This window comes from Elaeis guineensis, chromosome 13, assembly GCF_000442705.2.
Source record: "Elaeis guineensis isolate ETL-2024a chromosome 13, EG11, whole genome shotgun sequence".
NCBI classification, from domain to species: domain Eukaryota; kingdom Viridiplantae; phylum Streptophyta; class Magnoliopsida; order Arecales; family Arecaceae; genus Elaeis; species Elaeis guineensis.
Window position 1 is genome coordinate 19,398,705 of NC_026005.2, and position 72,089 is coordinate 19,470,793.

General features: G+C 36.6%; 2 protein-coding genes, 1 non-coding gene and 1 pseudogene across 3 annotated transcripts in view; 2 read left to right on the forward strand and 2 right to left on the reverse strand.

Moving 5' to 3' along the window:
- LOC105056312 (phosphate transporter PHO1-3) overlaps positions 1 to 4,541 on the forward strand; it is a 6,232-nt gene extending 1,691 nt beyond the window's left edge. The window contains 12 exon segments of the mRNA XM_010938468.4: positions 362 to 746; positions 945 to 993; positions 1,090 to 1,161; positions 1,329 to 1,458; positions 1,549 to 1,669; positions 1,770 to 2,019; positions 2,276 to 2,380; positions 2,465 to 2,509; positions 2,871 to 3,023; positions 3,151 to 3,429; positions 3,643 to 3,779; positions 4,250 to 4,541. Of these exon segments, the coding sequence (XP_010936770.2) occupies positions 362 to 746; positions 945 to 993; positions 1,090 to 1,161; positions 1,329 to 1,458; positions 1,549 to 1,669; positions 1,770 to 2,019; positions 2,276 to 2,380; positions 2,465 to 2,509; positions 2,871 to 3,023; positions 3,151 to 3,429; positions 3,643 to 3,779; positions 4,250 to 4,352 (1,829 nt within the window). The 3' untranslated portion in view covers positions 4,353 to 4,541.
- Positions 4,542 to 25,694: 21,153 nt separating this feature from the next.
- On the reverse strand, positions 25,695 to 34,037 carry LOC140853112 (uncharacterized; annotated as a pseudogene).
- LOC114914755 (small nucleolar RNA R71) lies at positions 33,562 to 33,668 on the forward strand. Its single transcript, XR_003802424.1, has one exon. It is a non-coding gene; the product is annotated as a small nucleolar RNA R71 (small nucleolar RNA).
- A 1,497-nt stretch (positions 34,038 to 35,534) lies between the features above and the next one.
- On the reverse strand, positions 35,535 to 37,635 carry LOC140853376 (uncharacterized). The gene is made up of 7 exons (XM_073247928.1): positions 37,458 to 37,635; positions 37,166 to 37,368; positions 36,831 to 37,069; positions 36,484 to 36,705; positions 36,319 to 36,411; positions 36,141 to 36,224; positions 35,535 to 36,060 (listed from the first exon to the last, which is right to left on the reverse strand). The coding sequence occupies exons 1-7, from the start codon at positions 37,508 to 37,510 to the stop codon at positions 35,623 to 35,625; spliced, it is 1,332 nt and encodes a 443-aa protein (XP_073104029.1). The 5' UTR covers positions 37,511 to 37,635; the 3' UTR covers positions 35,535 to 35,622.
- Positions 37,636 to 72,089: the final 34,454 nt, after the last annotated feature.

Below are 72,089 nucleotides of genomic sequence, written 5' to 3' on the forward strand. Positions count from 1 at the left end.
CAAATATATATATATATATACACACACATGTATATACATACATACATATATATACACATGTATATACATATATACATATATATACACATGTATATACATACATATATCTATACATCTATATACATACATATATATATATACATCTATCTATCTATCTATCTATCTATCTATCTATCTATATATATATATATATATATCTGCGTATGTATTTACATATATCCATACATGTATGTATGTATGTATGTATATATATGTATATATATATATATATATATATATATATATATATATATATATCTGCTTTTGTTCTTTCTTTGTCCTAGTGTTCATTAAAAGGTCATCTTCTCTTTGTTGATGATAGAGGAAGAGTCCATCAAGGATCAAGACCAACCCCAAGAGATCTCAACTGGTGAACTTGAGAAGTGTGAGGTCCAGATCCCTGTTTCTCCTCAGAGACCAGATGACTCAGGGACGCTGGATAAGGCCAGGAGAGAGGAAGGGAAGCTTAGGAGCCTCTCTGGTAATGTAATTGACTTCCAGGGAAAGAACTTAAAGATCAACATACCCCTGACCACACCTTCAAGGACCATCTGTGCCATTGGTGACTTAGTTAGCCAGTCAAAAAAGGGTGGTCCAGAAGGTGGCAAGCTCAACATCAGCAAGACTAAGCTTCACGATGCAGAGAATATGATCAGAGATGCCTTCATTGAGCTCTACAAAGGGTTGGGGTATCTCAGAACCTATCGGTGAGAAGATGTTCATTTTTCTTATTTTGAGCATAGATTTTAATATTGTAAATAGAGAAAGAGCAGAAAAACTGAACGAATTCGAGCAGCAGAATTGAAAGAATTCATTCTGTTATTTTATTTGAATGAAGAATTCATACCATTATTGACTTGTTTTAAACATTGATTACCATCTAATGCTGAGCATTTTTTTCCCAGAAATCTGAACATGCAGGCTTTTGTAAAGGTTTTGAAGAAGTTTGACAAGGTATAGGTCATTTCAGCTAATACTTCGAGACAGATCAATCTTATAGTTATCCATAAATAAAGATTGAAGGCATTTTAATGATTATTTATGCTTCAGGTGACAGGAAAACAAGTCCTCCCCTTATATTTCAAAGTGGTAGAAAGTTCATATTTCAACATCTCAGACAAGGTTAGTTTCTCTCTCTATCTTTTTGTGCGTTTATATTTTTATGCATATGTGCATACATATATGCTTAAAAGATTAACAACAAATTCCCTTCTGAGTTGTATATATCTTGTCTAGATAGAAGCATTAAAGGAATAACCAATGTTCTAACTATTGCTTCTCGATGATAGGCAATTAAGTTAATGGATGAGGTGGAGGAAATCTTCATCAAAAACTTTGCAGAAGATGATAAGCAGAAGGCCATGAAGTTCCTCAAGCCCCATCAGCATAAAGAATCGCATGCTGTCACCTTCTTCATTGGTATTTTCGAGTTCCTCAACATAAGCATTTGAATCAGTTACGAAAACAGATGAAATTATTTTCTAATGGTCACATATTTATCTAAATTAGGCCCTTTCATGGGATGCTTCATTGCACTGTTCATTGGATATTGTATCATGGCACATAAAGCAGGGATGTACACTGGACAATCAGATTCTATTTACATGGACACTGTCTACCCTGTCCTTAGGTAAGTACTAAACTAGTACTCAAATCAAACTTTGAGTATTAGCGATGATCATCTCAGACAACATGCTGCTGACATTAGATTTTTTTTTTTTTGATTGTAGCATGTTTACCCTCCTGTTCCTACACTTGTTTCTGTATGGGTGTGACATCTTCATGTGGAGAAAGACAGGCATTAATTATAGCTTTATATTTGAATTCGCCCCTACCAAGGAGCTCAAGTGCAGGGATGTGTTCTTGATATGTACTACGTCCATGACTATAGTGGTGGGAGTCATGCTTGCCCACTTGAGCCTCACTGCAAAAGGGTATTCTTCCACCAAAATCCAAGCAATCCCTGGCATTTTACTTCTGGTAATCTTATCTTCCTTCTCATGTAATCTATGGTTTTTATACCTCAACTTTAGCTTTGATTGCAACCTCCCATGTGGATGGTTGCAATAGTTGTCTGCTAATACAAGTGGAGTGCTCTTTGGGGTTCTCCATTATCAATGAGATAAACATCACTAGAATCTAGAATGCTTTTGATGGGCTAGATAAATATGACATATTTTTGCCATCTCATGGAAATATTTTGGCATAACAAGGATTCCCATCTAATGTGATCCAGATGTTCTTGGTGGTGCTCATGTGCCCTTTCAACATTGTCTACCGATCGAGTCGCTTTCACTTCCTTAAAGTTATCAGGAACATCATCTTTTCACCACTGTACAAGGTAAACCACTTGGTGATCGGTAATTGATTGAATCAAACTTTTCTAACATGACTAGTTGCTAATTTACGAACATTTTTTCTGCAGGTAGTCATGGTAGACTTCTTCATGGCTGATCAACTTTGCAGCCAGGTATGTCTTTCTTATATTAAATTTCTACAGAAAGTTAGGTTAACCAACGTGGATGCATTTTATTTAATTCTCCTCTAAGAATTCATCCAAGATCAGGTTCAAAAAGATTTGTTTTATTTATGACCTAATTTTTCAGCATGGTTCACGTAAACAAAGCCTATGATTGAAGTTGTATAAGATTTTTAGGTTATAACTACAGAGGAAGCCTCTTCATGTAATCATGCTTATAACTTCAAGATTCGGTATTAAAAAAAGTGCTGCCTCTGATTCAAAATTGAGTTTAGAAAACATTTCCATTTGAAAGATGATATATCTTATTCTAAATAAGAAATGAATTAAAATCTTCTTTTCATGAAAACAGGTTCCAATGCTTAGGAGTCTGGAGTATGTGGCTTGCTACTACATAACTGGCAGCTATAAAACTGAAGACTATGGGCTTTGCATGAGAACCAAACATTACAGAGACTTGGCTTATGCAGTGTCCTTCCTTCCTTACTACTGGAGAGCCATGCAGGTTCAACACACAAACCCTACTTATTATTTGAGCACAAATCATATCTGCTTTTCTTACGATAATAATATATAGAATGAGCATTTTCTCATGAAGTGCTTGGACAATGCTTTACATCTGGATTTGGCAGTGTGCACGAAGATGGTTTGATGAAGGGCAGACAAAACAGCTCATTAACTTGGGAAAGTATGTTGCTGCAATGCTTGCAGCTGGTGCCAGAGTAGCATATGAGAAGGAGAAGACCATTGGGCGGCTCTCCCTCGTTGTTGTTATATCCAGCATTGCAACTGTGTATCAGTTATACTGGGATTTTGTCGAGGATTGGGGCTTGCTCCAATTCAATTCAAAAAACCCATGGCTTAGGAATGAATTGATGCTCCGTCGGAAGTTCATATACTTCTTGTCAATGGTTTGTTCCTGCCTCCCTCTTCATCTTTTTTATAAACGCCATTAGTATAAAGTATTTATAGATCTTACTCTTGCATAAAGGAGGACAGAGTCTAAAATGTACATGAAATGAAACAATTTGCCAATGGCCTTCATAAAAAGGCTCCAACATAATTTTTCATTAGTTTATTTTTTATCCTTGTTATGTTTGTGTAATTTTTGTTTTATCTTGTAGGGTGTGAACTGTGTCTTAAGGCTTGCTTGGATACAAACTGTTCTCCACTCCAATTTTGGGAGTTTGGATTATAGAGTAACCTCATTCTTATTAGGAGCTCTTGAGGTGATTCGGCGGGGGCAATGGAATTTCTACAGGTATATGGTTACCCATGCAAATATTAGTTTCACGCATCTAATTGAAATTATCTTGGTACATTTAGAAGCATAAGTAGCTCCGCACTTCTAATTTAAAAGAGTAAATTTGGCAGGGGTTCATTTGAGACTCGAGTATTTTCTTGTATTTTGTTATATAACCCTTATGATCAGTTTCTTATCTCATAATGACAGCATATAACTCCACCTTGTACTGCTTTTTACATTCTTTGCTGTTTCTTTTTTCCGTCTGCCCCTGTCATGGATCATTGTTGTCTCGGATGAGCATGATAAAGCTTAATGTGCCTTAGAACAAGCCCAACTTGTTCTCATTTTCCATTGGCTTAAAATATTAGATTTCGCCCACATGAAATGGTCGAGGTTGCAAGTCTTTCTGTTCCATCAAAAATATCTCAATTTGCTATAAAATAGAAGTGCATCATTACCTCTAACAAGAAGCTACGATATTTCAGGTTGGAGAACGAGCATCTAAACAATGCCGGAAAGTTTAGGGCCGTCAAGACAGTTCCACTGTCTTTTCATGAAGTGGACCAGGACTGGTCGGCCGATGACTGATGAGCCTTCAACATTAGATGGCTGAGGAACGGGCTGCAAGGGATGGTGGGGGAGGTTTCCTCTTCCTATAATTGGCAATTTCTTGGATCAGAGAAGCACAATGTAATCCCATTGATGTTAGAAAGTACACATACTTGTACATGATGATTAATTCTTGATGCTACCAATGAAAGAAACATCATATAGCCATGTTCTATGTTTTTCTCTCAAGATTGAAGTGACAATGAAATCTTTGAATTCTACAATGAAATAGGTGCAATCCTTTAGCCTAATGACAGTTTTCAAAATAGATGCCATCAACGGATAGGCCTGAAGTGCAATCCTTTAGCCTGACGACAGTTTTCATGTCCCTAAAGCCAACAAAACAGAGGCCTGTGATTATAAAATGGAACAAGTCTTAGATGAATGGTAGTGCTTGAAAACTCTCACTTTAAAAAACAAACAGTCCAGGCTGATGCAGATAAAGATCGAATGCTTTATGCCGCGAACTGCACCAGCTTTTTAGTTGCAAGAGGATTCGCCGATTATGCTTCTCTAATTTTTCCTGGACAGAACCGAACCACATCCTGTGAGATGTGCCCACTTGCCTAAACTCATCAAAATGAATAATCTTCAACTAAAGATATTTGGTACACGGAAAAGGGAATATCCAAAATTATATTAGAAATCAAGTATAAAACATTTTTTTACCTGTATGCGTGATCTCAAACTATTCTATAAATGTAAAATTGACGTTCACATTTGACTACAATTTGTCATCCCCCTGTCTTTGCTATGAGTCTGCAGCTTTTAATCTGCAAGTATTGCATAAACTAGACAGTGGTCACATGTAAATCCAAACTTCTCAATTTTTGAAATTAGGAAGGGGACAAGGAGACCTCCTTCCTGTTTGAAGGACGCGAGCAATAATGTTCAGTTTGCTAAGATGGGATAACAGAGTAAGATTCATTAGCTTTGGGCCAAAAGAGGCCATCTCAGTCTGACGCCGGCCCATGGTATAAAGAGAATATAGCCCATGATGAAGGCCCTCCTCCCTGGATCCTGAAAATGGGTGGCACTTGACCTCTGCTATGGAGAAGGCAATGTGTGGTAATCAGGGAAATTCTTTGTGCACCGCAGGTGGTGTATAAAATTCGATGTGGAGTGCATCATCTTGTCCGATTGGTCTATGTAGCCATCATTTTCTAATGCGCATTTAATGCCTACAGTTTCTCTTTTTTCGTTTGAAATTTTGAATGATAAAAATGTCCCTCTTCTTTAGAAAAGTTTATGACATCCTATGGCTAGGGATGGAACTGGACCAGATTGGGCCGAGCCATGCCCTATCCGAATCCAACCCAAAATAATTTTTTGAGCTTCGGGCTTGGCTTAGGCCCAATTTTTTGAAGAAAAAATAAGCTCGAGCCCGGCCCGAGCCCAAATGGGCCAACCTAGTGCAAATTATAAAATAATTTTCTATCGTATTTCTACTTCAGCCCGTAGCCCCTCGTGAACATCATTGGGAATGTCAGGCACTCACCATCCTTATGTCGCTCCCTGACGGCCCTTTGGAGCTCTGAGATAGTGAGGCGATCGTCCCATAAGACGAGCTTCAGCCAGATGCACTCGTCGCTGGGAGGGCGGATGAGATTGAAGAAGTGTGGGTAGCGGGGGACGAGGGTCCGGTGATAGTCTGGCTCTAGGTGAGGCGGAGGGTATCATCAGTGAGGGCGAAGCAGGGAATGCGTCTACCTATATCGGGGGTGGAGGACTCGTGGAAGACGATCGGAAAATGCCCCTCTTCTAATCTCCGAACGACCCTACTCTCCTGATCCGTCGCCCCTCTCTTGATCTCTATCTCTGGATGATCCACCTTCATCTCCTCTCTTAATCTCCTCCTCCAAGGACCCCTCCGTCGATGTCTCCATCCTTGTCTCCATCTCTGTCTCCATCTGCGGATGATTCGGCGATGGTGGCATTGAAGGGGTGAGAGAGGAAGATGAGGAGAGAGAAGAGAACGAAGCAGGCCGAGGAATGGGCGTTTAATCGAGCTCAGGCTCGGGCAGGACCAATGGTATACCCAAGCCTGATCCAAAAGAAGAATGGGTTGCATATTCGAGCCCATAGCTCGATCCAACTTTGTTCAGACCAACCCCATAGCCCAACCCAAAGTCAGGCTGGCTCGAAGCCCATCGGGCCAGCCCGAGCCCATTTCTAGCCTTACCTGTGGCATGCACGTAGGATGTTATAATATGGCTCAGAAAATTATGACATCCTAGCATATTATGACATCTTACATCAAATTATGACTTTGTACACAGAATGTCATAATATGGCCCAGGATGTCATAAAATGGGAGGGATATTTTTGTCTAACTATTATTTAACATGCATTTAATGCCTGCAGTACTATTTTTTCGTTTGAAAATTTTGAAAGATGAAAATACCCTTGCTTTTTGAAAAAAATCATGACATCCTGTGGCATATTATGACATCCTAAATCAAATTATGACATCCTAAATCAAATTATAACTTTCTGCATGCAGGATGTTATAATATGAACATAAGATATCATAATTTTTTTCAAAGAGAAGGAATATTTTCATCATTCAAAATTTCAAATGAAAAAATAAAACTGCAGACATTAAATATGCATTGGAAAGTGATGACTACGTGAACCAATGAGATAAGGAAGTGTACTCCATCTTGAGTTTTCTATATTGTCCGCGATGCACATAGAATTTCTCGTGATAAGCATTCTAAAGCTGAGGCCCATTTGACCTCTCAAACGGTGGATGATGCTATCCAACTTACACATATATATGTGAATTCCAAATAATATCTGCATGCTGCTAGATGACACCAGTTCATATCATGATACAAAAGTTTCAAGCAAAGATATTTTGTATTAGGCTAAGATTGATGAAAAGAACAAGAAGGTTCAATATTGAATTTGAGTTTAAGTCAGCTGCAAGAAAGCTGCCACAAGTTTACAAAACATAGAGTATTGCCGGGCAACAAATTACAGATCATAGTCTCTTACTAATCAGTATCTCCTTGCCTTAGCTAGAGTTCCTTGCCACCATCTCCATCACCTCTCTCTCTTTCGCTGAACTCTCCGAGTGTCTTCTCTACCCCATTGGCTGCAAGCGTTGTAAGGACCCGGATCCAAAAATTTCTCTCCCACGACTCTTAAAGTGGGAAGAAAAAAAAAATATTTTTGACCTCACATGCAGAAGAGTAGGACTCTTGATGGAGTCCATCTCCTCTTCCGAGTTTGATCGGGAGAAGGATCCTAGGGCCGATCAAACTCCAACAAAGATCCTAAGATTCATGTCTATAAATCCCCCGACATCTCCATTAAATCCCCCAGCCAATTGCCAGCGAAGTCATGAGGATTAAAGGGTTCTTTCCATAGAGTATATCCGGTGAGTCACCATCAATCAACCACTGAAGTTGAGATAACAAACTCCTATTCTCCTTCCTCTCCTCTTTTTCGAACTGTAGGGAGCTTTTGATAGTCGAATTGAGTCATCGACCGCTGATTTCATAGGAAATCGGAGTTCCTCTGTTTTATTCTCTCCTTTTTTCTTTCATTGGATCGACTGCCATCATCAGTTTGCAGTCTTGTCTTGGTCACCGAAGGTCGGAGCCACCCCCTATCGCAGCTATCCGAGGCACTACTAGAGAAGGCCACGGTCATGGGAGGTGGGTTGGCTTAGCCCCCTTCCCCTATTTCAACGAAGAAGAAAGAAGACGAGAAAAAGAGAAGGTAAAAAAGAAAAAAAAAGGAAAAAGAGAAAAAAAGAGGAATATTTTCTCTCTCCTCTCTCTAGCTTCTCTCTCCACTTTCTCTCTTTATAAGTTTCTCTTTACTTTCTCTCTCTAGATTGTTTTTCTCTCTTCATGGATTTTCCTCTCAAAAAATCCTAGGGATTCGTAGAGAGTCCAGATATTTAGATATGCTCATATTGATCCATTAATCCTATGGAGTGTTGGATTTATAGTGTTAAGGTCATTTACCATGATATCTATAGTCATTTATGATTTTTATATTTGATCTTGATTATGTAGAGATGCAATTATATATACAAGTATATCAAGTAGAAACATCTAGATTTTAAGTTTGTTGATCGAAGAGTTGATCAATAACTATACTTGAATTTAAGACCGATAGAGGTAAGAATCTCTTTACATGATCACATATATTTTTGTACTATACATGATGATTTTGATTTTATTTGGACATATAATCCTATATTGTATATATATCACATATTGACTATATTGATCGTTGGAAACATGATACTTGATGTTTTGAAATGGAATAAAAAATGTTATACAAATTATTGAATGAACTCTTGAATGTGTAAGAGGCGAATTGTGACATATTGGATTGCTAGTCATAGGCTAAATTGTGACATACTAGATTGCTAGTCATAGATCGAATCATAGCATCCTGATTTGCCATCATGGGCAGAAGTGTGGATATTTTGGTTTGCCACTTCGAATCGAAGTATGGATAATTTGGTTTGCCACCACGGTCTGAAGTATAAATATTTTGGTTTACCACTATGGACCGAAACGCAGTTATTATACTTAGCCACTATGGACCAAAGCGTAGTCATCATGGATTGCCACCACAGACCAAAGCATGGTTTATAGTTTGCTAGTCATAGATCAAAGCATGAGCATGATTAGTCCAAACTAAAAGATGATAATTGATTGGAAAAAGGTTAATGAAACATAAACAACAAGTTATATGAACATGCATGTGATATTTATGATTGGCTATGTTTTGGGTTCATGGGTGAAGAGATACGTAGATAGAGTGTTATTAATACCTAATTTGATGATTGAAAAAATTGAATTTATAATTATATAAATTTTTAATTATTATAAAATTTGATCATTATAATTTATAGAACATTAAGGTTGTATCGGATCTTAAGACCTTAGATAATCTCTAGGACATTATTCAAAGGCTCATACAGCAGTGTCATATGGCTAACCCAGATAGTGAATTCGGGGCGTGACAAGCATGATGGGTTATGTAGGAGGAGAACGGTATCAAAGTTTGGAAACAAGGTTATTGTCGAGTTGGAAGTATGATTCGATTAGGACTGCTATTTGTTTGGCAGCATAATTCGATTAGGACTATCATTAAACAGGTAACAGTCAAAACAGGCGACGCTTCTGGGGTGTAATCAAGAAAAATATTATGTCAACCGTACTTGTTTGGTAACGCTCTTTCATCAGAGTTCGCAACCAATGCGATGTTAACGCAATCCTAGAATTCCACAATAAACTGAGTTCTGGCAATGCAGTCTTCTAATGGTGTATTTTTTTCAATAATGTTGTTGCTGACATTTGAGACATTGTGCAGAACGATGCATGTGTGTAGTGGTTTTATGAATGTTTTGCTTCCCATTTGGTGTCCAAGCTGCTTATTTTATTGTGCCCGTTTTCATGTTTGCTGAATCCTTTGATTGCTATGGGAATATTTACTTTTATCGCAGTCTCTCCCTAGAACGCCTCGCTTTACAACTTGTATGACACATATAAGATCTTTCTATCTCGAAGAAATGCCATTTGTGGTGAACACCCAATACCGTCTCAAGATTCTGCTTCATGAAATTTGTAGTCCATCCGATAAAATTATGAACACGGTATTCCACCATGCACTGGATATGCAGCTACTTCATTGAGGGTGTCAGAGGCTTCCTTTGATGTTGTTGGCAGATCAACTTCAAGGCAGAAGGAATGGATCCAACCTGCACCTTAGGCTTGATAATAAAAAGGCATGCTGATAAAACAATTGTCACCATTGTCATTAGCATCGCCATCGGTGCTGAAAAGACATGGAAATCTTTAAGGTATTGACATGAAGAATGCAACATTAGTTTGGTTGTTCATGAATCACAATGGCAAAGATTTAAGGAGTTGCTAGGTTGTGCTTCACCAGTGATGGCTCCACTGCGCTAGTCCATTTCATACAAAACAAATTTCTAGCATGCCAGGATTGATTTATATTTGACAAAAACTGTGATGCTAAATTTCAATTAGCCTCCACACCTTGCAAGCCAAGACTAGTTCGTATTTTATAGAGAGTTTCCTTCGGCAAGTTTGGTACGTAGTTAATTATTATGTTTATTTTGTTCATATGGAGAATTTATGGGTTCTTGTGATCTTATTACATAACATCCTGATTTGCCTTTGCTTACATATATATCGTGCCAGCTCTTTAATAAAGTGAACTGTGCTTTTTACTTCGGAACATAAGCAAGACATCTTGATTCAACGTAAGTATGAAATCTCTCTATATGCCCACTTCCAAAACTCTTGATACATCACTCTATGTCTGGCTGCTAGGAGCAACTGGAGCATGCTCAACTAAGTCTATGTGAGTCTAGTTTCTAGATATAGCAGCAGCTCTCAGATCAGTATAGGAAAGTGTTAAGGGGCATGGTTGTGATGATAATATAAGGATCATCTTTTCTTATTAAAAGAAAAATAATTGAAAGTTCTTGCAAAAATCCAATTTCAACTTTGTAATATCTTTGTGATCAAGTTATTTTGCATACTTTTAGGTGTTTGATCTACAAAAAAAATACAGACACCTTACGGGACTAGCGCGGTCATTCCCTTTTCTTTTTTTTTTTTTTTTTTTTTTGTGGGGGGTGGGGGGTGTAAAGAAAAAGGCAACCATATTTCACAATCAATGCGATATAAAATTACGAACATGCTATTCCACCATGCACTGGATATGCAGCTACTTCATTGATGGTGTTAGAGGCTTCCCTTGATGTTGTTGGCAGATCAACTTCAAGGAAGAAGGAATGGATCCTACCTGCACCTTAGGCTTGATAATAAAAAGGTATATTGATAAAACAATTGCCACCATTGTCATTAGTATTGCCATCGATGCTGAACAGACATGAAAATCTTTAGAAGGTGTTTGATTGCGGAGAGTGGGGGTCTGAAATTGGAATCGAAATAGGTGACTCCCATTCTAACCATTTGGTTGAGAGGAGTCCCATTCCGATTTTGATTTCAAATTGGAATGGGAATGGTTCAATTTACATAGAACTCCATCCCTACTTTCTTCTATGGATTCAAATTTCCATTCTAATTTTGATTCTGATTTCGATTTCGATTGCAAACCAAATGCTTAGGAGGATTTCGCCATTCCGATTTCGATTCCAAGCCATTCTGATTTTTATTCTCATTCCGATTTTAGTTACGAACCAAACACCCCCTTAAGGTATTGACATGAAGAATGCAACATTAGTTTGGTTGTTCATGAATCACAATGGCAAAAATTTAAGGAATTGCTAGGTTATGCGTCACCACCGATGGCTCCCCATTTCACACAACAAATTTTTAGCATGCCAAGATTGATTTATATTTGACAAAAACTTTGATGCTAAATTTCAATTGGCCTCACACCTTGCAAGCTAAGACTAGTTGATGTTTTACAGAGAGTTTCCTTAGGCAAGTTTCACAGTTAATTATTATGTTTATTTGTTCATATGAAGAATTTATAGGCTCCTGTGATCTTATTACATAACATCCTGATTTGCCTTTGCTTATATATATATATATATATATATATATATATATTGTGCCAGCTCTTTACTTCAATAAAGTCAACCGTACTTTTTACTTCGGAACATGAGCAAGACATCTTGATTCAGTGTAATGGAGGTATGAAATCTCTGTATATGACCACTTCCAAAACTCCTGATACATCACTTTATGTCTAGCTGCCAGGAGAAACTCGAGCATTCTCAACTAAGTCTATGTGAGTCTATTTTCTACAGATAGCACCACCGCTCAGATCAGTATAGAAAAATATTAGGGGGATGGTTGTGATGACAATATAAGGATCACCTTTTCTTATTAAAAGAAAAATAATTGAAAGATCTTGCAAACATCCAATTTCAACTTTGTAATATCTTTGTGATCAAGTTATTTTGCATACTTATAGATGTTTGATCTACAAAAAATACAGACACCTTGCAGGACTAGCAGTCATTCCCCATTTCCTTTTTTTTTTTTTTTTTTTTTTTTTTGTGGGGGTTGGGGGTGTAAATTAAAAAGGCAACTATATTTCAAAGAGTAAAAGAAAGTCAAATTAAGTGCGACATAAGGGAGGGCATTGAATCCAAGAAAGTAGAGGACATTGAGCAGCAGAAAATCAGATTTTTTTATTTAATAATTTTAAAAGTATTGTCATGTGTTAGGACCATCGTGCATCTATATGGATCTGAGAAGACCTGCAATAAAGTCCTCTGCAAGAGTCTATCACGATCTGGACTCTCTAGGGATAGCAAACACCATGCCCTAGATCGCTGTGCACCAAAAACCCTGCGGCAGCAACCTAGTTCGCATCTCTACCACTTCCAGAGATCTGGAACCCACCTCCAGATTTGATCTTCCACTTCCAACGCCCTAAGAACTAGGGTTTGGGATGTGGGTCCTTAGGGCTATTAGATCTGGACTGTAACCATTGACGAGGAGGAGTTTTTGTTGGACTAAAACTCGATGGCAGTATCTCCAAACCGCAGTCTTTATCTTGTGTGCTTCATCTTGGCTCCTACACACATCTGATCTGAACCAAATCAGAGCCCAAACCTCCTCATGAGATCATCGGCTCATCCTTCTATAGATTAGGGTGTTGGGGCATCCTTAATCTGGAGCTATACCGTACAAGAGAGAGAGTCCTTGTGTTGGGACTCTCTTCTACTCAGAAGGGGGGCGCGCATGAGGTACCTATGCACCCCCCTTCTGCCTCACGTGAAGCCCCTTTGGCTGCCTTCTTTGGCGGCGTGCAAAAACCAAAGAGAGAGAGGAAGAGAGATGTGGGAGAAAAGCTTCTTTGATTCTCATTCTTTAGGGTTTACAATATACAAGTATATATACCTATTACATGGATCAATGATCTAGCCCAAAAATTTTTTAGGCTAATCTGATCCAAATGCACTCACCCAAACCCATGTATACTTATGGTTTGATCATGCACTCAACCCCATGGATCCAAATGTGGTCTAAACCTGGATTAGCCCCCATGAGACCCACAAACCAGGGCCTCGTGATTGTGGTGGTCGAACCTTCACCCTAAGACTAAATCGGTCCTAGCCCTAGGATCCAAACTAGTCCTAAAATCCTGGAGCTAAGCCCATGACTCCTCTCATAACCTCCTAAGGTTTGGAAGCATCACACATGCACCAAATCTCCACATGATCCGTCTACACGATCCTACCACCGCTGCACACCTTGACAGCTTCCTGTGCAAACTTCCATCATCCATGCCAAATCCTTCAGCCTTGGATCTCTCCTAGAGGCCTCTGAGATGACCGCCTCTACTTGAGCTGAAGATCCTTACTTGTATGCAGGCACCCTCCTGTGTCCTGTCGGCGTTTTTCTTTTTTGCACCTGCACCAACTATCGCTTCAGCTTCACCTGGAGGGACTGTAGCTAAAACCTTGTCTGGGCTCAGACCCATCTATCTCATCCGAGGCTCGTCTCAATCTTCTTATAGATATTCGGGTCCTCTCTTGCTACAAATGAACTATCTGACACTATTTCTCTTAAGCCATGGTTCTCCAATGCCCGCACATCCCATATAGAATGATGTTGTGCATCACCATCGCTAGTGCTAGAATCTAGCTCTATCCCCACACCCCTTGGCTCTAAACCTATGCCCAACCATCTTCCAGCTATGGAGGTACCTCTGGCCAGTGCTCCACCTAATTTGTGATTCCTTTTGGTGCTCTTGCAGAAGATAAAACCTAATCTGAGATCAGGTATCCAGCACTGCTTTATCGGATCTCCTGCTGATCCTCCACCATCGCTACTGCCGTTTTGGACCTTTCACACTTTGTAGACCCTTACAAAACTACTAGAGGACCTTCTTCTCCTCTGAACTAGCTGTGACACTCTATGGATCAGCTATCTCCATCATCCCAAGACTCTGCAAATCCATGCTGTGATCGAACCGTTGAATGCACCTCAATTTCTTTCCTATCTTTCTGCATCCAAAGGCTATATAGTCGCTTCTTCAGCTCCACCTCGACCATTACCCCTTGAAAAATCTCTGCTCCAACATGTAAAATCTATCAATCACTCCTCATCCACCAAACAGCCCCTAACACATGAGCATGCCCTCCTAACTAGTGAACTCTATTGCTTGTCGTTGTATACCCCAGCCTTTCCTCCAAGATCGCATCCAACCAAAGTTAGACTAGCAAACATGCACCCAAGCCTCCCACCCTAGGAAGCTTCCCTTCCCATCAAGCTTCTCAACCTTTAGCTTCAATCTGCTGCTCCTGGTTGGCCAAACCATAGCAAAAACAAAGATGGATCCAAGGCATACCATGGAATAGATGTACAGATTTCTGATTTTCCATCCGTATGACATCTCCATCACTTCTACACTCCATCAGGCTCTGATATCAATTGTTAGGACCACCGTGCACCTGTGTGGACCTGAGGAGACTTGTGATAAAGCTCTCTCATGACGATCCAAACTCTCTAAGGACAGCAAACACTATGTCCTAGATTACTGTGCATCAAGAATCCTGCAGCAGCGACCTAGTTCGCGTCCCCCCCACTTCCAGGGACCTGGGATCCACTTCCAAATCTGATCTTCTACTTCCAACACCCTAAGAATCAGGACTTGGGATGTGAGTTCTTGGGGCTATCAGATATGGACTATAACCATTGATTAGGAGGAGTCCTTGTTGGACTAGGACTTCATGGCAGCATCTTCAAACTATTGAAAAATATGTCCTAAAGCTAATTATCTATATATAAATGATTGTACTCTTTGTAATTTATATATGAATAGAATAAAGGTTATTCTTTGGCAAATTCTTCATAAAAGTGCATCTTCCTTTGAACTCTTGTGTTTTGATGAAGTCCTTAGAACTATAATATAATTGATAAAAGAAGATTTATTGAATAGTTTTTAAATTTGTTCACGATTAAATGATACGTTATTAACAAGGATAATAACATTTATCGAGTATAAATCATCGTGTGCCATATGGGTTGATTGTTCTCTTAACCAAAGAGTATAGAGAAATTGGTATGGCATACAGGTAATATATAGGAGTACATCATTACTGAACAGTGACTCACCTGCAGAGTGCTCTGCTATCAAAAATAGCTCGTGAAGGATATGGGCATAAGCGTTCCTCTGACCTGAGATCACCATGGTGACTTACAAGCAACTCACTATGCTTTAGTGTCAGACTACTTATATTTCTAAAAGAGTAACGAAAGGCTACTGGATACAGTCAAATACTTAAGAAGTTGGTGTGTGAGTCAAGATGGGATTGATCTCTCTGAATTATAGGAGTTAATGCATCACTGTATTTCAATCTCATAAAATCTTAGCCAGGATAATCCGTGTGGTCTGTTAAAAGATTTGAAAAAAATTAAAATACAATATGGATGACTATTCCAGGATTGACAGTTAAATCCTAGATTATCTTGAGCATTAAGATCAAAGAGATGAATTATGCGGTAACCATATATCGAGATTCTTGAATGTTGCTTTGTAAATATTTAATCTATCCAGACGTCGGATATCATTGCTAGATGATTACATCGATTAGTATAGGAAGGAGTTCTTATGCTACCGACTTAGTGTTCGAATCTATAGAGTCATGCATAAAATCAAATAATATAGAAAAAAATTAATAAAATATTTATGTGTTTCATTTAGAAGTATAAGACTTGATTGAATATATAGATTAATTTAATTGAGAATTAAATTATGGATCATACAAAATTAAACACTGACTATGTCCAGCTAGTACTACATAGGAGGTGTGGATTTAATTTTGAAAATAAATTTGATCAAATCTATGATTCGAGGAGTTATGAGAGATTAGATTCAAGTCCTAATTATTTTAGATCATATCTAAATTAAGTTGGGCTTGATTTTATTAAGACTAAATTGGATTAATTATTCAAGTTAGACTTGGACCTAAATCTTAGTTAAATTAGGATTAGCAGTCTTTTCGAACTTGATTCGAATCGAATTCGAATTGGATTCGAATCGAATTCGAATTGGATTCGAATTGAACCCAAACTTGAACCAAATTAGATTTGGTGTATTTAGCCATATTTCTCATGCATTCTCTCACCTATATGGCTAATCAAGATGAAAGAGAGGGCATTGAAAATAGTCCCCTCCCCTTGAGCGTGGGGCATGGTGAAGGGAGGCGCAAGTTGGCGCCTCTTAATTCCATTAGAAAAATTTATGGTTTAGGGAGTTTAAATTTGATTCAAACTTGAAGAGTTTTATTTCTAATCCATGAAGGTATTTGATTTGATCTAGGATCTCGTCTATTAAAGGAGGGGTTTAGAGAAGGAGAAAATCAATCTAGATGTGAGCAAGGGCTTGGGCATGGAGATTAATTTCCTCCCTTGGGCATCCCCTTTTCTCCTAGGCATCTCTCTCCTCTTGGCATCCTCCCTCCCCTTGTGGTGTGGCATGTGGACTTCTTTCTAGGCTTCGAGCTCTGATCTCAAAGCCCTCCTCTGCTTCCTTCCTGAAGAGATCTTCATCCCTCCTTCCTATGTTGGTTGGCGTGTGAGCAAAGTAGAGGGTCTGGACATCTGAATCTCGCAAAGTAACTCGATTCAAGAATCAATCAATCTTGATTAAATCTTTTGCTGTGAATCAAGATGAAATTTTATAAATATTATAAAAATTTTAATTACTAATTTATTCAATTTTTTTCTTGAGATCCGATGTGATCGGACAATTTTTTCTTCAACTGGTATCAGAGCTAGGTTGTATGTCATGATCGCATAGTCTAATTTTTAGATTTTTCTGACTTTTTTTGATCTACTTTTGAATCCAAATTTTTGATAAGATTAAATCTTATTTTCATCTAATATCTTTTGTATTTTTTTGGTCTGATTTTGGTCAAATTATTGGATCAAAATTAGCCCCTGAAAATAATCTGTTAAAAATCTATTTTAGCAAAAATTTATGTACAGATTTTATTCTGATTTAAAACTTGATTATACATGAATTTGAATTTATTTTTGATAGATTTTTTATGATGTATTTCAATTAGAGAATTGATATTCGAATTAGGCTCAGATCTGAATCTATTTGACAGAGTTTCAGATCTGATTTGAGCAGCTAATCTGCATAGGTTTGATCATATCTCAAACCAAAATTTTTTCTATGTAATCATACATATATTTTGAATCGATTTCTTTATTTTTCAGATCTAAAATTAATGATTGATGTGATAATAGGATTAAGGTTCATATTTGAAAGTATCATGTTGTAGTAATGATCTAATTAGATTAGATAAAATTTTGCATGCTATTATATTGTGAATATGATATGAAGTAGAATCTTTTTTTACATATATGATATGTAGTATAAATTTTTTTTTTAGTATCCAAGTACTCAAAATTAACTTGATCACCATGGTCGTCCAGTCATAAGAAGAAGTAGGGATTAAATTCTTTTTCTTGCCCAATCAACAAGTTTTTCTGATGACGTGTAAGGGTGCTGATGTTATTGTATCTTATGAAGAAGAATGGTGAAAAAAAATTCTAGAACTCTTTTAATCATAAATTAAATTTAGATTAGATCTAAAAATTTTATGATTTATTTTTTTGCTGACTTATGCAAAATATTCAGATCTAAAAATTAGTTTAATAATATGAAATTAAGGACATATGATGTAAGGTTTTGCATGAAAACTTTTGTAAAATAGTTTTACAAGTTGAAATTGTTTCAATACATAATTTCATATACTTAATTGAGAATTAATATATGAAATTAAAAAATCTAAATTTGAGAATTAAAGATCTTAAGACACCTCATAAATCATTGAGGCAATAGGTTAGCTTGAATCAGGTCATCAACTAGGTTAGATCTAGGGTTAGAAATAAATATGGATCAAATAAAAAAGTTGATTAATTTAATCAAGAGTTGAATTAGGTTATGTCAAGATTTTTTTAGATCAATCTCAATAGTTGTAGCTTGATCAAGTTCATATTTTTGACCATATCAAATAGACCTGATTGTGGCTTAGTGATCGAGTCTGAGTGCTTTAACCGACCAAATTGAAACTAATTGATCAATTGATGTCTAAGGTAAGTTTGGCAATCTAATTGATGATTTTTAATTGGCAACCTGCTTACCTGATCATTTTGATGGTGTCTAAGGTAAGCCTTGGCAGATCCTTCCATCGATCTCACTTATGTGATCAATTTGATAGATTATGTTAAGATTAGGTCACTGATTGATTCGAATTGACCCATGCCATTAAGATTAATCAATGTGACTGGTTCAAGTATTCTTGAACCAGCTTATTTTTAGTCTTCTTTGATGATTTGATGAAGTCAGTGGGAGGATTATCGAAATATTGGTTAACCTCTCTTTATTCTTAAATCAATTAATTAAATTTTTTAAATTATTAGATCCTTAAAATGATATATTTATGAGGATAATTAGTTCATAGCCTCCCATTAAGGTGCATGATAATAGATCCAGTATTCTAAATTAATAAGCATTGGAGGCATAAATACTTGATGTTTATTAGGTATTAGAATTATCATTCATAATATGATGACCTTATTGTATTTTTCAGATTAATGGTCAGGTTAGCCAATCAAACTCGAGTCTGGGTGTTCGTTTGTTAGATGCACTGAAAATGATCATGTTAATGGTTGGACCTAATCGAGATTTCAGCAGAGGCACAAATGCCTGTTGAAGATATGCTTGAGGTAAAATATATTACTAAAAATTGTTTGAAAAATAATTGATTAAAAACCTATCCGTAGATGCACAGGAGTTGGCCGAGCAAACTTGAAGTTGTGTGCAGTCTATGTGGATTTTAGTACCTACTAAGAAATTAATATAATTTCTCAAATTGGAGGTAGAGGCTATCAATTCATATAAAATAGTGAGAAAATCTTTATACTAAAGTCCCAATCTTTAGGATTAAATAATTTATATACTAATAAGGTCTTACTTTTTTCTTTCAGTAACGACTAATACTTTATCGCTCTGCTTGCTGTTGGGCAATGACAAGCTCACCAGACCTAAATTTTATAATTAGTATCGAAAGCTCAAAATTATCTTGGAGCACGAAAAGATCTTATATGTGATTATGGATCCAGTACCTGAGGAGCCCGTCCCAAATGTTCGTGGTGTGGTTAGAGATACTTATCAGAAGTAGCTCAGCGATCGAATCACTATGCATTGCATCATGTGGGCTGCTATGAACAATGAGTTAAATCACAAATTTGAGGATGCTCAGAAGGAGGAAATTCTTTAAATGTTGAATGAGTCCTTTGATACTCCTGATGAAGTTGAGAGGCAAAAAATATCTTATATTGTCTTCAATGCCCAAATAAGGGAAAGGCATCGATCACTGATCATGTACTACACATGATTGAGCAGATTGAGCATTTGAGTAAACTCGAATTTTTCTTGCATGAGCAGTTAGAAAAAGATGTGATTCTGAATTCTTTACCCAAGACCTACCTATCCTTTCTTAATTATTATAGAATGACTAAATCTACAGTAAACTATCACGATTTGTTAGGGTTACTGCAGACCTTTGAGAAGGATTATCAGCTCCAAAAGGAGCCAGTGAATATGATGGATGGTTCCTCTTCTAGGCATGTCCCTTTAAGAAAGAGAAGAAGAAGAACAAGAAGAAGGTGCAGCGTGCTGGGGCTCCAAAGCCTAGTCAGAGTAAAAAGTTAAAAGTTGATAAGAGCTAGGTAGAGTGCTTCTTCTATAAAAAGTTAGATTACTAGAAGAGAAATTGTCCTCAGTATATTGTTTTCCTTGACCCCAACAGGTCGAACAAGAGAAAGCAGTAATTTATTGCTGGATAAGGTACTTATATGATAACTTCTTATAATTTCTCTATTTGTGATACTACTATCTGAGTATTGGATATCAAAAGTCCAATTAATATTTTTGTAATTCATTGTAGGAACTTCAAATCAGTAAAAAATTTAGAGACAGCGAACGGTTCCTAAATGTTGGAGATAGAAGCTTTGTTCTAGTTCTAGCTCTAAGAATTATTTAGCTTGTTTTTGAATCTAGGATTGTCATGTTAGATGATCGTCATTATTGTCCTTCTTTTTTGATGAATGTCATCTCAATAGGCTTTTAGGCCAAAGTTGATTTTAATTTTTTAATAAAGGATGAATTTTGTGATATCATTTTAAATGATACTATGTGGATATATGAAACATGGCATATACCTTCTATCACTACCTGTTAGTATAACATACATATCTAATAAATGTCCTAAGATAGATAATGTTAGCGATGCTTATCTTTGGCATTGTCGGCTAGGTCATGTGAACAAGAACAAGATGGACAGGTTAACTAAAGAGAAAATCCTCGACATTGACAATTGTGAATCATTATCCACCTGTAAATCCTGTCTTCTTGATAACATGATAAAGTCATCTTTTAAAGAAAAAGGTGAGCGAGCCGCTGATGTTCTGAGTCTAGTACATAGTGATGTATGTGGACCAATGATGCCAGAGGTGGATTCAACTACATCATTACTCTTACTGACGATCTATCGAGGTATGGATATGTCTCCTTTATGAAATATGAGTTCGAGTCATTTGAAATATTCAAACGATTTCATAGTGAAATAAAAAAATAAACTAAAAATAGTATTAAAATTTTTTGGACAGATCGAGGAGATGAATATCTTTCTAATGAGTTTCTGACATATATAGAAGAGAATGAGATTCTCTTACAATAGACTCCTCCAGGGACACTGCAACACAATGGGATGTCAGAAAAAAGGAATCGAATACTGTTAGATATGATTCGATCCATGATGGGCTTTACGACTCTGTCAATCTCTTTCTGGAGAATGCTCTAGAAACTGCATGCTATGTACTGAACAGGGTGTTGATTTTCAGGGTGATTCGCATGCAAAATTTTTTCGATTACCCTAATCATAGTGGAAGCACATATAAAAATAATTTTTATGTTTAAGCATGTAGATTCAAAATCTAAATCACACTTAAGATTGTCTAATATGCATAAATAAATTTAAGACATGGATCTGAAATCATAAAATAGGAAAGAAAAATTATACTTGAATTCTTTTCTCTTTTTTTCCTCGGATCGAATTCTGTGGATGTCTAGGGTTTGCATATAAGCCACGCAAGTGCTCGACCTCTGCTGGTGTCTACACAAAGATGATCTCAATCAGAACTCTAAAGCCACCGATGTGCTAGCATCCTTGCAGGCTTCATTTCTCAACTTGGATCTGGGCCCTTTACTTGAGTTTACTTGAAATAGCCCTGTATAGGATCCTAGGGATTGATCCTAATACCAAAACTAATCAAGAACTCCTTTTTGATTATTTTTCTTCTCTCTCTAAGGCCTCTCTTGTCTCAAATCTGATCTGGAATAGAAAGAACTAAGGCATGGAAGGGAGAAAAAGGAGGAAGAGTGCATGGAACATGAGGTCGCAGTAGGAAAGAAAAGGAACTAGCACACAAAAATACCGCACGTCCTCCTTTCTCTTAATTTTTGTTGCACACAAATAATTCTCCATGCCCCATAAGGATCTGATCTACTTCCTTTTTAAATCAAATTTAAAAGGAAGTTAGAGTCCAGGATGAGAAAGACTCCCAGAGAGGAGGGGTGCCGATTCACGCGTGCGTAGAGAATAGTGCATAGAGAATAGAGGATGGCATTCCAGCACCCCTCTCTCCTTTTCTTAGTCAATAAATCAAAGAAAGAAGCCCAAAGAAAGTAGGCTTGGGTGGTCAGGTTTAATTGGATTCAATCTGGATTCAAATCGAATCAATTTAAGCTTAGTTCGAATCAAATTCGAAAGACTATCAACCCTAATCCAATTAGGATTGAAATCCAAGTCTAACTTGGATAATTAAAATCAATTAACTTTAAAATAAATTAAAACTAATTAAATAAAATTTGATTTAAATTAATTAAAATTTAATTTATAATTTAATCAGACCCAATTAAATTACAGCACTTACAATTAAGTCTCTCTGCTAACAATTAGCAGTTGCTACATCTGTAACGCTTACAAATTAGTAGTTTTTAAATTTTAAACCATCAATCCAATTGATAATTTGAATATGATTCAAGTCGTTGATCAGGTTATGCTCCTTTTGTATGTGACCTCTCAGATTCTATTTTGTCAGGTAGTAAGACATACCGTGATCTCCATCACAGTATCATCGAAACACCTTTCAATGGGCTGGAATAATTTTAACTCACCCCAACAAGGATCATTGATCTGAAAATGATCCTAGTGAATTCTTACAATCTACTAGTAATACTTAGTAGCATGTAGTGGCAACCTAGCAGAGTAAAAAAAATGAATCCCTAGGTATAGTTTTCGTATGATACAATCCTTCTATCGTGAGTCCCGATTAGATGGAGGTCATAGAGAACTTGTCAGTCATATACTAGATTGGTTCAACTCGAGTTTATTTGTGAATCTCATAAAAATTTCTTTTCAATATTCACATTTACTCTGGTAAGAGATTTTCTGAACTCAATTTCGCAAATCATATAAGATTACTCTTTTTCTACCAAAATCGATAGATTCCATCTAGGTGCATCCTACTCCAAATAGCAAATCTAAACCTACTATAGCCAATATACATAGCAAGGATCTGAATGGCTAGAGATCAAGAGAATATGTAGTCAAACTAAGTAACCTCGCTGTAAATAGCCAACACACCATAAGTTAAAGGACCGGTCACACCACTGTAGCATCGAAAAAATTACTGACGAGTGAGTAGACATTCAAGTAATTTTTCATGTTGGTTATGTTCAGTACAAGTTATTCTCTAACAACCACCTGCAGTCTCATCCTAGTATCCCCACACTACAGACTCGAAACTCTTCTATCTGGAAGGAAGGTGATCCATACACCGATCTTAATGAGATCGATCATTGTCTTTCATGATGATCTTTCAATAAAAAATATTTAGAAATTAACCACTAATGATGTATGTATCAAATTATGAATATCTTGAGAATATATAAAATCATCTTTATTAATTTTTAGGATAAATCATGGACACATATAATATGATTGGTAATAAACACTACCCATCAAGTATAAAATATGTTTTAGAATTATGGTATGCATCAGCCAAGATTGACTTCTAGGGTATACATCTAACAATCTTTCACTTGCACTAAAGCCAATCTGCTATATACCTAAGCCCGTTTGGATCAAGACAGGCTTCGATTTTGGCTGGCTAAGTGACTTGGCCTATCACATCCTATGTGGAGTCTACTTTCTGTACCTCTATGTATTTTTACTTGAGGTAATCGTGTATATCCCTGCTCTATGTACTTGGACTTCTGATAAAATTTTGACTTCTTAATGAGGGCTATGGGACTATCATCTTTGTAGTACAGTGTTATTGTATCAGATGGCATGACATCCAGCTCCGTAACTATCATAAGAATCAGAAAGTATCTTGCACATCTATAGAATACTCAGCTTCCATTGGTCTGTTGTTTGGAACTCTTCTAACATACTGAACTAACATAACTCAAGAACACATCTTGATATAGATATTTTATCATCAGTATTAGTGTATCCTCCTACTCTCAGCTCTAACCCCTTTTCTAAGATTAAAAATAAATCCTTAGTACTTCTCAAGTACATAGGGATGTTTTCATATTAATCCAATGCTCCTAGCCTGGATTCGACTGATACCTACTCGTGACTCTCACAGTAAGAAATATATCAAGTCGAGTACATAGCATGGCATACACTTGTCCCCAAGAGGATAGTAGACCCCTTTTGGAGATTTTTATGTTGAACCCTTTCAGTACATCTTTTATGTGCTTTTATGTGAAAACTCAAACATCTTTTTTGATCTATCTCTATAGACTTTTATTTTCAGAATATAAGATACTTGTCTTAGATCTTTCATTGAAATTCTATATACAACCTCACTTTGATCGATGTCAGCATGGGACACTCCCACTGACCTTCAGTAACCACATGATTTCTCCTCATTTTTGATGAAATCAAACAATTTGATCATAATATTGAAATGAGTATTCCAACTCTGAGATGCTTGCATAAATCTATAAATAGATTTTTGCAGTGTGATCTCCATCATAGAAAATAAAATTTATAAACTACTCCAAATAGATATTTTCTCAAGATATCCATTTAGGAGGGTTATCTATACATTCATCTCTCGAGATCGATGTCCAACATTATCTCATTGTAGATTTTGAGATCATCTCTATGTTTTTCATTTCTCATGAGAAATATTTTCTCTGAATCCTCTGTAAAAATATCAAATACCTTTCAAAAAGATGAGAGATCCTACTAAATCTATGAGGTGGAGGAGGTACTATATGTACTGGCTCATCATGAATAGGTTCTACAGGTCCTATGACTTGTTACTCTTTAGAGACTCTCTCTTTGAGTTTACCCTCCCACTGTTTTCAAGAAAACATCATGATTGATCACAATCAAATTATGATCTATTGGGAAGAGTAAGTAGTATCCCTAACTCTTTTAGGATACCTCACGGAATGAGCTCTTATAGACCTAACCTCTAACTTATCCGCCATACCATTATCTCATACGGTGTGGTAGGAATAGGTTTAAAGAGGATCTTATTTAAATTTTAGAAAATAAAGCATGTCCTTAAAGAAACAAAAGTTAAATCAGTGATGTTTATAATGAACTAGACCATATCTCATGCAGTGCCAATCCTCCTCTCAGATACCCCATTGAACTGAGGTGTATAAGGAGGGGTCCATCATGAAACTATGCTATTTTTTTTGAGATAATCAAGAAATTTCTTATTTGATATTGTGTCCTCGATCTGATCGAAGTACCTTTAAAATTTTTTTGGTTTACTTTTCTATTTCACATCTGAATTCTTTGAACCTTTCAAAGGCTTCAAATTTGTGTCTCATATACATACCCATACTGTGACTGATCATTAGTAAAGGTAATAAAGTAGAAATAATCTCCTTTGTCTAGCTCATCAAATAGGCCGCACACATCTAATATGTACCAGAATAAGTATGTTAGCGGTCCTATCTCTTTGTCCCACAAAAGATAGCTTGATCATTTATACTTAAAGAGATGATTCACTGACTAGATGTGACTCAATAGTCAATAAGTCCAAAAGCTCATTTTTCTTCAATCGGTAAATTATTTCTTCTCCTATATGACTTAGCTTAAGATACTACATATATATACTTTAGGTTTATCTGATCTCTGGATCTCTCAAACTAAATGGCTTTTACTGTTTGCTCAAATAAGTTCACATATGCATCACCATGCAAATGTTAGAAACTGTCTCAAAGAACTAAATCCAAATGGTAGTCACAGAGGTCAAGTGCCCATGGCCACAATGCAACTCTTGCTCTATTGTCAACTTGAAGGGTTAGTTCACCTTTCCTCAGCTCTCTACATTCCCTCAGACCCTATAGTGAAGTGCATAATTAGGCACAGAGTCTAATACTCAACTGGAAGAAGAGAAAACTGTAAGATCAGTTTTGAGCAATTTTACATACCTTTCAAAGATGTGTGGTGCTTGCCAAATTCATCAAAAATTAATTACTATTCTCACTAGTTCTTGTATTTTTTTTTTCTTATAGTATTAGTGAGTCTAGGTCGAACCCAGAGACTAAATGTGATGATCAGATTTAATAAATAAGAAGGGGGGTTGAAGCAAATGTGAAATCAAAGAAATAATTAAAATAAAATGTGATAAAAAAAACTTCAATTCAAAACAGATCCGATTCAAGGGAGTTCGTGTTAGATTGCAGATTGATCATTGACGTATGAATATATTATTCTCTCTTTGAATACTTAGCTAAGAATTTATGCAGGAGCAAGATAAATCTTATCTTTCTTATATTCATTAATTCAAGCCCAGTACCCAATTTAAATTCTTATCAATAAACCAATTGGTATTAAGCAATCCTCATGAATTCATTGATAGCAGTACATACTAGGATGAAGCTAAGGATGAACAACAATTTAACAAGCATAAATTAATTGATTCATTCTATGTTTCCTCTTAGACAAGCAACAAAAACTGGGATCATAATTATTTTGTCTCAGTGCTACTTTAACCTAGTTGCCTAACAATTATGGATTAAGAACTTAGTTTAGCATTCAATCACATAGACAATCAATTAATAGGCCTCTTAATCAATTAATCCATGCAATAAATCAATAATAAAACAAAGAAACATACATATTCAAATAGAGAGTAATATTAGAATTACAAACTAGATCTCACAATCATGCTAACCAAGCTAGAAATCCCTTGAACCGAATAAAAGTTTTAACCACTCATGAAAAAAAGAAATAACAAGAGTTTATGATGTGTTTTTCCTTTCTCCTTTTTTTTTTCCTGGCAACCAAGAACTCCCAAAAACAACATCCTCCTCCCAAGTCTGCCAAAAAAAAAGATTTCCCCCCTTGCTGCCAACTCAAGCATCATTAATTTAAGGAAGGTGGCCCAAATAGATTTATCTAATTAAGGAAAGTTACTAAGACAATTCCCCAAATTAAGGAAAGGTGAAAAAACAAATTTCTTAAATTAGGGAAGTGATGAGTAATCCCAACGCCTTTACGAAATTGTCTCTCCCTTTAATTCTGCCAATAGATTTTTTTGCTGCAGTCTTCCATGTCAGTTTTGGATAGGATAGCAACGTTTCTAAGCTTTAGGCTCTTCACAAGAATTGTGGCTCATGAAATTTATTTGAGTTTAGACTTTTGGATCACCTCAATTAGACTTTCTGAAAAGCTTAGGATGTCCACTACAACTTCATGGGAAACCATTTCTTCCAATTCAAACATTAAGCTCACCAAAAACCTGCAAGAAGCCCAGAAGGTTGAAATTATATAATACTGGAAATTATGTCTCATACATGAACATAAGCATTAATCATCACAATAAGACATTAAGCATGCTAAATAGACTAAATGTAGGGAGAAATAAAATGTAGAATTATGCCTCTATCAAATACCCCCACACTTAACTTTTGCACGTCTTCGGGCAAATTAGGCTGGACAATTAACTAAACACAACCAAACACAAACCACAATTCACTAATTCCCCCAATGACACCATACAAATATTATACACCATAATTCCTAAACAAAATCAAGAATTCAAACACCATAACACGTCATGAATTAAACACACTCAACAAACTTAAACTAAAAAAAATAAGAAACGTTCATTCAAAAAGCAATTAACAAGTATGGTAGACACTCACACATCACTCTTAATTCATTCAAGTATTTGAAGAGTAGGAGAGATTCACTCAAGATTCAATTCAAGCTAAATCACTACCATAAGCTTGCTTGCTCATCTAATCTCCATCACTTGTATCACATGCCACACATAGATCCAAAGGTCTTTCATCAGGGTTGTAATGGGGCTTAGGTTCAAGGTAGGAATCAAAAGGATAATGAAGTTAAAACCCAAGAAACTAATAGAGCATTAAGACATAAATTGGGTAAATTAAGACATTAAAGGCCCAAACATTCAAACATTCTCTCTCTCTCTCTCTCTCTCTCTCTCTCTTTTTTTTCCTTTTTTTCTTTTTTATTTTTATTTTATTTTTATTTTTATTTTTGGGTAAATACATAGCAAGAACAAATTACTCCCATTACATCCCATTTTTCAGAATACAAGCATAACAATCAACAATAGCACCCCCACACTAATTAAATACACATTTTTGTCTCAAAATGCATTAAATAGTTCCCAATGCTCTACTAGCCTTGAGGTAGGTAAATCATAAGGAAAAATGATTCATGGCTCATAAATAAGGGTTTCAATCAATCAAAAGAGTTTAAAAGCTTAAAGTGGTTTCACAAAAGTCAATTGATTCTAGGTTGGCCATTTAAGCTAAGTGGTTCAAAATCCTATACGCCATTATCATTTCTAAGTGTGCAAGTGAATTTAGTAACTTTGACTAGCATTTACAAGCAAGTTCTAGAGTAATCTAGCATGAATGAACACACTCACAAATGAAATATGAGGTTGACATGTATGTTTCAATCTAAAGAGGCTCAAAAACTCACCCAAAAATGTTTTTGATCTACCAAAACAAGTTAATACTCTTCAAAATCAAGCTCAAGTCAAATTTAGCCTAAGTATGCAAGTTATTCATTCAATCATGTTATGATACTCTCATCTCAATTTAATCTAAGTTTATAGCATATGAATCTGTAAACATCATTTGGGAAACATCCTAAAAACACTCAAATATGATTTTTTTTTTCAAAAACATGCATAATCCTCTCCCCCACACTTACAATTTACATTGTCCTCAATGTAAAGCCCAAATGCAAAAAAAAAAGCAAAAACAAACATAATGCATACGAATATAAAAAGAGAAGGGATAAAGAAAGCAAATCTGATCATGGCCAGTTGGCCACCCTTGGGTTGCCTCCCAAGTAGCACATTTGTTTAACATCGTTAGCCCGACATTGCAGTTCCCGTCAATCTGAATAAATTGGATCCTTCAGTTGCACTTCATTTATCGTATGTTCTTGAAAACCTTCATAAAATGGCTTAAGTCTATGTCCATTTACCTTGAACACCTTGTTAGTTTTAAAGCTTTGAACTTCAACTGTACCATAAGGAAATACATTAGTAAATATAAAGGGTCCAATCCAACAAGAACGTAATTTACCAGGCATCAATTTAAGTCATGAATTATGAAGCAAAACTTTCTGTCCAACCACAAATTGCTTCCTAGCAATCATCTTATCATGAAATGCCTTGGTCTTATCCTTGTAAATTCTCGAATTCTCATATGCCTCAAGTCGTATCTCCTCCAATTCATGCAATTGCAGCTTCCTTTGTATACCAGCTTCATCCATATCCATGTTGCAACTCTTCACCACCCAATAAGCATTGTGTTCCAGCTCGATAGGAAGATGACATGACTTACCAAAGACTAACCTATAAGAAGACATCCCAATAGGTGTCTTATATGCTGTCCTAAAATCCCATAATGCATCATCAAGTCTAAGGCTCCAGTCTTTTCTGTTCGGCTTCACAGTCTTTTCTAAGATGGATTTTACTTCTTTATTCGATATCTTAGCTTGACCATTTGTTTGGGGGTGATAAGCTGTAGATGTTTTATGAAAAATACCATACTTTTTCAATAAAACTTCTATTGTCCGATTGCAGAAATGGATTCCTTGATCACTAATCATTGCTCTTGGTATGCTGAACCTGCTAAAAATGGACTTGATAAAACCTACAACAGCTTTGGAATCATCAGTTTTGGTGGCCTTTGCTTCCACCTATTTCGAAACATAATCGACTGCAAGCAATATATTAACAAAACCAAAAGATGAAGGAAATGGACCCATAAAATCAATACCCCACACATCAAAGATTTCACATACAAGTATAGGGGTTTGTACCATCTCATTCCTACAGGTTAAACCTCCATTCCTTTGACACTGTTCACAATTCTTGCAAAATATATAAGAATCACGAAATAGTGTAGGCCAATAAAAACCACTATTTAATACTTTTCTAGCTATTCTCTTAGGTCCAAAATGACCTTCGCAAGCATAAGCATGACAAAAGGTAAGGACATACTAGATTTCAGAATCAGGCACACATCTCCTAATAATCTAATCTGAACAGTATTTTCATAAGTATGGATCATCCCACACATAATATTTTGCCTCGCTCTTAAGTTTGTCTTTCTTAGCTCTACTTATGTCATTAGGTAAGGTCCTACCCACCAAATAATTCACCAAATTAGCATACCAAGGAACCATACCTCACAGAGCAAATAATTACTCATTAGGGAAAAATTCTTGCAATGGCTCAAAATTCTCTTTTCTCACCAATCTATTCAAATGATCAGCAACTAGGTTCTCAGCTCCCTTCTTGTCTTTGATTTTAAGATTGAACTCTTGCAAAAGAAGAATCCATCTGATTAGCCTAGGCTTCGACTCCTTCTTTGCCAAGAGATGTTTCAAAGTTGCATGGTTAGAAAACACAATAACTTTAGAGCCAAGTAAATATGATCAAAATTTATCTAATGCAAACACAATAGCCAAAAGCTCTTTTTCGGTTGTCGAATAATTGCACTGAGCCGAATTGAGTGTTCTGGATGCATAATAAATCACATGAGGTTGCTTGCCAACTTGTTGCCGTAAAATAGCTCCTACTGCATAATTATTGGCATCACACATGATCTCAAATGGCAAAGTCCAATTAGGAGGTTGAATTATGGGAGCTATGGTTAATGCAAATTTTAACTTATCAAAAGCTTCCTTGCACTCTTGGCTAAACTCAAAGGGCACCTCTTTTTGCAGCAATCTAGACAATGGCAGGGCAATCTTCAAGAAGTCCTTAATGAATCTTCAGTAAAAACCTGCATGGCCAAGAAAAGAACGCACTTCCCGCACACTTGTGGGGTATGGTAAATTCACAACTAAATCAATCTTAGCCTTATCTACCTCAATACCTCTACATGAAACAATGTGACCTAAGACACTTCCTTTTTCTACCATAAAATGACATTTTTCAAAATTCAACACAAGGTTTGTCTCAATGCAATGCTCAAGAACATGGGATAGATTATCCAAACAAGCATCAAAAGAATCACCATACACAGTAAAATCATCCATGAATATTTCAATGCAATTTTCTATTAAATTTGAAAAAATACTCACCATGCATCTTTGAAATGTTTTCGGTGTATTACAGAGTCCAAAAGGCATCCTTCTAAATGCAAAAGTTTCAAATGGGCATGTAAATGTTGTTTTCTCCTGATCCTCAGGTGCAATCACAATTTGATTATAACCAAAATATCCATCAAGAAAATAGTAATGAGACTTACCTGCCAATCGTTCAAGCATCTGATCGATGAACGATAGAGGAAAATGATCTTTCCTTGTCACTGTGTTCAGTTTGCTGTAGTTTATGCACATATGCCATCCGCTCTGAATTCTTATTGGAACAAGCTCATTATCTTGATTCCTGACCACTGTTACTCCGAACTTTTTTGGCACAACTTGAATTGGACTCACCCATCTGTTGTCTGAAATTGGGTATTTGACTCCTACATCCAACAGTTTCATAATATCTTTTTTTACGACCTCCATCATCACCGGATTCAATCTCCTTTGAGCTTCTCGGCTTGGTTTGGCACCATCTTCTAACAGAATTCGGTGCATGCACATTGATGGACTTATACCTTTGATGTCCGCTATAGTCCATCCAATGGCCGTTTTGTGGTCCCATAGCACTCTCATAAGCCTCTCTTCTTACATCGAGGTCAAATCCTTTGTGATGATAACTGGTAATATCTTATCACTTTCCAAATAAGCATACTTCAGGTGATCAGGAAGAGGTTTCAGATCCAAAACTAGTGCTTGCACCATAGAAAGTAACAATTTTGAGTAAAAAAGTGGTAGCTCAATTTTACAAACATCATACCTTTTAGGAATCGAAGGCAATGATTGCAATGCCATAATCATCTCTTCAACTTCAGAACTCAGTTGCAATGCTGTATCAGACTCCCTCAAACCTTGACTAAGCACCACTTCCAACTCATCCTCATCTCTCAATTCAAAAACCTCCTGTGTAAACACATCAACCACATCAATAGAAGATGCAGATTGAATATCACTAGGGTACCTCATTGCCTCAAATATATTAAATTTGACAATCTCCCCATCAAACTCCATGGTAAGAGTACCATCCTGAACATCAATCTTTGTTCTAGCTGTTTTGAGAAAAGGCCTTCCTAACAAAATTGGGGCAAGATTTGGGGATGTACTATCCTCCATATTCAAAATATAGAAATCAGCAAAAAAAATTAGCTCATTCACCTGTACCAAAACATCCTCAACTACCCCCTTAGGATATGCATTAGAACGATCAGCTAACTGGATAACTACACCCATTTCTTTTAATGGACCCAATTTCAAAGATGCATAAATTGAATGTGGCATGACATTTATGGATGGACCTAAATCTAACATGGCACATTCAAACTTAGTATTACCAATCACACATGGAATTGTAAATGTACCTGGATCCTTGCATTTTGGGGGTAACTTACGTTGGATCACTGCTGATACATTTTCTCCCACACTGATCTTCTCATCACCCCTTAGCTTCCTTTTCGTGGTGCATAACTCTTTAAGAAACTTTGCATACCCTGGGATTTGCTTGATGGCATCTAGTAGAGGAATGTTTACTTCTACCTTCTGAAAAGTCTCAAGGATCTCCCTTTCTTGATCTTTCTTTTTAGATTTGGATAACCTACTAGGAAAAGGCAGAGAAACAGAATTAGTGGAATTATGCACAATAGGTTGACATTTTACCTTGGGAAAATTCTCGGCATCATTTTTGGCCTCCTTCTCTTCTTGATTTTTCTTAGCCAAATCTAGAGGGTTTTGAATGGGGGCTTCAATTTATTTTCCACTTCGCAGTGTAATGGCACTTGCATTCTCACATGGGTTTATGATCGTTTGGGAGGGCAATTTTCCAAGAGCCTTGAGCCTAAAGCTTGCTCACTAATGTTGCTAGCTGACTAATCTGCTTCTCCAAGTTTTGAATGTTGTTTCTTGTCTCATGTTGAAACTGTTGTGTTTTGGTTGCTAGCGCCTTAACAATCTCATCAAGTGACATATTTAGAGCTTGATTTACTTGCTGCCTAGCTTGAAATGGAGGTTGGTACCAATTCTGAGCAGCTTGGTTCCCATAGCTCAAATTTGGGTGATCTCTCCATCCAGGGTTGTACGAGTTGCAATATGGGTCATATTTGCATTGGGACTGCCCTGGAAAGCCTCCTATGGCATTGGCTTGCTGAACTAGTTCTTCCTCTTGCAAAGTTGGACACATATCCGTAGCATGACCAATAATCAAGCAAATACCATATGCCTTGCTGCCTATTTCCTACAATAACTTGATGCATAAGAGAGGTTAGTTCTTTCACTTTTTGTTCAAGAGAAGATGGGCTTATCTCATTCACTCTCTTAGGTGTATGATCCATCCTTGTTCCAAATTGCTGAGAATTTGCTGCCATGTTGGAAATCAGATTTTTTGCAGCCTCCAGTGTTTTGTCCACCAAGGCACCTCCACTAGCTGCATCTTTCATACTCCTATCCATTGGCACCAAACCTTCATAAAAATATTGAATCAAGAGCTGATTACTAATCTGATGATGTGGGTAGCTCGCACATAATCTTTTAAATCACTCCCAATATTTGTACAATGTTTCTCCATTATTCTATCGAATACCACATATCTCTTTCCTTATGTTGGCAGCTCAGGAAGCAGAGAAATATTTCTCTAAAAACAACTACTTCATCTCATTTTATGAATCAATGGAGCCCGATGGAAGATAGTACAACCAGTCTTTAGCCAAGTTTGTTAAGAAAAATGAAAAAACTCGCAGTTTGATTTGTTCTTCCGAAATTTCTTGCAGTTTCATACTTGAACACACCACATGGAACTCCTTCAAGTGCTTGTGTGGATCCTTCCTTACAAGACCACAAAAGGTGGGTAATAAATGTATTAGTCCCGATTTTAGTTCAAAAGCAGCATCTAACATAGGGTACTCAATACACAAAGGCTGTTGAGTTAAATCAGGGGCAGTCAATTCTTTTAAAGTTCTGTTATTTGCAGCCATGGCTCCCTCTACTTCTGAACCACTAGAGGAACCATCAAAAATTAATTCAAGAGCTATGTTGATGCTCGGTGAAGAAACAAGTGCTCTCCTAGGTGTTGAAGCTTGTTCTGTAGAAATTTGTCTAGCTTCTCTCCTTAATCTGTGCAAGGTTCTTTCAATTTTTGGATCAAATTTTAATTCACTAGAATGAGAGGCTCAAGTCATAGACCATAAACACTTAGAAAATTAGCCATCGAAGTGCTTAATTGAGACCTGCAAACCGCAAATCTTCACTAACACGATTAAAGCAGCACTATTTATTAATAAGAATCACCAAATTAAAGTACAGAATCAATAAGAACACACAAATTGATCAAAAATCAGTCCCCAACAATGGCACCAAAATTTTGATGCTTGTCGAATTCACCAAAAAATAATTACTATTCTCACTACTTCTTGTATATATACACTACAAGAAATTTGATTTTTTGCGACGAAATTTTTTCATCGCTAAAAATCTTATTTTCGTCGCTAATAGTATTTGCGATGAAATATATCGTCGCTAAAAATTTGTAGAGAAAGCCTCGTAGCAAAAGACTTTAGCGACGAAAATATTTTATTTCGTCGCAAAAAATAGTAAACCCAGACGACGAAGTTATGTACTGTATTAGCGATGAAAATATTTTGTCGCAAGAGCTTAAATTTTCGTCGCTAAAATTGCAACGAAAAAAAATTTCATCGCTAAATATTTTGATTAAAAAAATTTTTTTCTTATTTTTTGTGATGAAAATTAATTTCGTCGCAAAACTTAGCGACGGATTTTGTCGCAAAATAATTTGTCGCAAAAATTTCGTCGCAAAAATTGCGACGAAAAAAAATGTTCGTCGCTATAATTGCGACGAAAAAAAATTTCGTCGCTATAATAGCAACGAAATAAAATTTTCGTCGCTAAAAGGGCGACGAAATAAAAAAATTTCATCGCTATAATTGCAATGAAATAATAATTTCGTCGCTATAATTGCAACGAAATAAAAATTTCATTGCAAAAAGTTTAAATTTTTAGCGACGAAACTTTTTTCGTCGCAAAAATAGCAACGAAATAATTTCGTCGCAAAAATTGTGATGAAAAAAAAATTTCGTCGCTATAATGGAGACGAAATAATAATTTCATCGCTATAAGGATGATGAAATAAAAATATTCGTCGGTATAATTGCGATGAAATAAAAATTTCATCTCAAAAGTTATAATTTTTAGCGACGAAACTAAGACTTTCGTCGCAAAAATAGCAACGAAATAAAAAATTTCATCGCAATGAATAATAAATATTTTACTTTTTTGGGTTCACAAATTTTTTTGTGACGAAATTAATATTTCATCGCTAAAATATATTTTGGATAAAAAATAAAATTTTTATTAATTTTTCAAAAAAAACTGCTCAAATACAAATTATCTGATCAATCATATTTTAAATAAACAGTATGTTAACACAATAAAAATATTCTAAGTCAAAAGACCAATTTCAAATAACAAAAAGTTTCATAACCATCTTTGTCATATACAAAAATATAAGTCCATACACCATTTTAAATTTAAAATAAGTACAAACTAAGTATGATCTGACTCATTGGCCTCGTTCCCTCCTCCAGGCATCGATCCCTGACCCGATACGTGTCGCGATGGTGGTGCAGAGGCGGCATCATGTGGTTGTAGAGGTGCTAACTCAGAAGCATCAATACCGAGCCGTCCCGCCACCGCAGCTACGATCCTCTCGAGCGTCTGACTACGATTCATCCAGTAACTAATCTGATCTTGCATCATGCTCATGGATGTCCTAACTGCCTCTGGCACCGATGCATCATCAGACCGGCCGGATGACGAACTGCGTGATTTTTTGGACCGCATGCTATGACCAGATCCTAGCTGCCGCCCGAGGATGGTATCCAAAATCGTATCATCTGTCATCAAACAAACCTGCTGCGATCCAGTATCACCATCAGATCCCACCTCCCTCGTCACCTGCTCTCTCAATTCTAACATTTTTTCCTTCACAATAAATAAAATAAAATCATAAATTTTTTTCAAACTCTTTAAAAGTATTCAAAATATAGAGTAATGATATTTACATGACGCTGCCTCGCCTCCTCGGTCACGAACTCGCCACTCTTGTTTTGATAGAATTTAGCATAGGCGTCGACTCCGGATAGTCCCTGTTCAAACAAAAAAAAAGAAAAAAAAGATATCAAAATAATATAAATATTTAATAAAAAGTTACAAAGTATGATTGCAAATGTAGTTACGTACCATCCTCTTCATTTCCTGTGCAAAAGAGGCACTTTCTTGCGTGTGAATAGAATCAATCTTGCTCCTATTCACCTTATTCGCCTCCGATCGTCGCTACAAAATACATACAAGTATAACCAATAAAGGACATAACATAATTAAAAAAACTTGGAACACTAGACATACCTGAAATGCCTCACTTCCAAAATGCTCACATAACCACCGCCAATCGTCACTAGACCCAGCCCAATTTCTGTATGGCTGGGTCACAGGATCAATCCCCTTCGCCTGTAGCTCATTGCAGTATTTATGAAGCCTACATCGCCGATCTCTGTATCTATTTGCAGCCATTTTGAGAATACATGCCGTCACTTCTTCGTCAGTGCAATCCTCGAAGTCAATATTATCCTACACAGTAATCATACCAAAAGGCAAATACATGAAATTATTCATATAATAAAAAATTTATTTATATAACCAAAAATAATATGGATCATGTAATGATATGCAAGACATTCAAATTTAATTCTTACCCTGATGTGAGAGACTAGAGCATCACGGTATCGAGGAGCTACATGCTTGAAACTTTCAGCAGCCCACGAAAAATGATTCCACATATACAAACTGATCTCATTTGCGACGATACTAGCCTCTGTGCCAATCGGATGATCTCGAAATATATGTACCTTTGGTTTTTCATTGTGTGTATGCACATATTTTTCCAAAACAAGACCCCTACTAGGACCACGCACTGCACGTCGATGCTGTGTTCCTACATGTAAAAATTGATGAAATGAACATATATCATGTATCACTAAATGCATATAACAAAAAAATATATATGGTTTATAAATTGATAGAGATGTACCTGTAAGGGGATGATGCTGCGGTACCATGGCCTCCGGCTGGGCAAGCTCTGGCTGAGCACTAGGCGGCTCTGTGGACTCGGGCAACTGAGTCTCATCTAAATCCTCTGAGTCATCATGCAAAATGCTAAAGTGAGGATGTGTATCATCAAGCGGAGCCTGCTGCCTACCCCGTGAATGTCTACGTCCAGGACCAGTCATGATGCTGCAATGATTAAAATAATTTAAATTAGTAAGTAATCAAAAAAACTCAAGTATTACATGATATAATAAAAAAAAAATAAATTGAATTACTTATTCATATTAATTATTGTTCTCAGATTCTGAACTCGTGTCCATATAGTCATCTTCGACGGGAGTCATAGAAGACTTCGACCCTGAAGTACTATCATCATTGTCGTTAACGAAGTCATTATTGGATCGTGCTCGTGTCCGTGCCCTTATGGACGATCCAACAACAGAAACATCCTCAGGTTCATAGTCGTCTCTTTGTAATTATCCTATGTCAATCGTATCATCTGGCACTAATATGTTATCTGGTGCTTGCATTTGATATGCTTCATTTTCAATAATTGCACAGACTTCATTCTCAAGATGTTCATCATTCGGGCATGTGAAAAGTGCGGGATCAAACAAATGCCTATGCTGAGCCCTTATTGCAACTCGCCAAGGCTCTTTCATTTTGTTATCATCAATATACCACACTAGTCTTGCTTGCTTTGCAAAAATATAAGGATCACTTTCATACCATACATGACCAGTGTGGACACTGACGAGTTGAGGATCTATAACAATTGGCCTGTGTCATCCTAAGTCATACCATCGATACTTGAATAACACAATCCGTCGAAGACCACTATATCTTAACTCTATAACCTCATGCAGAACACCAAAAAAATCTATTATTTCACCCTTGTGCTCGCCCTCCACGCTTATTCCACAATTCTGTGTGGTTCGATCACGATCGCGATCTTCCGTTAAGAATCGCACACCATTGACTATGCATGCTGAATATACTGATACACGTCTGTCAGGTTTTCGTGCAAGTGCAGCTAAGTCATTACTGATACAGTTAGGATTGTCTATACGTAGCTGAGCTATCTACAATTAAAAGAACAATAAGCAGGTTAAATTTGACAAGATAAATACTATATAAACAAACTTTTAATCATGGATGAACATGAACATAACTTACCCGTTCGTCAAACCATGATGCGAATTGATTCCTATGTCGTGCCGCTGCTAATGTAGGATTACTTCTTCTGAGCTCACTTTCGTGTTCTCTGAAGTGATACAGTAATACCATGTATATTTTAATTTAGAGTCCACGTGCATTCATTGATATATCAACAAATAAAAATTAAATATATATACTCACATCATGTAGGCTTCTACCTCCTCGCAATTGTTTAGCACATACCAATGCATGTCATCCGTTTCTTGTGGTGTCAACATTCGAAAATCTTTTTTACCATATGGTCGGGCAACATTGGAGAACACGGACAATCCATCGGTCAGAATCTCGTCAATATCAATATTCCACTGTGGCCTTGTAAATTTGGTCTCCACTCGTCGAAGGTACATAGAGCAGAACGTCAGACATTCATTCATAACATGTGCCTCTGCTATTGAACCTTCAGGCCGTGCTTTGTTAGTGACGGCACTCTTGTATTCACGCATCTCCCTATTCAATAAATTATCAATTGATATCACATATAATAAGAATACAATAATGAATAATAAATATTACAATATCATGCAATTACCTTTCAATTGGGTACATCCATCTTGTATGTACTGGCCCACCCAATCTAGCCTCATGTGGAAGATGAACAGAAAGATACACCATGATATCAAAGAAGGCGGGAGGGAATATCATCTCGAGCTTACAGAGAGTAATGATAATCTTCTTCTCCAATATGTCGATCTGACTTCGTCTCAATGTCTTCGCACATAAGTCTCGAAAATAAGTTTCCAGATCAAGTAACGCATCACACACATTATCCGGCAACAATCTGCGCAAACCAACTGGGAGCACATGCTGTAGAAGTACATGACAATCATGACTTTTCATCCCGACGATCTTCCCATCTTTCGACTTGATGCACCATTTCAAGTTTGAGGCGTATCCATCAGGAAACCTCACTGATCTCAAATATGAAAGAAATTGATTTCTCTCTCTTCGATTCAGTGTATAACATGCCAATGGCTTCACCAGCCTATCCCCTCGTCGAATCAAATGTAATTCCTTTCTAATCCGCATATCCTCTAAGTCAAGACGAGCCTTCACGGTATCCTTTGTTCTTCCTTCGATATTGAGAATGGTATAAAATACATTATCAAATATATTCTTTTCAATATGCATGACGTCAAGATTATGTCGAAGAAGAAGCATTTTCCAATATGGAAGATCAAACAACTTGCTCTTTTTTCTCCAATTTTCGATACTTGTTCGCACCCCTACTTGGCTGGCCAGACCCTTACCAAATATGACATCCTGTGGGTTTGGTAACTGATTTAAAATATTGTCCGTAGACCAGAATCTTGGCTGCGCACGTCGTTCATGCTTGCCATTGAACTTAAGACTTCTCCTCCATCTATGATCATCTGGCAAGAAACGTCGATGGCCGGTAAAACAAATCTTTCCACGAATACGGTCCGATGTAATATCATCGTTACAAGTTGGGCATGCTTTATACCCTTTTGTACACCATCCAGAAATATCGCCATATGCAGGAAAATCGTTAACTGTCCAAAGCAATGCTGCATGCATACGAAAGATGCCTCCTACAACATGATCATATGTTTCGCATCCTTCTTCCCACAAATATTGTAACTCTTCGATCAATGGCTCTAAAAATATGTCTATGTCTCTTCCAGGGGCACGGAGACCCGGGATCAACAAGGCCAATAGATTAAAAGGTGATTTCATGCACTTCCATGGTGGTAAATTATAAGGAAATACCATAACAGGCCACATACTATAAGCAGTACTAAGATTACCATATGGATTAAATCCGTCTGTTGCCAACCCTAGCCTGACATTTCGTGAATCAGCTGCAAACCATGGATGTTCACGATCAAAATGTTTCCATGCATCTCCATCTGATGGATGTCTCATGACATCATCGTCCATATTATTTACCTCCTTATGCCACCGCATGTCACAAGCAGTATGCCTCGACATGAACAATCGACGCAATCGTGGTGTAATCGGAAAGTACCGCAGAATCTTGCATGGTATTTTCTTTTTCTTCTTATCCTTACCATGACTTTCTTTCCATCTGCTTGAATGACAAATTGGACATGCTTGTAGATCTTGTTTATCCTTCCGAAATAGAACACAATCATTCGGACATGCATGTATCTTTTCACAGCGTAGGCCCAAGTCATCGACTCCCAAACCGAGTCCTTTCAATAATTTTTTGGCTTCATAATGACTTGACAGAAGTAACTCTCCCTCTGGCAGTAAGTCCTTCAAAAATTTGAGCAACCAATTAAACGAGTTGTTTGACCACTTACCAAGTGTCTTTATGTGTAATAACTTTATTACGGCGGACAACAGAGAGTACTTCTTACAACCAGGATAAACATCACTTTGTGCATCTCTTAATAGACGCTCGAATCTATCATTTATAGATATATTAATGTCCTCTTCAGCTTCTTGTCTCGGAATAGAATGCTGATGTTCTGCTCTCGCTTCTACATTTACTTCAAATAATTTCGGATGAAGATCCTCTAAAATTTCTCTATCTTCTTCACCAAGTGTTTGTCTTTCATGACTGCATGATCCACCGACTAAAGACGGATTTATGGGACTCCTGGACAACATGTTCGAGCTAGTCTGCAAATCTTCACCATGACAAGTCCATCTCTTGTAAGTCACATCTATACCGTGTTCGTATAAATGATTCTGAATGTCTGATAAGGTACACCAAAATAAATTCCTACATCGACGACATGGACAACGAGCTTTCCCATCTTCTCTAGTATGATTGGATGCCACATTCATAAAAGTCATCACACCTGTAATATACTCAGGACAGAACTTATCACGCAAAGACATCCAACCACGATCCATACCTACATATTTATGATGCAAACTATACAATCAATTTTATGTAATAATAGTTGACTAACGCCTTATATCTCCTACCTATAGGGTGATGGTCCTATTCCATTCAGGAATGTAAGAATTTAATATTGCAATACATGTCTTGTATATCAAAAAAATTTCGGCAGCATTTCGACGCAGTTCTCCAGATACACAAGCATTAAAATTGTGCTATGTATCCAGAGAACATGATTGAAAATACCGACAAAACTCTGCGATATACAAGCACATGTGTTGCAATATTAAATTCATTCACGTGCCCAAACTGTCCACGAGGACAATTCGAGAATAGTGTGTAAAGCACCAATATTTTTTTCATAAAAAAAAATATTGGTTTTTGTACGCTATCCTCGAACGGAAATTCTAAGGCTTATAAATTTAGAGAGCTTTGAAAGAAAGACAAGCTTTAGTATCAGGTAGCGCTGTAAATGTAGTAAACCGTATAGAAAAGAAGTATAGGTGTATATCGTGCACATATGGCAAGGAAGATAACAAGCTTGCAGACAGAGGATGCAACACAGTTTAAAAACAGCTAATTTCTACAGTTACACTAGCAACATGAACAAAAAAAATATATATATAAATAAAATAAAACAAGGTAGATAAAGATTAGCCCAGCTCATTTATAAGGTAAATTGAAATTCCTTGAGTTTGTATAGTTTGCAATCCATAATACCATATGGTTCACCAAAAAGTCACATTTCCTTAACGAAGTTAATGACAGGATGATGACCAACAAGTTCTACAGACTATCTATTACCAGGACACCACAAGCTTCATAATATTTCCTCAGCATAGCATTATGAATCCAATTGGAATGCCAAAACTAAAGCAAGGAATTTTCCTAGCCAACCACCAAAAATATCTGCATGAGAAATTTCATCAAGAGCTAATCCTCCAGTAGTTGTTAGAGATTTGTCACCTTAGTGTGAGGTAGACTGACATTCTCTTTCAGTATTTTCAATCTCATTCTCTTATCAATGCGATTAAGAAGAACCAACAAACAGAAATGAGATCATCATAGTGACCAACATAATGGGATAAAAGACAAACGTAAGCCAATGCAAATATTATGCTTCTCCTCCCAGCAAACAGAAAATACAGAAATATATGTTTGCACCCAGGAAGAACATGAACCCGATTCAAGCCGGTTACTGGTATTTTATTTTTTGTCATGTATTTCCCCTAATTAATCCTAATCCCACAAGATAAGAAGATAAACTATGAAGGATCAATATATTTGAACAACAACAAAACCCTAGATCCAGAATCGTGGAAGGGCACAAAACCTCGGAGATGATCTGGCACGACCGGAACCTGGCGGTCTGGTTCGCAGCACCGGAGGCGACGAGGAGGAACAGGAGGAACTCCTCCAGGAAGGCACCAGAGGCGGCCGCGTCCTTGGCGTCGGGAAGGGCGGAGAAGGCGGAGACGAATCGGACGGTGCGCTCGGCGGCGAGGGAGCGGCGGGCGCAGTCGAAGAGAGGGGTCAGGGCTCGGGCGAAGGAAGGGAAGAAGAGGCCGGGAGGGGCGGAGGAGCGGAGGGCGGAGAGCTCTCTCAGCTTCCGGGTGTGCACGGCGTGGGAGAGCCGGCACTCGTCCAGAACCCTCGCGATCTCGCGATCTCGCGATCGCGCGGCGGTGCCGGCCCGGCGGCGATGCGGCGGTGGTGGCCCGGCGGCGACGCGGCGGCGGCTGCGGCGGCCCTACGAAAAAAAAAAAAAAAACACAGACTGAGAAAGGGAGGGAGAGGCCAGAGAAGAGGGATTGGAGGGAGGCGGGAGAGAGGGTGGTGAGGCGGGAGGGAGATGGCCGGCAAGCTGGGAGGTGGGCTCGATCAGCGACGGGGGGCGGGCTCGAGCGGCGACGGTGGCGGGGAGGGAGGGCTCGACGGCGGTGGGGAGGGGGAGAGAGAGAGGATGGTGGCGGGGAGGGAGAGGACTTACCGGGAAGACGACCGGCGACCGGGGAATGACGACTGTCGTCGGAGATCGGGGAGGGAGAAGATTTGGATGACCGCGGCGGAGATCGGGCCGGGAGGGAGATCAAGCGATTTTTTCAATTAGGGCAGAATACCTTCGGTTTTATTTTTAAGTAAAACATATTTAGCGACGAAATAAATTCGTTGCTAAAAATAAAATTTCTGTCGCCAAAAAATTTGATTTTTTGCAACAAAAATATTTTCGTCGCAAATGATTAATTTTTGGCAACGAAAATTTAATTTCGTCGCAAATGATCGGGAAATCAAGTTTCTCGCAACGAAACAAATATTTCGTCGCTAAAAATTAAATTTTTGGCGACGTAATTATTTTCGTCGCAAAAAAAAATTTAGCAACGAAAAATTTTTCCGTCGCCAAAAAAAAAATTTTTTTGCGATGAAAAAACTTTCGTCGCTAAAAATCAATTCTAGCAATGAAATTTAAATTTTCATCGCAAATTATTCAAAATTTTTTTAATAAAATAAAATTTAGCGATGCAATAGTTTCGTCGCTAAATATAAATAAAATTGGTCACAACAGTCTTTTTTTTTAGCAACGAAAAATCAATTTCATCGTAAAAAATATAATTTTTTGGCGACAAAATTTTTTTTTGTCGCAAAAAATAAATTTTTAACTATGAGAAAAAATATTTCATCACCAAAAAAATTATTTTTTGCAACAAAAAAAAATTTTGTCGCTAAAAATGAACTTCTAGCAACAAAAAAAAAATTTCGTTGCAAAAGATATAACTTTTTGCAACATAATTTTTTTCGTCGCAAATACCTAATTTTTGGGGAAGAAATTTAAATTTCGTTGCAAAAGCCTACTTTGTTGCGATGAAAAATATTTCGTCGCTAAAATTTCGTCGCAAAAAATCAAATTTCTTGTAGTGATATATATATATATATATATGTATATATATATATATATATATATATATATATTTTTTTTTTGTAGTATTAGTGAGTCCAGGTCGAACCCAGAGACTGAATGTGATGATCAGATTTAATAAATAAGAAGGGAGGGTTGAAGCAAATGTGAAATCAAAGAAATAATTAAAATAAAATGTGATAAAAAAAAACTTCAATCCAAAATAGATCCGATTCAAGGGAGTTCACGTTAGATTGTAGATTGATCATTGGTGTATGAATATATTATTCTCTTTTTGAATACTTAGCTAAGAATTTACCCAGGAGCAACATAAATCTTATCTTCCCTACATTCATTAATTCAAGCCCAGTACCCAATTTAAATTCTTATCAATAAACCAATTAGTATTAAGCAATCCTCATGAATTCATTGATAGCAGTACATACTAGGACGAAGCTAAGGATGAACAACAATTTAACAAGCATAAATTAATTGATTCATTCTATGTTTCCCCTTAGACAAGCAATGAAAACTGGGATCATAATCAATTTCCCTAAGTGCTACTTTAACCAAGTTGCATAACAATTACGGATTAAGAACTTAGTTTAGCATTCAATCACACAGACAATCAATTAATTGGCCTCTTAATCAATTAATCCAAGCAATAAATCAACAATAAAACAAAGAAACATAGATATTCAAATAGAGAGTAATATTAGAATTACAAACTAGATCTCACAATCATGCTAACCAAGCTAGAAATCCCTTGAACCGAATAAAAGTTTTAACCACTCATGAAAAAATGAAATAACAAGAGTTTATGATGTGTTTTTCCTTTCTCCTTTTTTTTTTCTTGGCAGCCAAGAACTCCCAAAAACAACATCCTCCTCCCAAGTCTGCCAAAAAAAAAAAGATTTCCCCCCTTGCTGCCAACTCAAGCATCATTAATTTAAGGAAGGTGGCCCAAATAGATTTCTCTAATTAAGGAAAGTTACTAAGACAATTCCCCAAATTAAGGAAAGGTGAAAAAACAAATTTCTTAAATTAGGGAAGTGATGAGTAATCCCAACGCCTTTACGAAATTGTCTCTCCCTTTAATTCTGCCAATAGATTTTTTTGCTGCAGTCTTCCATGTCAGTTTTGGATAGGATAGCAACGTTTCTAAGCTTTAGGCTCTTCACAAGAATTGTGGCTCATGAAATTTATTTGAGTTTAGACTTTTGGATCACCTTAATTAGACTTTCTGAAAAGCTTAGGATGCCACTACAACTTCACTGGAAACCATTTCTTCCAATTCAAACATTAAGCTCACCAAAAACCTGCAAGAAGCCCAGAAGGTTGAAATCATATAATACTGGAAATTATATCTCATACATGAACATAAGCATTAATCATCACAATAAGACATTAAGCATGCTAAATAGACTAAATGTAGGGAGAAATAAAATGTAGAATTATGCCTCTATCAATGTGTCCTTGTTTGTTTAGACTTTTCAGGTATGTATCTCTGAACTTTTCAAGATCTCTTAATTACCAACATATTGATCAATTTAGATAAGGTGCTATAATGATTATTCGTATGATAGTTTCATAAACTATCCATATAAATTAAAAAAAAATTACAGGATCAAATCTACTAGCAATTTCTTATACATGGTCATGTTAAGCTTTCCAAGTTCTTCAATATCCTTGATCATTGTTAAACAGTGATCATGGAGAAACTATCCATCACACATCTCATGTACTGTGCAACTCTGATCACCTCACAACTATCACGGATGAGTTAGCATGTCGTTGGCAGTCTACATGTCTTTATGCATACATTGGAGTTCATCAAACATGGACTCCAATTTATAGCACCTAACCTTTTGTCATTGTCCAGCCATTTATCAAGTATAGCTTGTTGACTATGGATTGGACATGCTGATGACAAAGGGATAACCTGATTAAGAATATGATTTAATTTCCAAAGATTCTTAGGTTTATGAGCCAGGATATGTAATTGGTTTCAGTTAAAGGTTGATATCTAGGATTCGAGCTAGAGGGTTGGAAGCTGACATAATAAACTACAGAGAATAAAGATTCTAATTAGATGATTGTACTTATAAATATTTATTCTAAAGATTTTAAAAATAAATAAAGACTTTCATTAATTTTTTGAGTCCCTCACACTCCTCGGATAGAGAAACAAAAATCTATACGCGATAATTGAGCTTCTATTGGGTGCTGCCATCTCACCGATGTATGATACCTCACCTAATAGTTATTGATAATATGTACACTAATGTATGGATAACTCTTTATCCAGATGCTTTTCTTGGGCTCACCTAACAGTTATTGACCACACTCCTTAGTTAAGTTTGACCCACCGTTCACCAGTGGATGCAAAGCCGTTATTGGATCTCTCACCTAACAGTTATTAAGGCCAACTTTTTTTTTACCTCAGGACATCTAATGTCAATATAGTGATTGTACCTTTTCAATACAACCAAACTACTGTGATCAAGCAAGAATGATCAACATTAGAAAAAGCATTCGCATCTCTACAATGATGGAAAATTGCTAGACTTAATATTTAATGAGGAGATTTAGGCTCAGATCTCTTCTAAGTCAGCACATCTGATATTTGATTGATCTGATTCAGGTCAGCACAATCTTATGTCTAACTAACTTAGTCAGCATGGGTGAACACGAGTGATCAAGTAACCTTATTCAATTCATAATTGATCAAATTAGCCAAGTAAGTGAGATCTATGGGAGGGTATGTCGATGCATGTCTTAGACACTTTCGAAATGGCTGGATAAGTAAGCTCCTAATTAAAAATCATCGATCAAAATGCTGAACTTATCTTAGACACCAATTGGTCAATCAGAATCAAATAGGTTAGTTTAGTTACTGGGCTTGATTCACTGAGCTAAATTTGGTCTTGAGCCAATTAATTCATATTAAAATATGAATCGATATGATCAACTATAACTAAACTTGATTTTGAGTCTCTTTGATCTAATCCTGATCAACATTTGATCAGGTTTGATCAACTGCTCAAATCGATAAGGGTACTAGCCTGATCTAATCAATAACCCTAATTATAGTCAAATTACTAGATCTAATTTGTTCAACCCATACCCAAATCTCATATTTTATACAATAAAATTTAGATCTTAAATTCATAATTTTAGATTATTTAATTTTAAATCTTAATTCTTAATTAAGTGTATTATGAATATGGGTTTAGTTTAGATGTCAAAATAATTTTTAATCTAAACTAATTTAGATTGTATCTCATATAATTTTACTATCTATAGAATCGAGTCGACTCGCTCTGACACTCGAGTCGACTCGTCACAGTGAGTCGACTAGACTCTGAGACTGAGTCGGCTCACTTATGATAAATAGAAATCTATAGACCATGGCCCACAGAATTGAGTCAGCTCATCTGCAAACGAGCTGACCCGTCAGGATCTTGAGTCAACTCCAACAAAAATTAGTCGACTCGATCGGTATGCCAGCCATAGCTTTAGAGTTTCATGCAAATAGATCTTAGAATTTTGGATCTAGAATTTATAGAAATTAAGTTTTAGATTATATGTCTAAACTATATATCATATATATCATTTTTTTCTGATCTAAAACTAATAAAACACATATCAAATATACGCATAAAAGGATCTAGATCTAAACATATATCATATACAAAATTTTATTTATGATTTTTCTTCATAGAAAACATCACAAGCGGCACTCCTATGTTGGGATTCTGTGGTGCCCTCATAGCCTTGGAGGTGACCACAGATGGAGTCAGTGCAATAGACTCTAGGTTCGTCGGGATGGGAGTGGTCCTAGGGTGGAGGTGGAACACAGCTTCCCCAAGCTCGAGGTTCATGCTGGTGAGGACTTTGAGGAGCTTGATTGGAGTTTCGAATATTTAGGACAGAAGGTGGACCGAGGAACCAAACAAAAAAATTTTGCCAGTAGTGGAGTCAGCTCAGATCCTGAAGGAGTTGACTTGGATCAGCTCGAGCTGACTCGGACCCCTGAGAGAGTTGGCTCGAAGGCCAAACAGAGAGTAGCATTTCATGGCACACTGCTGGCATGGCAGTCGAGCCGACTCGGGGTTTGATTGAGCCAGTTTGAGTTATAGAACAGAATAGTATGAGATTTCTGTTTGGGCTTGGGATTGATTTTGATCCTAGGGTATTAAGGTTTGGTTTGATGCGATTTGAGGGGACTAACTCAAGAGGTGAGTGCATGATCATACTATGGGTGTACATAGATGTGGGTGAGACATTTGGGTTAGTCCAGAGAGTTTTTTAGCTGGTGGGTTTATTTGGGTTTGTGAAAATCCTAGGATAGATAAACCAAGTATGATAACATATTTTGTGTGGAACTAATACAATAGCTTTTCTCTCTTAATCTCACTCTCCTTCTCTCTGTTTGCATGCTAAAACCCTAACCACCATTTTCAAGGAGGGATTGTTGCAACCATCCCTTTTTGGTGTGTTGCTGGTGTATTTCTTGTCCACATCTTGGTGTGTGTGTGCATAACATTTGCTATCAGAGTCAGGAGGTATCATGGAGAAGGAAGAAGACATCTAGAGTTGTTGAAGAGGTTAGCAAGGTTCTTCATTAGGTTTCCTGTCAAGGTATTTTTTCTTGAATCAGATCTACGGTGTTTGTGATTATGGCTTGAGACATCATGAGCAGCGGAATGAAGATCGATTTTGAAAAGTTTGACAGAAAGAAAAATTTCTCGATATGGAGAACTAGAGTGGAGGATTTGTTGGTTCAGCAGGAGCTGGATCTGGCTTTGAAGAAAAAATCAGAGGGGATGACAGATCGGACTTAGAGTTTTCTAGAGAAGAGGGTCTGTTTGCTGATTCGATGGTGCTTGACTGATTTGATATTGTACGGTGTGTTGGAAGAGAAGACACCCAAAAGATTGTGATCAAGATTGCACATTCTATACATAGGGAGGAACATGTGCAACAAACTCATACTGAAAAAATAGCTCTATAGCCTTCGGATGGAAGAAGATGGAGATATACTAGGGCATGTTCAGTGGTTTGACCAGTTGAGTAGCAATTTACTCAATTTGGATGTGGCTTTGGGGGAGGAGGATAAGTCCCTGATGTTGGTGCTCCTGTGACAAACAAAAATCTGTAGACCATAGCCTGCAGAATTGAGTTGGCTCATCTGCAAAATGAGTCGACTCCAACAAAAATGAGTTGACACGGTAGGCATGCCAGCTATAATTTTAGAGTTTCATGCAAACAGATCCTAGAATTTTGGATCGAAAATTTTGTAGAAATTAAATTTCAGATCATGTGTCAAAAATTATATATCACATATATCATTTTTTTGATCTAAAACTAATAAAACACATATCAAATACATGCATAAAAGGATCTAGATCTAAACATCTATCATATACAATATTTCATTCGCGGTTCTTCTTCATAGGAAACATCGCAAGCGGCACCCTTATGTTGGGATTCTGTGGTGCCCTCATAGCCTTGGAGGTGATCATGGGTGGAGTCGGTGCAATAGGCTCTAGGTTCGCTGGGACGGGAGTGGTCCTAGGATAGAGGCAGAGCACAGCTTCCATGGGCTCGAGGTTCGTGCTGGTGAGGACTTCGAAGAGCTTGATTGAGGTTTCGGATACTTGGGATGCAAGGTGGAGCAAGAAATAAAGCAAAAAAATTATGCCAGCAGTAGAGTCAGCTTGGATCTTGAAGGAGTTGACTCGGATCAGCTCAAGCTAGCTCGGATCCCTGAGAGAGCCGGCTCGAAGGCCAAATAGAGAGCAGTATTTTATGGCATGTTGCTAGCACGACAGTCGAGCCGACTTAGGGTCTAAGTGAGCTGGCTCGAGTTGTGAAACAAAATAGTGCGGGATTTCTATTTGGGCCTGGGATTGGTTTTGATCCTAAGGCCTTAAGACCTGGTTTGATGGGTCTTAAGGGGACTAACTTAAGGGGTGAGTGCATGATTTGACCATGAGTGTACATGGATTTGGGTGAGCGCATTTAGGTTAGTCCGGAGAGTTTTTCAGCTAGGAGATTTATTAGGATTTGTGAAAATCCTTGGGTATATGCATCATGTATGATAACATATTTTGTGTGGAACTAATGCAATAGCTTTTCTCTCTCAATCTCTCTCTCCTTCTCTCTGTTTGCACATCAAAATCCTAGCCTCCATCTTTAAGAAGGGATTCTTGCAGCCACCCCTCTTTGGTGTGTTGCTGGTGTATTCCTCATTCCACATCTTGGGGTGCATGTGCACAACATTTGGTATCAGAGCCAGGAGGTAGCATGGAGAAGGAAGATGATGCTAGGAGTTGTTGAAGAGATTAGCAAGGTTCTTCATCAAGTTTCCCATCAAGGTATTTTTTATCTTCAATCAGATCTACGGTGTTTATGATTGTGGTTTGAGATATCACGAGTAGTGGGATAAAGATCGATTTTGAAAAGTTTGATAGAATGAAAAATTTCTCGATGTGGAGAACTAGAGTGGAGGATTTGTTGGTTTGATAGGAGCTGGATCTGACTTTGGAGGAAAAATTAGAAGGGATGACAGATCGGGCTTAGAGTTCACTAGAGAATAGGGCATGTTCGCTGATTTGATGGTGCTTAATTGATTCAGTGTTGTATGATATGCTGAAAGAGAAGTTGTCCAAAAGATTATGGTCAAGGTTGCACACCCTATAGATAAGGAGGAACATGTGCAACAAACTCATACTGAAAAAATAGCTCTATAGTCTTCGGATGGAAGAAGGTGGAGATATACCAGGGCATATTCAATGGTTTGACCAGTTGAGTACCGATTTACTCAATTTGGGTGTGGCTCTGAAGGAGGAGGATAAGTCTCTGATATTGCTGTGCTCGCTACTCGAGAGCTTTGATCCACTAGTGATGACTCTGTTGTATGGAAAGGAGACATTGATCTATGAGTAGATAGTATCGATCCTTCGGACAAACGAGCAGAGGGAGCGGATGGTGAGAAGTAGTATGGGGGTTTTCCTGGATGTCATGGCGGTCAGTGAGAGACATAGGAGGGGAAAGGATAGATGCGAGGTAGTGGAAAGGCAAAAATCTCCAAAGGATAAGGGGGAGGTACAGTGCTACAAGTGCAAGCAGTTGGGGCACCTGAGGAGAGATTGTCCCCAGAGGAAGGGAAAAGGAGAAAGTTCTAGACCGGAGTCATCCAGTACAGTGGCTAAGAGTGATGTATCAGATGATTTACTGATGTTGTCAGCTGGACACAGGGAGGAGGCAGATCATTGGGTATTGACTTGGCTAGCTCTTATCACTGTATACCTCATCGGATGTGGTTTACTTCTTACATACAGGTGGGTGAGGGGCAGCGAGTGATATTTGGAGATGGAAGCTCTTGTGGTGTTGCAAAAGTGATTTCCATCAAGCTGAAGATGTTTGACGGGAGGGTGCGGACATTGACAGATGTGCATCATGTTTCAGATCTCAAGAGGAGTGTAATATTACTTGGGTACTTAGAAGAAAAGGGCTGCACTTTCAAAAGTAATTTAGGGATTCTGAATGTCTCCAAAGGTGATAGGATTGTGATGAGAGGGAGGAGGCTGAGGAGTTGTTAACACCAATTGGAGGGATCTATTGTGTCTAGAGAGGCCGGGTGATTGCTTCAGCCATGGAGGATCAGTCAGAGGTCCAGTTGGTGTAGATTAGATAGTTGATGGTTTGCTTATCGGATCTGTCAGTTATGGGGTCACCGGATCACAGGGAGGTGGGACACTGAGGATTGGTGTGTCCACACATAGAGGAGGAGCACCAGAGAGAGGTTCCTTCTCAGGTGATGAGGAAGGCCATGGCCATGGCACGGGCTCTAGGTGGGGAGGTGCAGAGGGAAGTGAGTTTCCCAATTGCTTAGGCAGTGGTGAGTGGGCACCAGGAGATGGCCTAGAGTTATATGCATTAGAGTTTGATGCTACAACGACGATGGAAGACCCATGGACCTATGAGGAGGCTTTCACCAGTCTGGGCCATAGAAGGGTCGGAGGCAGGGGAGTGGTGCTGCAGTTACTCTAGGAGTTTTCAATGCTGCAACGAAGTGTGTCATAGGAGCAGTGGCGATCATAGCTGTTAGGACAGTGGTGATCGAAGCCATTGGGGTAGCGATGGATCGCCATGGGCCGCATCACTGGAACTATGGCTATTAGAGTCACAAGTGGAGCAGTGGTGGTTAGATCCGTTGGAACAGCGATAGGTGGAGTCGCTGGATGTCATGACAGGTGGAGTCACAGTGGCAATAGTGGATATAGCTGCTGGGTCAGTGGTGGGTATAGCCATTGATTAAAGGACCAACACAGAGGTGCTTGGATGTAGGATGAGGTTTTCAGCCATAAGGGAGGCAGTCTCTTGGACAGCTCCAGAGCTGAGATATAGTGCGGTGGCAAGGAGGTCTGCATAGTTAGTTTTACTTCTCATTGGCCAGGTTGTGTAGAGGATTGGACTTGTTGAAGAGTGGTGATCACCAAGACTTTGAGGGCACCAATGTGAAGATTGTTGGGATTCTATGGTGCCCTTATAGCCTTGGAGGTGACCACAGGTGGAGTCGGTGCGATAGACTCTAGGTTCGCTAGGACGGGAGTAGTCCTAGGGCAGAGGTGGAGCACAACTTCCATGGGCTTGAGGTTCATGCTGGTGAGGACTTCGAGAATCTTGGTTGGGGCTTTGGATACTTGAGATGCAAGGTAGAGTGAGGAACCAAACAAAAGAATTCTGCCAATAATAGAGTGAGCTCGGATCCTGAAAAAGGTGACTCAAATCAGCTCGAGCCAGCTCGGACCCCTGAGAGAGCCAACTCGAAGGCCAAACAAAGAGTAGCATTTCATAGCACGCTGCTGGCATGGCAGTCAAGTTGACTTGGGATCTGATCGAGCTAGCTCGAGTTGTAGAACAGAATAGTGTGGGATTTCTATTTGGGCTTGGGATTGGTTTTGATCTTAAGGTCTAAAGGCTTGGTTTGATGGGTCTTAAGGGGACTAACTTAAGGGGTAAGTGCATGATCAGACCATGGGTGTACATGGATTTAGGTGAGTGCATTTGAGTTAGTCCGAAGAGTTCTTCAGCTGGGGGTTTATTAGGATTTATGGAAACCCTAGGGTATATGACCCATGTATAATAATATATTTTTTGTGGAACTAATATAATAGCTTTTCTCCCTCAATCTCTCTCTCTCTCTCCTTGTTTGCATGCCAAAACCCTAGCCACCATCTTCAAGGAGGGATTCTTGCAGCCACCCCTCTTTGGTGTGTTGCTGGTGTATTTCTTGTCCCACGTTGTAGGATGCATGTGCACAACACCCTACACATCATAAGAGAATCCATCAAATGGACAAGAGAGAGACTTTAATCCCTGCTTTCTCTTTTGATCGGATGGCTATGGTGATTATCCCATTTTGAGTACTTGACTATTAAAAGATTTAATCTAACATATCAGAATGCATCAGATTAAATATCAGATCTGATTATCTTTTATATATCATATGTATGAACAAGTTCAAGTTATAGAAACTAATTTTAGATCTAAACATATTATCATATATTATATATATGAATAAAATTTAGATCAAGAAAATTAGTTTCAGACCTGAATTCCATTCTACAACAAACTTATATCCAAATCAAATCCAACTTAACATCTTCAGATCTGAAACTAATTTTAGATCTGAAGCAATCATGATTTATTTTAGATCTAAAATAATTTCAGATCCAAAATAATTTTATAATTACATTACAACATATATATCAGATCTGAAATTAAAATTAAAATGAGTTGAAAATAATTTTCAAAATTGATTCAATGTAAGCCTAAATTATTTTAATTTCAGATCTAGTACTAATCATGACATATCAGATATATTAATTTTTAGATCTAAATATTTGAATTTTTTTATTTAAAAAATAATTTATAAAATCGATCAATTTAGGGCTAGGACAACCTTTTTCAGTATAGGGGGTTAACCCTATACTAGAACAACCTTATCTTAGCCCTAGATTGAAATTAACTAATCCTAACTTTTAGATCTAAATCAAAAATTAGATCTAAAATTTATTTTATGCATGTTAGATCGACGTGGCTCTGATACCACCGTTAGTTTTCAAGATGATTCGCATGCAAAAATTTTTTGATTATCCTAATCGCAGCGGAAGCATATATAAAAATAATTTTTACATCTAAGCATGTAGATTCAAAATCTAAATCATACTTAAGATTATCTAACATGCATAAATAAATTTAAGACATAGATCTAAAATCATAAAATAAGAAAAAAAATACCCGAATGCTTTTTCCTTTTCTTCCTCAGATCGGATCCTGTGGATGTCCAGGGTTTGCATTTGAGTCGTGAAAGTATCCAGCCTCTACTAATATCCATACAGAGATGATCTCGATCAAAACTCTGAAGCCACTGGTGTGCTAGCATCCTTGCAAACTTTGTTCCTTAGCTTCAATCTGGGCCTTTTACTTGAATTTACTTGAAATAGCCCTGTATAAGATCCTGGGGATTGATCCTAACACCAAAACTAATCAAAAACTCCTTCTTGATTATTTTTCTTCTCTCTCTAAGGCCTCCCTTCTCTTAGATCTGATTTAGAATTGAAAGAACTAGGGCGTGGAAGGGAGAAAAAGGAGGAAGAGGGTGTGGAACATGGGCTTGCGGCAAGAAAGAAAAGAAACTAGCGCACAAAAATACCGCACACCCTCCTTTCTCTTAATTTTTGTCGCATACAAATAATTCCCTATGCCCCATAAGGATCTGATCTACTTCTTTTTTAATCAAATTTGAAAAGAAGTTAGAGTCTAGGATGAGAAAGACTCCCAAAGAGGAGGGGCACCAACTTTGGTGGCCCTTCACACGAGCATAGAGGAAAGAGGGAGGCATTTTAGCACCCCTCTCTCCTTTTCTTAGTTGATAAATTAGAGTGAGAAGCCTAGGGAAGGTGGGCTTGGGTGGTTAGGTTCAATTGGATTCAATATGGATTCAAATCGAATCCAATTTGAGCCCTGTTCGAATCAAATTCGAAAGGCTGTCAACTCTGATCCAATCAGGATTGAAATCTAAGTCTAACTTGAATAATTAAAATCAATTAGACTTAAAATAAATTAAGATAAATTAAATTAAATTAAATTTAAATTAATTAAAATTTGATTCATAATTTTATCAGGTCGAATTAAATTGCAACACTTACAATTAAGTCCTTCTGCTAACAATTAGTAGTTGCTACATCTGTAATGCTTATAAATTAGCAATTTTTAAATTTTAAATCATCAATCTAATTGATAATTTTAATTTGATCCAAATTATTGATCTGGTCTTGTTCTTTTTGTGTGTGACCCCTCAGGTTCTATTCTAACTGGTAGTGAGACATACTATTATCTCTATCACAGTATCATCAAAACTTCTTTCGATGAATTAGAACAATTTCAACTCACTCCAACAAGGATCTTTGATCCAAAAATAATCTTAATGAGTTCTCACAATCCACTAATGATGTCTAGCAATATGTAATGGCAACCTAGTAGAATAGAAAAAAATAAAGCCCTAGATATAGTTTCCATGTAATATAATCCTTCTATTGTGAATTCTGACTAGATGGAGGTTATAGAGAACTCATCAAATTCCATCATCAGTCATATGTCAAATTAGTTCGACTCGAGTTTATTTATAAATCCTATAAATTTTTTTTTAATATTTATACTTACTTTGATCAGAGATTTCTTGAACTCAGTCTTGCGAATCGCATAGGATTACTTTTCTATCAAGATTGATAGATTCTATTTAGAAGTATCCTATTCCAAACAGCGAATCTGAACCTACTATAGCCAACATGTACAGTAAGGACCCAAATGGCTAGGGACCAAGAAAATATACAGTCAAACTAAGTAGCCTCGCTGTGAATAGCCAACACACCATAGATCAAAGGATCAATCACACTACTACAGCATCGAGAAAATCATTGATGAGTGAGTAGATATTCAAGTAATTTTTCATATTGGTCACGCTCAATGTAAATTATTCTCTAACAACTACCTACACTCTCTCCCCAATATCCCCATACTGTGACTCAAGACTCATCTATTTGGAAGGGAGGTGATCCGTGCATCAATTTTAATAAGATCGATCACTGTCCTCTGTGCTGATCCTCCAATCAGGAGCATTTAGAAATTAATCACTAATGATGTATGTCTCAAATTCTCAACATATTGAGAATATACAAAATCATCTTTGTTAATTTCTAAGATAATTATGGATACATACAACATGATTGATAATAAATACTGCTCATCAAGTATAAAATATATCCTAGAATTATGGTATGCATCAGCCAAGATTGGCTTTTAGGACATATATCTAACAAAAGATTCCAAGCAAGTCTGTTAATAAAACTTTATATGAGATATGGATAAGATATGGATAAGATGTTGGCCCACTCTCTCACCTTAGGGTTTGCGGTTATCTGGCTTGTATTAAACATTTATAGACTGACAAGTTTGAACCCAGGTTTGATAAGTGTTTATTTGTAGGGTACCAAAAAAAAAAATAAAAAGATACTATTTCTACCTCACTGAAGAACAAAAGGTGTTCGTCAGCAATAGGACAGTCTTTTTGAAAAGAAAATTTCTTAGAGAAGGAACTGATGTCACTAAGATCAAACTTGGTGAGTTCATGAGATAAAAAATCAAGCACCTTTGAGTAGGAATATAGTATCAAATTTGATTAGGAAATCAGATCCAGAGCCTATTATAGAGGCGAATTAAGAAGATCTGATAGAATACCACATCAACTGGATAGATACTATAATTTTTTGGTCTGAGATAGTGATCCTGTCGAACTAAATAAAAATGATGAGGATCTAATCATCAATATGGATGTCATGCAGAGATCCAACTCTGAAAAATGACTAAATGCTATAAAATTTAAAATGGAGTCTATAGAGATCAACGGTGTATGGATACTTATTGATCCATTTGAAGGGATTAAACCCATAGGGTGCCAATGGGTCTTCAAAAGAAAAAGAGGAGTGGATGGAAAGGTAGAGACCTATAAAGTCCATTTAGTTGTCAAGAAATATCATCAACATTATGGTATTGATTATGATGAGACATTCTCTTCTATGGCAATGCTCAAGTCCATTAAGATTTTGCTTGCTATAGCTGTATATCTAGATTATGAGATCTGATAAATGGATATCAAAACTGCTTTCCTCAATAGCGAGTTGGAAGAAAAGATATATATAATACTACTTGAAGGATTTACATCCATAGATGATTCTAAAGTGTGCAAGCTAAATGGTCCATCTGTAGACTGAAGCAAACTTCTTGAAGTTGGAACATGTGTTTTGATAAGATGATCAAAATATATGGCTTCATTAAAAATGGAGAAAAACCTTGTGCCTATAATAGGCTAATAGTTCTGTAGTCATATTTCTTATATTGTATGTAAATAACATACTATTAATAGAAAATGATATCCCTGCTTTACAAAGTGTAAAGCTGTGGCTATCATCAAGTTCTTCATGAAGAATTTGGGAGAAGCATTATATATCCTCGGGATGAAGACCTATAGAGATAGATCTAAAAAGTTGCTTGGATTATCCCAATTTACATATATCAATATTGTACTGAAATAGTTCAGCATGAAAAATTTTAAGAAGGACTATCTACCGATAGGCCAAGAAATTTCTCTCTTTAAGAAGGATTGTCCGATTGTAGAGTTTCAGGATGGACATGCACAGTGAAAGCATAACGGATTTTAAAAATTTAAATTTTAAAATTTTAATTATTAAACCCTAAACCAACATCTCTTTGATAATTAACAATTATATATAATATATATACATAATAAAATTCAAGCTATAGAAGAATACCTGTAGTGCTTAATCCAAATTCTAGCAGAACCTCCACTAGGCGCCCAAGTATTTGCCCTCCAATGGTGATCCACACAGGGCTATGATTAGGACACCAACTCTTTGAGATGATTTTTCTTTCAAAATTCTCACTCTGATAATTTTTTTGGGTATCAGGACCTCAAGACCCTCTTTCTCTCCTCCTAACCTTCCTATCCATACCTTTCTTCTCTTCTTGTCTTCCTTAATTCTCTTCCTAGTTTCTTGTCCTAAAATCGAACTTGTCTTTACTGTTTTTAGACTTATCCTAATAAGTGAAGAAAGAGACTAATTGGATAATAGGGAGAGAATGTTAGAAAAAAAGAACGAATTGAAAATCTGAATGAATGAAATCCCCCCGACGCACCCCCTTTAAATACTTAGCAATACGTTGCCTTCGAGAATGATTCATGCCCCCTCCACGTGCCATCTCGCATCCCAAAAAATTTCTCACACCCTAAGTTAATTTCCCACACCCATCAGGAGCCTCATGATACATGGTAAGCATTTGAAAAAAAATTTGAGAGATGCTTCATGCAGAAGGACTCTTCAGAATATTTTTCTTGATGTTTCTCTGATGCGTCGTGCAGCTTTTCTTGGTGTAATTTTTCTTGACCACCCATCATCGACTTTTGTTCATACAATAGCCCAAAATTGAGGTGCTAGCTTGATGATGGTGTGAAAAAAATATGAAATTAAAACATAGCGTGACAATTGGATTAGAGTCCTTCACAAGTTGGACTCTTGGTTAGGCGCATGGATCAGATTGACAAGATTTCAAACTTCAACCAATTTCCACGATTAAACCAGAATGTGATTAATCCAAAGAAGGATTCCACAGTGCTCAAAATTAAGTCAAAAATTATCAAAATAATTTTTGTCATTGTGGAACATTAGATAAACCTGAGGAAGGGGTGTCCCATCTCATGGGATGCAAAACCTATTTCTGCACACAAAGACTGCATCCCACGCACAAGAAAAATTTTTGATGCATGGGCACCAAGTTTCTTGGATCTAAATTTTTGGTACAAGCAGATAAGGGCTGACCCAACTCAAACCCAAAATTAGTTTGAATTAATTTAGCTTTAATTAGCCCAATCTAAAATCAATTTTGAATCTGATTCGAAACAGGGAGCTAAGATTTGCAACATGTGCTAGCATGTCTACTTCGCAAATATGATCTAATCCAATTAGACCCCTGATCAATTTTCTTTATGTATGATCCATTGGATTGTACATCTAGCTAACAGTGGACTTGAGTACAAGTCGATCTGATTTGATTAGAATTTAATCTAATCAATATAGATCCAATCGAGCTAACCCAATTTCAGCAATTAGAACTCTTTCTAATTGACGATCGAATTAAATTCTTTAATTCGATTAAATTCACAAGACAAAATTGACGTCTAGCAATGTATCATGTTTACCTAGAAGATATAAAATTTTAATAAAAATATCAAAAATATCCTTCAGTGAAAAGTTACCATGCAATTCGATCCTGCGATCTTTCTGCGCCCCGAATATGACTCTGGATATGGAATGATGTCAAATCCAATATCATACTCATATTTTTCTCAATCTTAAATGATAATTTAATTAATAAAATATTAAAAACTCTTTCTAATTTTTATTCAACTTTGATCAAAAGCTTCCTGAATCATCAATCAATCGGAGCAAGTAAGATGCGATCTCCTCTTACCAGGAGTGATTGATTCCATATTGATTTACTCACAATCTCCATACATATTCCACCATATCCAGAATACTTCATACATGACTAAGTTATAAATGAGTATGAACCAAAATATGAATTCATGTATACAAGATTCTATGGTAGTCTCAGGTCAAAGGATTATATGCACAACTCCCACTATAAGAAAACATCTTTTGACAGGTAAGTAGATTTCATAAGATATTTTTTAAGTCGAATCGATTCAGTGAACTCATTCTCTAATGAGCACTCACTTCTTTATATTAGTGTCTCACACAAGTGGCTTATAAGTTCAGCCACCCTCTTCATCGAGCATACATAGGAAGTGCTAGTCTATCCGGATGATTGATCTCCTACTCAATGCTCTTATAATTAGGAATATTCTAAATCAAAATTTTTAAGATTTTAGATATTATAGGTATGATCTCATCATAACTCTAAAACCAATGTCCTAATTTATAGAGTTCATCATAATCATTACTAAAGTAAGATGCAGCATATGATGAAAAGTACCTTTTATTTATAAAATATTAATTACATGAGTCTGGAAGATTACAAGAAAAATCTATCAAAATATAAATTTTGATTGGCTTGTAGGAAATATTCTTTTCAATCTCTCACTTGCACTAAAGCCAATCGTCCTTATATTTTATCTCCATACGATCGAGGTGGCGATCGAACTGCTACTGTGGTAGAGCCTTCGTGAACGGATCTGCTATGTTGTTCTTTGTTTCTACTCGTTCAATAGTAACATCTTGTCTTTCGATTATTTCATGAATAAGATAGAAGTATCTTAGAATGTGCTTGGATTTATGATGAGATCTCAATTTTTTTGCTTGAGCAACTGCTCCAATATTATCATAGTAAAGTGGTACTGGATTTTCAATCTTAGGAACGACATCTAACTCAGTGATGAACTTCTTTATCCAAACAGCTTCCTTGGCGGCTTCACTTGCAGCTATGTACTCTGCTTCAATGGTTTAGTCAGCTACAGTCTGCTGCTTAGAATTTTTTCAACTAATAGCTCCACCATTAAAAGTAAAGACATACCTTGAAGTGGACTTGCTATCATCAGGGTCTGATTGAAAACTAGAGTCAGAATAGCTTTCTAGTTTTAGATCAGATCCTTCATATACTAAAAAAATATCTTTAATCCTTCTCAAGTACTTCAAAATATTTTTTACTGCTTTTCAATGATTCTCTCCTGGATCAACCTGAAATCTACTTATGCCTAAGGCATAGGCAACATCGGGTCTAGTACATAGCATAGCATACATGATCGACCCTACTGTCGAAGTATAGGGAATAGAACTCATTCTATTTCTCTTCCAATATTTAGGAGGCATCTTTTTAGAGAGATGTATGCCTTGACTTATGGGTAAGTAACCTCTTTTACTCCCATCCATGCTAAACCTCTTTAGTATTAAGTTTATGTACCTGGATTGGGACAAATCTAGCATCCTCTTAGATCCATCCCTATAGATCTTATATCTAGTATATAAGATGCTTCACCCAAATCCTTCATGAAAAACTTACTTGATAGCCATGTCTTGATCGATTGTAATATTGAGACATCATTCCCAATGAGAAGTATGTCATTCACATATAAAACTAAGAAGACATGGCACTCCTATTAGTCTTCTTATATACACAAGGTTCATCCATATTTTTGATAAAGTCAAACTCTTTGACTGTAACATTAAAGCAGATGTTCCAACTCCTCGAGGCCTGCTTTAATCTATAAATAAATTTTTTAGGCCTGCATACTTGATTTGTTCTCTCTTTTGAGATAAATCCTTCTGGTTGAGACATGTAAATCTCTTCAAGATAACCATTAAGGAAGACGGTCTTCACATCCATTCGTCAAATCTTATAATCATGGTATGCTGCTATTGCAAGCATAATTTGTATAGATTTGAGCATGGCAATAGGTAAAAATATATTTTTATAATCTATATCCTATTTTTATCTGAAATCTTTAGTCACCAATCTGGCTTTATAGGTTTCAACTTGGCTATCTACTCCAATCTTTTTCTTATAGACCCATTTGCATCTAATAGGGATCACACCCTGTAGTGCATCAACCAAAGTCCACACTTGATTGGAGCACATAGAGTTCATTTTGGATTTCATAGTCTCTAGCCATTTTGTCTGAGTCTGTACTCATGATGGCTTCTGTATAGGTCAAAGATTCATCATTCTCAATAATATGAGTTTTATTATTCTCAATAACGAACCCATACCTTATAGGTGCATTCCGCACTCTATCCGACCTTCGAAGAAAAGGTGTATTTTATGGTTGTACTTTATTAATGGATATTTCTGATTGAGGATCATCTTGTGCTTGCATTTGTAGGTCTTAAACTTCTCCAAGTTTAATTTTCTTCCAACTGTCTCTTTCTAGGATAAACTTTTTTTCATAAAAGTGGCATATTTACTAACAAACATTTTTTATTCAGTAGGATGGTAAAAGAAGTATCTTATACTCTCTTTAGGATAACCTACAAACAAGCATTTATCTATCCTAGCACTCAGCTTATATCCAAAGTTTCTTTTAACATAAGCTGGACAGCCCCATATTTTAAGATACTTGAGATTAGGCTTCTTTCCTCTCCATATCTCATATGGAGTGCTTGACACAGATTTTAAAGGTACTCTATTCAGAATATAGATAGCAGTTTCTAAGGCATATCCCTAGAAAGAAATAGACAAGTCTATAAGGCACATCATGGACTGCACCATATCTAATAAAGTATGATTCCTTCGTTCTGCTACATTATTTAGCTATGGCGTATAGAGGTCCATTCTGAGAGAATTTTATTTTCTTTAAAATAATCTAAAAATTTATTGGATAAGTATTCTCCTCCTCGATCGGATTGAAAGATTTTAATATTTTTTTTAATTTATTTTTAGTTCATATTTTGATACTCTTTAAATTTATCAAATATCTCAGATTTATGTTTCATAAGATACACATATCCAAATCTAGATAAATCATCAGTAAATATTATAAACTAAGAGTATCCTCCTCTGACTTCTGTTGTCATAGGATCATATACATCAATATGTACAAGTCCTAATAACTCACTTATCCTTTCTCCATATCCATTAAATGGAGTCTTAGTCATTTTTTCTATAAGATAAGATTCACAAGTACTTAATGATTCATAATCATAAGGATCAAAGAACTCTTCTTTGTATAACTTATTAATCCTTGTCTCACTTATATGACTAAGTCGATAATGCCAAAGTAAAGTATTATTCATCTTTTCTCTCTTTCGCTTTTTACTTTCATCAATATGAAAAATATTATCATTAGATAGAATTAGAAGATCATTATTAATAACGCCATGATAAAAAATTTTATTAGAAAAAAAAATTGAGCAACTATTACTCTTTCCATTTATTTCATAATCTTGTTGTAATAGCAACGGTACAGAAATAATATTTTTAATGATCTTAGGTATACAATAACAGTTTTTTAGCTCTAAGATCTTTCCAGAAGGTAACTTCAACATATATGTCCCTACAGCCTCTGCTTGGATGGACTCTCCTCCAGCACCGTAAATCTTGAAGTCACCCTTATTCAGTACTCTAATATTCTGCAGCCCCTGTAATAACTTGTAGATATGAGAACCGTAGGCGGTATCCAATACTCAAGAGTCTGAATTGAAAGAACTCAATGATAAAATTATATGTATCTCATATATACCTTTTGGTGCGTCGCTTGCACTAGCCTTTATAGTTGCAACATATAACTTGCAATTTTTTTTTCAGTATCGCACCTTACCGTGGTGAAAGCAGGTACCCTATCCGGAGACTTTCTTCCCCTTCTTCTTCATCTTGCCACCCTTAGGATTCAGTATTTTCTTTGAACCCTTAAACCTGACTTCTTCTTAGAGATTTTATCCACAAGAAGAAGTGGAGCCTTTTCTTTCTTAATGTGACTCTCAGCAATCTTAAGCATATTCAACAGCTCAAGCAAGGAGGTATTTAGTTTGTTCATGTGATAGTTCATGACAAACTGAGTGAATGACTTGAGGAGAGATTGCAGGATCAAATCTTGACTTAATTCTCCATCCATCACAAAATCTAATAGACCCAATCTAGTGATCAGGTCAATGACCTAGAGGACATGGTCTTGTATGAATGACCCCTCAGTCATTCTAGCATAGAATAACTGCTTAGATATCTTACATCTAGCAGTCCTACTCTATTCTCCATATAATTCTTTAAGATTGAGGAGTATGGATTGAGTATCCATGCTCTCATACTGCTTCTATAATTCATTACTCATAGAGGTCAGTATGATGTACTTAATAGTTAAACTGTCATTCTTTTACATCCTGTATATGGATACCTCCTCCTTTGTGGTATCATCTTTAACCTCTTATGGTTCGGAGACATCAAGAATATAGGAGAGCTTCTCCTGAGTGAGTATAATTTTTAAATTTCTCAATCAGTCCACATAATTGGGATGATCAACTTGTTGGAATCTAAAATATCTCACGACGATAGTGAAGATGCCATTTGTAGAATTTAATCTATAATGAATAAAGAACATTACATAAGCAAACAACTCATATTGACTCATCCAATTAAATAAGATCTTTAGATTTAATTATGCCTTCCACTATTTTATCGAACATCATAACCCTCTATTATCATGAACGAGACATATTATATATTTATCTTAGTGGGATTGAGATCCTAATTTTTCATAATGATCTTGTGTTAACACAACAAACCCTTATGAGTCATAGGTAGGAAACTCTTTTCAATTGCATCTCATGTAATTTTTAATATTGTATCTTGGCCTCTAAAATATTATTAGTCTTGTGTTAATACAACAAGTTATAATATTTTAGTTAAGTAAGATCCTTTATTTCAATATAGTCAAATTCAAATATAACTACCTTTGTATTAACATAACAAAGCAGTATATCCAAAATTACCGTAAGCATCTTCTATGCACCAGGATTATATTATATTAATCTTTATGATAAGTCTTATGGTAATACAATAAACTGATCATAGTTCATGATGTAACATTAACCTAGCATGAAAGAAGGCCCCTAGTAGTATTTTCAATATTAGAATTTTTCAATATCAAGATCGCTTAATCAAATTGGCCAGATAAGTAAGGTGGGAGTCGCTCCATTGCTTTTCTTAGATCCCAATAAATTGGTTAGGTTAGATAACAAAATCAATTAAAGAATCACCTATAGCACTTTTCTAGATACCAATTGATCAATAATTGGTTAACCCCTAGTTGCATATCACTACAACTTAATATAATTTTTAATGAGGACTTTTATTTGTTCTCATGCATATTCTAACTATATAATGCTAATTTATGTATCAGTATTAAAATATTCTATATGTGCAAGTATAATATATGGACTTTCATCATCCTAGGATAACCTTGCAGCATAATCCCATTATGTTAGGATAATCTTATGTCAGGATAATGAAGTGGTAAATCATATATGTATCATTTCATATCATCATATGAAAGCATAATTAATGAAATAAATGATTTTATAGCATGAATCATAATATGCATCACATAAACATTATGTATATATGATTGAACCAAATAAGGCCGGCTCTGATACCGCTGTAGGGTTTCAGGGTGGACATGCACAGCAGAAGCATAACGGATTTCAAAATTTTAAATTATAAAATCTTAGTTATTAAATCCTAAACCAATATCTTCTTGATAATTAATAATTATATATAATATATATACATAATAAAATTTAAGCTATAGAAGAGTACCTGCAGCGCTTAATCTAAATTTTGGCAGAACCTCCACCAGGCACCTAAGTGTTCGTCCTCCAATGGTGATCCACACAAGGCTATGATCAGGACACCAACTTTTTGAGATGATTTTTTCTCTAAAATTTTCACTCTAAAATTTTTTTTGGACACCAGGACCTCAAGACCCTCTTCCTCTCCTCCTAGCCTTCCTGTCCTTACCTTTCTTCTCTCCTTGTCTTTCCTAATTCTCTTCCTAGGCTCTTGTCTTAAAATTGGACTTATCTTTACTATTTTTAAACTTATCCTAACAAGAGAAAGAAGAGGCTAATTGGACAATAAGAAAAGAATGTTAGAAAGAAAGAAGAAATTAGAAATCTGAATAAATGAAATCCCACCGACGTACCCCCTTTAAATACTTAGCGATAGGTTGCCTTCGAGAATGATTCGTGCCCCCTCCACATGCCATCTCACATCCTAAAAAAATTCTCATGCCCCCAACTAATTTCCCACATCCATCAGGAGCCTCATGAAGCAAGCATTTAGAAAAAAATTTGAGAGACACTTCGTGCAGAAGGACTCTTTGAAATATTTTTCTTGATGTTTCTCTGATGCGTCGTGCAGCTTTCCTTGGAATAATTTTTCTCCATCACTCATCAGTAACTTTTGTCCATCCAATGGCTCAAAATTGAGGTGCTAACTTGTTGATGATGTGAAAAAAATATAAAATTAAAATGTGGCATGACAATTGGATTAGAGTCCTTCACAAGTTGGACTCTTGGTTAGGTGCATGGATCAGATTGGCAGGATTTCAAACTTCAACTAATTTTCATGATTAAACCAGAAAGTGATTAATCCAAAGAAGGACTCCTTAGTACTCAAAATTAAGTCAAGAATCACCAAGAATTTTTTTCTCATCATGGAACATTGGATAAACCTAAGGAAGGGGCATCCCATCTTGTGGGATGTGAAAGTTGTTTCTGCATACAAAGACTGCATCCTATGCGCAAGAAAATTTTTTAATGTGTGGGTACTAGGTTTCTTGGCTCCAAATTTTTGGTACATGCAACCAAGCCTAACCCAGCTCAAATCCAAAATTGGTTTGAATTAATTTAGCTTTACTTAGCCCAATCTAAAATCAATTTCGAATCTGATTCAAAACAGGGAGCTAGGATTTGTAACGTGTGCTAGCATGTCTACTTTGCAAATATGATCTAATCCAATTAGACCCCTGATCAATTTCTTTTATATGTGACCCATTGGGTTCTCTATCTAGCTAGTAGTAGGCTACTAGGCTTGAGTGCAAGTCAATCTAATTTGATTATATTTTAATCTAACCAATCTAGATCCAATTGAGCTAACCCAATTTTAGCAATGAGAACTCTTTCTAATTGGTGATCGAATTAAATTTTTTAATTTGATCAAACTCACAAGACAAGATTGATATCTAGCAATGTATCATGTCTACCTAAAAGATATAAAATTTTGATAAAAATATCAAAAATATCTTTCAGTGAAAAGTTACCATGCAATTCGATCTTGCAATCTCCCTACACCCCGAATATGACTTTGGATATGGAATGATGTCAAATTTAATATCATACTCATATTTCTCTTAATCTTAGATGATGATTTAATTAATAAAATATTAAAAAAATTTTATAATTTTTATTCTATTTTGATCAAAGACTTCCTGAATCATCAATCGATCGGAGCAAGTAGGATGCGATCTCCTCTTACCAGGAGTGATCGATTCCATGTTGACCTACTCACAATCTCCATTTATATTTTATCATATCCAAAATACTCCATACATGACTAAGTCATGAATGAGTATGAACCAAAATATGGATTCATGTATACAAGGTTCTATGGTAGTCTCAGATCAAAGGATTATATGCATAACTCCCACTATAAGAAACATCTTTTGACGGATAAGTAGATTTCATAAGATGTTTCTTAAGTCAGATCAGTTCAGTGAACTCAATTCTCTAATGAGCACCCACTTCTTTGTATTAGTGTCTCACATAAGTGACTTATGAGATTAGCTATCCTCTTCATCGAGCATACATAGGAAGTACTAGTCTATCCGAAATATTGATCTTCTACTCAATGCTCCGATGATTAGGAATATTCTAAATCAGAGTTTTTAAGATTTTAGGTCTCATAGGTATGATCTCATCATAACCCTAAAACTATTATCCTGATTTATGAAGTTTATTATAATCATTGCTAAAGTAAGATGCAGCATATGATGAAAAGTACCTTTTATTTATAAAATATCAATTACATGAGACTGAAAGATTACAAGAAAAATCTATCAAAATATAAATTTTGATTGGCTTGTAGGGCATATTCCTTTCACCAATGACTCCTCAAGAGAGAGAGAGAGAGCATATGAGTAAAATTTCATATGCCTCAACAGTAGGATCTGTTATGTATGCTATGATATGTACTGTTGGGATGCCTAGGGGTTTCATACATGTATTTTAAAAATTTTTCAGTGAAAAAATATTAGATTAAACTATTTAATCTATAAATATATGCATAAGATCTGATCTTAAAATTTTTATAAATAGATCGATGATATAAATTTATATACATAAAAATTTGAATCTAAAATGACAAGCATGTGAACCAAAAACAGTATTTAGTAATAGATCTAATCTACCACTTCTAGGGTTTCGAACCCAATACCTGAGCATGGGTAGTCAAACTCCATGATCAAGAGCATAGATCTAGAAGTTCTTTCTGATCGTTCACAGCCGTACAAGCATCCGGACTCTACGGATGGTCCACACGAAGCTCCTCGAACCGATCAGCCCTCCACGAAAGTGCTAGCTCGTACAGTCGGCTTCTGATGGCAGATCTGACTTTATCTCCTTCTTTGATTATCTCAGACCTTTCTGATGTTGAAGATGGATTAGAAGAAGATGTTGGATGATGGAGAAAAATAAGATAAAGACTCTTCTCTTTGATTTTTTCCTCACCCAAAAACTTAGAATAGTTCTAGGTCTCTCACCCGAGAGGAGAACGGTCTCCTCTTTTGTTCACGCCATGGAAGAATGAAACCCATCCAAAGCTCACATCGCAAAGAAGAATTTTCACCCCACTTTATCTCTGATATCTCATGATGAAAAGGTCTCTTAGTTTGGCACACAAAAATGTGCCCTTTTTATAATTATCACACAAACCAGATATGACAGGATAAGGGCTTGAGTTTGTTGCAATTCAAACTATTTTAAATTTTAATTTAACTCTAATTTTTTTTCACCATTATCTAATTTAAAGAGATACTTATCAGATAAAATTAAGTATAAAAATTAATTAGAAAGACTTCTTTTTCTCATACACAATGGGCACCTTCAGAAACTGCCAACGTGTGGAAGGATATGGATAAGGTTTTAAGTTGAAATTCAAATCAACTTGAATTTAAATCAAAACCAACAAATTCCTATCCTTAATGGGTGATAAAAGAAGGGTTATTTTTTAGTTTTATCATGTATAAACTAATTTTATGTGATGAGAAAAGATGTGAGATAATTTAGGTGGCGCAAGGGATGGAGTCCTATTCATTTGGGACTTTAGGGTTTAACCAATTAGATTTCTTTCAAATCTAATCCAATTAGATCCAAATAAAATATGATAAATCTAATCTAATTAGGCTCCTATAACCTCAATTAAATTTGATCAAATTAATAAATTGATTGAGTCATAGATCCGATCAAATTAGGATCATTTCTTCCTTACCGATTAGGTCATCTCATAACCTATCAGACCTGACCTGATTGAATCCAATTCAATCATACTTGATTCAGACTTTAATGCTCAATCAAATTAAACTAATTAGTGATCTAATCATTTATAATCTTCTATTAATGATAGAGTTCAAGTCTAGTGAGATTCTTCTCTAGAGTCTCCGTCCAGTGGGACTCTTCACCAGAGTCCCTGTTCACTGGGACTCTTCAGATTAGCCATGTAATCGGAGAAAAACTTTTAATGTGTGTGACCCCATAGGTTCGAACCTAAGTCGGTAGCACAGAAATTAATTTCTGTACTAATTAGAGTAACCATCTAACAATGATACCCAACATTCGGATAGGCCGAATGTATGCGAAGCAATACTCAAGAACCTATTTGGATATAGTAACCATATAATTCATCCCTTTGACCTTTGATGCTAGGATGACTTAGAGTTTAAACTGTCAACTCTTAATAGTACATCCATTATGTATCTCAATCGGATAAATCTTGTGACTCCTCATAAAGATTACCCTGGTCAAGGTTTTACTAAATTGAAATACAAAGCATTCTCTCCAATCTCTTGGAATGGTCAATTCCATCTTGACTCACGCACCGACTTCACAAGTACTTGACTGTGCCCAAAAATTTTTCAATCTTAAATTAAAAATTCAGGTAGTCCGGCACCAAAGCACAGTGAGTTTCTTGCAAGTCACCGTGGTGATCTCAGATCGGAGGGATACTTATACTCATATCTTTTCAGAGTGACTTTTGACAGTAGAGTGCTCCAGAGTTGGTCACGTTCAGTAAATATACTCCTGCATTTCACCTGCATGCTATACCAGTGTCTCCACATTTCTTGGTTAAGAGACCAACCAACCTATATGGCACACAACGACCTACACTTGATATGTCTATCATCCTAGTAATAGCATATCATTTGGTCGCGAACTCATTTAAGGACTAAATGATAAATTCTCTTTTATCGATTTAAAATAGTCCTAAGCACTTTCATCATAACACAGAAGTTCGATGTAGAAGATGTACCAGCTTATGATAAAAATTATCAAATAAATATTTTATTAATTAATTTATATATAATTATATTAAATAGCACAACCGTCAACAGGCTGACGATTGATTTTGAGATATATTTTCTAACAACTCCCACTTGTACTAAAGCTAATCGGTACAGTATCGTATACCCATCTTCATTTTGTGATCTTTGAACTCCTTTACCGCAAGGGCTTTAGTTAATGGGTCAGCTAGGTTATCCTTTCTATCGATTTGAAGATCGACGTCATCTCGATCCATGATCTCTCGAACAAAATGGTAGCGACACAGAATATGCGTTGCCCGCTGATATGCCTTCGGCTCCTTTGTCTGAGCTATGATTCCAGTACTATCGCAATAAAGCAGAACTGGACCATCGATGGAGGGTGCCACTCCAAGCTCGGTGATGAACTTTCTCAGCCATATAGCTTTCTTTGTAGCATCGGATGTTGCGATATATTTCATCTTGCAAATAGAATCGGCTACGGTGTGCTACTTGAAACTGTTCCAGCAGACAGCTCTATTATTTAGGGTAAAGATGTATCCCGACATATTTTTGCTATCGTCATGATCTGACTGAAAATTAGAATCAATGTATCCCATGAGTTTCAAGTCAGATTCTCCATAAACGAGCCACTGATTTTTAGTATTTCTTAAATACTTAAGAATGATTTTTGCAACCTTTCAATGATTCTCATCTGGATCTGATTGGTATCTACTCACTACTCCTAGTGAGTATGCCATATTCGATCTTATACATGTCATGATGTATATTATAGAACCCACTGTCGAGGTATATAGAATTCTACTCATACGCTCTCTCTCTTGAGGGGTTGTCGGACAATCCTTCTTTGAGAGAAAAATTTCATGATCTATCGGAAGATAGTCTTTCTTGAAACTCTCCATGCTAAACCGTTTCAGCATGGTATCTATGTACATTGATTGGGAGAGTCCGAGCAGCCTCTTAGATCTATCTCTATAGATCTTCATCCTTAGGATGTAGGCTACTTCTCCCAGATCCTTCATGGAGAATTATGACGATAGCCACACTTTTATTTCCTGTAATGCAGAGACATCATTCTCAATTAAGAGAATATTATCCATATACAAAATAAAAAATATATTATTGAACCATTAGCCCACTTATATATACAGGATTTTTTTTTCATTCTTAACGAAGATATACGTTTTGATCACCTTATGAAAATGTATGTTCCAACTCCAAGATGCTTGCTTCAATCCATAAATTGATCTTTGAAGCTTGCACATCTTGGACTCATCTATAGATGTGAACCCTTCAGGTTGCATCATATACTCCTCTTCATTTAGCTCTCTATTTAGAAAAGCTGTCTTCACATCTATTTGCCAAACTTTATAGTCCAGATATGCCGCTATCGCAAGCATGATCCAAATGAACTTGAGCATTGCCACAAGAGAGAACGTCTCATCATAGTCAATACCATAATGTTGACGATACCCCTTGACAACCAGATGGACTTTATAGGTCTCAACCTTCCCATCTGTGCCCCTTTTTCTTTTGAAGACCCACTTATATCTTATGGGTTTTACCCCTTCAGGTGGATTAATCAATGTCCACACATTGTTGATCTTCATGGACTTCATTTCGAATTTCATGGCTTCAAGCTATTTTTCAGAGTCGGACCTCTGTATTGCATCCATATAGGTGACTGGATCTTCATTGTTCTCATCGAGCTCAATAGGATCTCCTTCTCGGATCAAGAAATCTAGGTATCTGTCTGACTGATATGGTACTCT

Excerpts from the sequence above, each read along its gene's own strand:
- LOC140853376 (XM_073247928.1), bottom strand. The coding sequence starts at position 37,510 with ATGACTATATGGACACGAGTTCAGAATCTGAGAACAATAATTAATATG. Across the intron at positions 36,412-36,483 it reads TTGGAAGTGAGGCATTTCAG|CGACGATCGGAGGCGAATAA; the intron begins GTATGTCTAGTG and ends TGTATTTTGTAG. Across the intron at positions 36,061-36,140 it reads AGGAGGCGAGGCAGCGTCAT|GAAAAAATGTTAGAATTGAG; the intron begins GTAAATATCATT and ends TTTATTGTGAAG.